Below are 58,078 nucleotides of genomic sequence, written 5' to 3' on the forward strand. Positions count from 1 at the left end.
ATTCACTATTGCTTACATTTACATCTTCTCATAATAATAACGGATTCTAGCCAAAAAATAAGGATTCTTGATAATAATGTTTCCCGCGAAGACCTCTCGGTTTAGTTAGTTATAAACATGGACATCACCACAACCACTCTAAAAATAGATGTGCACATGAAAGACATTCGCAAGAGGCCGGCTAATAAAGCAGGGCTTCCCTTTTTCATTTTTCGTTCCAGAGTTTTTATGCGATTTCATGAGCATTCGTGACCCAAACAGATTAGCGATTTCTTTTCCTAGGAATTCATGCAGTATTTGTTACTGTAGAAGGATAAGGGTGACCTCCGGTTAACTATTTCGTTTATGAGTTTCGTACTTATAGAATTGCATGTCCTACCGAGATATATCGAATTCGCAAATTACTATCTTCTTGGCTAGCGTGCGAAAATTTACACCCGATGTAGCTACACGAGGGCGTTCAACTTATTGTCATAATCCATCTTGTATAGTCGTATTAGAAATAAAGAGGCTGATCTCCTAGATATGGTTGGGGAAAATTTGTTCTAATTTGAAATGGAGGAAGACAGAGCTAATCATGAATTCTTAAGTGAGTGTATTTAGAAAAAAAGATTCAAGTAATGCTCCAAAGGGAATTTTTTTTTAAAAGTCTTAAATTTATTGTATGATGGGCCAAAATCCTAAATTTTTCCGGAACGACTATAGTGACAAATCATCAAAAGGTTTATAAAAGATTGGTTTACGACTTTTTGGATAATAGTCCCATGCTCTAAATGCAAATACGCTAGGGATAAATTTTATGTGCAAAGCCAATACAATAAAAAAAAAAGGGATAAGTGCACTAGAAGTCCTAAAACTTATCACAATAGTACAATTGAGTCCTAAAACTTATAAAAAGTGCAATTAAGTCCTAAAACTTGTCAAATTGATACAATCAAGTCCTTCTGTCAACTCCGTCATATTTAACTAACGGAAAATGTTTGTGATTTTTTAATTTTATTTTCTCTCTCCTATGGGCGATGACATGGCTAAATCATGAAACATAAGGTTAAAACAATGTTGTTTGGGTCTAAATCTGATTTTTAATACAAATTTTATTAAAATTAATTTCAAAAAATAAGCTAAATTAAAAACAAAAGAGAGGAGAAACCATGAGGTGAGGGCTCCAGCCCTTGTCGTCGCCACGGCCCCACCCTCCGATCGTCTTGGTGACCCCCACCGGCCATCCCCCACCTTCTTGGTGAGGGTGGGGCAGAGACAGCAAGGGCTGCCTGATTTCTCCCCCTTTTTTATTTTTTGATTTAGCTTATTTTTTAAATTTAATCTATATAAAATTTATATTAAAAATCAGATTAGAACTAAAACGATATCGTTTTAGCCATGTCACAACCATGTAGGATATAGAAGATAATAAAAAAATTATATGTCAACATTAATTGGACGGGAGAAAATATTCAGTGATTGCAAAGAGTCACGTCATGTGATGCGTTTTTTTTTTTACTTATATCAAATAATAAATTGACACATGTGAGCTGGCGAAATAAAAAAATAAAAATCTAAATTTTCTTTCTTCCTCCAACACCCACTTTTACTCTAGTTGTTGTCCATGGGTGGCGGCGCTGCCTCCTCCGTCATAGAGAACCACTCGTTCGGCCACCAACTCCACCCCTTCCAGCGTCGCTTGCTGTCGACCCAAGCTATCCCTCCTTCATCGCTTGCAGTTGGCTTGTTACTTATCCATATCAAGCCACGGCCACGTCTCCAAGCTTTGCTCGTCCATCCACCGACTGGACCGACAACGACATTGTGACGAGCCGGCGTTGGAGTTTACCCGTCCGCCGATGACAACGAGCGAGCAACAAGGTCCAGATCTGGTCGTTGTGATTGTAACTGCAAGCAACAAAGGCGAGCAAAGAAGTCCGGATCTAGTCTCCACGGCAACAATTACAAGCATCAAAGTCCAAATTTGGTCGCCATGAATCCAGACCTAAGGACTGCGAGTAATGGAGTCCAAGCCGGTACTGCTCCGTCCAAGCCAAGCACCCTCCGTCGTCCTTGCTCGCCCATGGCCGCTGCTTCCCGATTTGGCCCGGCCGAACTTTTACATCTGGAGCCATGGCTGTGAGTTTACAAGGGTTCGTTTGGCACCGGTGGCCATGGACAACCATATTAGAAAAGCTGGCAAAAGATGCTTGAATGCAGCACCGGCAGCCATGGACGACTGCAGATATGGAGGAAGAAAGAAAAATTCATCTGACACGTGTTAATTTATTATTGAATATGAGTGACAAATGCGCGCCACAGCAACGATTGATTAGACGCTTTGTAATCGCTAAATATTTTTTTATTGGAAGGAGTTAATGGAATGATTCGATTGAATCAATTTAATAAAGTATTTTCTTACGCTTATAAAGAACTTAATAAAACTCGATATGATGCTTTTTCCACTCTCTCCTTGGCTAAAATACTTCTTAATGTAGTGTTCCGACAATTTTATCCTTCATCCCACCTTTCGACATTCAAGAGCTACTGTGCATTGGATTTTTTCTTTTCTTTTCTCATGGGTTCCAATTTCCTTCATCTTCTTCCTTCTATCTCTTTTGCAGGCAATTCTCCTTTCACACTTTTTGTAAAATGTCGTATCCTCAAGTATATTTAATGAGGATGCAAAGGGTGATATTGTTGGAATTGTGAGGCCACAACAAGCCTGAGTCGACAAAGCTCCACTCTGGAGATCTTCGTCTGAGACTCGCCATTGAAAACCTTCCTCTGCGGCGTCTGCTTCAGCCTCTCCAATGTGTTGGTTTGCAATCTGTCGGACAATTCGCTGGATCCTCTATGGTACCACCTTGAGGGAGGCGATGCAGAGAAGAAGAGTCGCGTCTCCGACGACATCTAGCTCTCCGTTGGATTGGCATCCAAGGCGTGGAACTCGGAGGTGCTATATGTGGCTCACATGCGCTATAAGGTTTACCAGTCTCCAAAGCTGCGGTACCTGCATGTGATGGTGATCGAAGCTCAGGACCTCCACATCACTTTGAATATGCTGCCACTGACGGTGTGAGTGGTGAGGGTGGAGGCACTGTCTGTGTAGAGTGGCGAGGGTCAAGGAGTACAGTTTCTTTTTACATCTTGATCTAATTGCGGGAGAAATTTTTGTATTTCTATTTCGTTCTGTTTTTCGAGGTGGTGATCCGATTTTGTTTTTTAGTTTCTTACTTGAACATGATGAAGAAGCTTGTCTATAATTGAATTGGAGCTTCAAGCTATGGATTTTCATGCTATGGATTTTCATTCTGTTTTTGGAGATGGTGTTTTACCTCTTGCGCTCCGCATCCTCCTCAACTCCGCTGTAGGGTATTAGGAAGGAAGATGATTTCTTGAAGAGAGAGAAAGAGAGGGGACGATGATGAAAGAATGTGAGACTCATAAGAAAAAAAGAGAAGGAAATCATAAAAATGGGAAACACATAATAAAGGTGGGACCCGTGGAGGGTATAATTGTCAAAATATTATACCGAGGAGTGTTTTTAGCCAAATTAGGAGCGGAAAAAACACCAACTTTGTTTTAAGGGAAAATATCACAAAAAACTTCAAATTATGCCACTTGTGACACATTTACTTTGAACTTTTTTTTGTGACATGAAAAACTCTAAACTATGTCACTTTGTGACAAATTTACCCTGAACTTTTTTTTGTGACACGAAAAACCCCAAATCATGTTACTTGTGACACATTTATCCCATAATACTTTGACCCATGGATATTTTCGTCTTTTTCTTTTTTCTATTTTTTTTCCTTTATTTTTTCTTTCTTCTCCGGCAAGGGAAGCCGGTGAGGGCGGTCCTCGCCGGCAGTGGGCAGCCTTCGCCTGAGTTGGGCGAGGGCTGCCCTCGCCCAACCCACCGCCGGTGAGGAGGACCGCCCTCGCCGGAGAAGAAAGAAAAAAAAAAGGAAAAAAAACAAAAAAAGAAAAAAAAAGAAAATGCCAATAGGTCAAAGTATTGTGGGGTAAATATGTCACAAGTGGCATAATTTAAAGTTTTTCGTGTCACAAAGAAAAGTTCAGAGTAAATTTGTCACAAGTGACATAGTTTAAAATTTTTCGTATCATAAAGAAAAGTTCAGAATAAATATGTTACAAGTGACATAGTTTGGAATTTTTGGTGGTATTTTCTGTTGCTTTAATCTTCCACCACAGCCATCCATTCCATGGACTTTGGGACAAAAGGAGTTGTTGCGGCTGCATCGAATCCAACAAAGTCGTTCCTCGAAACGACCGTGAGCCCCGAACAGCTACAACATCGTCTCCATTGCAAGATCATATCAAATCTGGAAAACCGAAAAAACCTTCGAAATCTTCCAAGTTTTTGGCTGCCCTGATTCCGCCATGTTCGCGAAGCGACTGTTCGAGAAAGCGATCCACAGTCCTCCTCCCCAGGTTTTTCTCTTCCGCTTCTTCTTTTGTGTCTTGTCGTCTTCCTCCTCTTTTCCCACTTCGTTGCGGCTCTTTTCCGCTACCGGTCGATCGGAATCCTTTGTCGTAGCTTGGAGTTGATGCCGTTGTTTTCTTCGGGAGTCATTCACGTACCAGCGAACGGTGATGACTTTGCCGTGTTCGAAGTCTTTTCATTTATGTAAAAGCATTTCCATTTGGCTCCCCATTTGTCAATTTCCAACGTGCCCTTTTGGCCCTATTCGCAATGCGAAAGGGGGGTTGTTAATTTGTTTGTAGTGCTTGACGTGCTCTTTATATTCACGTGGTCTCTCGCCACCTAACGATACGAGGACTGAATTATACACTCCCGATGCCGGTTTAGTGATTACAGACGTTTTGCGCGTGACTGGTAGCTCGAGATGCGCGATCGCGCTGTTTTGTGGTCGATGGATTCTAATGTGGCGCTAAAGTCTCACTTTGGTGCTTGTTAGATGTTCCTGCTCTTTCTATGATTCTTGTTTGGTGATTTTTTTACCGTGTGATGACTTGATTAATGGAAGAGACTACTCATGCAGGGTGATGCACAGCATGGCAATTCAGCATGGAAGGATTTGGATTTGCGCGTTTATGTCCACTATGGGGTCCCATCCACAGCTTCAATTCTTGCTTTTGACCCCATTCAGCGCCTCTTGGCGATCGGTACCCTGTAAGTTGAAATGCTGCCGTTTTCTCTTGATGGAAGTCTTGGAAGAGTTGATAATCCCATGCATCTTGTGGACTACACAACTGAACACGCATTTGTACGTTCATACTTTTGTTGCAGAGATGGCAGGATCAAAGTGATAGGCGGTGATGGCATTGAAGGACTTTTCATATCTCCTAAACCACTTCCTATCAAACACTTAGAGGTTTGTCTGCTTCTCATGAAATGCAGATTATCATTGCTGCTTGTCATGCTCTCATTATGTATTTGAAGAGGGAATGGCATATGTTGATGAACCTCTCAAAGAAGTTTTCTATTCTAATATTTAGGTTTTCAGCTTGTTATATGAGAAGGCTAATGTGCAGTACTTTTTAAGCAAAAATTGATAGGAGTATTCAAATTACTGACTTTTTACCCTCAGGGTACTTCTTTGCTCGACAGCATAACCAGCAAGATGCATGAGTGAAATCTGTTAAAAGTTACCAAGTCTAAGAGCACCTGGCATCAAATGCTTCGGCTTCTCTGAAGGATACATTTTCTATCTCCTTTGACCAGTTTACTACGAGCAATTTCTTCGAGCCACAGCTAGAATAGAACTGGAAAATCTACATGATGTGGGTTTGAGAAACTGAGTACTTATAGATGTAGAAGAGCTCTGATGTCAAATGACTTAAAATGTCTCGGTTCTATGCTCTTGTTATCCAATTTATCGTATTCCTAAATTTAGTACAGACAAAAAATAGTTTCCATATTGTTAGGAGGGAGTGATTTCCATTCAACGATATTGAGCAATATTAGTGGGAGAAAGATTTTGACTGCTTTTATCCTGAAGAAGCGGAGCTTATGCATGTCATTTTGATTTCTCTTTTTTTTTTTTTTGGGGGGGGGAGAGGAGGGGAGAGGGAGAGAGGGAGAGAGAGAGATTGTCTGATGAGCTTTTGATACATGATGATGACTATGGAATATAGCACCTCTTTAACTTTCTTCTTTGTAAAATTGATACTTTAAAGACAGCACATTATAGAATTCTAAGTGCTGTTTGGTAATAATCTTGGAATTTATTTCCACCCTTTGTGGTATTAAATTATTTCAACTGCAAACGAGGGTCATCAATCCGTTCAAGTCTTGATTTTCGGATGTGTATTTTACTTTTCATGTAGCTGTGGATATATGTGGTTGCTACCTTCTATTTTTGTTCTTTTGTTTCGCATTTTTTAGGTATTACGTATGGCATTTTTTCATGCAAGCTGCCGCGTGATGGCTTTCTTTGTTCAATAGTGAACATATCGAATGATATGTTCTGTTTAGATTATATAATCTTGTTTTGGGTGGTTTAGCTTGAAGGAAGGAGCTTATTGGTCATAATTTAAACCGATGCATAGATAAAATGATTAAAAAACTTTGGGAAATTGATCTCTTATTTTGCAGCGTTATGACTGCAGTGTTGGTCTTGTTGTGTTTGCTTTGTCTGCTAGGTTGATGGAAGTAGAACTTTGTTTTGCTGCACATGCTTGTGTAGTACTTAGATAGCCTCTTGAAATTTCCTTTACCGAGGACTAATTGTTAACCTCTTTTCTGACAGTTCCTGAGGAACCAGGGAATTTTAGTCAGTATCTCGAACGACAACTTCATTCAGGCATGAACCAACAGGGGCTTAGGCTTCATTTTTGGGATTTCTGACTTAGGATAAATGAAGTATAATAGAGTAAAAAAATTTCGTTACATCGTTTGCCGTTCTTTATAGGTGTGGAATCTGGAGAGCAGAAGCCTAGCTTCTTGTTTACAATTTGAATCAAACATTACAGCTTTTTCTGTAATCGCAGGCTCCAACTTCATGTAAGATTGTGCAGTGATTTTATCTGTCCCTTATTTCATTCCAATTTGCAAGTCAATAAGTTATAAATGCTTCAAGTTACAGCTACTTTATAATCACGTGCAGCTATATTGGTGATGAGCATGGTTTGCTTTCTGTACTAAAATGCGATGCTGAAAGTGGAGAACTTTGCCAGTTGCCCTATCACATTCCTGCAACTACGATAAGCAGTAACCCCTCCTTCCTTTTCTGAATGGTCAGTCTGTTGCAGTATTTTCATCATTGACGAGTGTTTCTAAATTTACTGATCTACTGATCTAGAACTTTGTGAAGTTAAATGACATTGTTAAATGGTGTCTTGATTAAACTCATCACGAAGCTGATGATGATTAGCAGTATCTGCTGATGGCCTAATTCTCATGCCATTGGCTAACCCCACCTGGGAAAGAATTTTTCTTTTAGGCTGCTACGGATAGGATTTTGCATATAGTTTTTTTCTCACATGCATGTGGTTATGGCTTTCTTTTTAATTAGAAGGTAGTTTGTTTCTGGCATTTTTGTAGCTTAAAAAATTGAACAATGTCTCACAGTCACAGAAATTACTCTTAGGAAACACATACCTGGATTAATACATGTACGGTTAGAAGAATATTTTGTGGTTCTCATGTCATGTATATATAGACTGTTTTACATCTTATGGAGGATCATGTGTTGACAGCCAATTTTGTATTTCTTTTGTAGTCACCTTAAGAACTAGTTCCACTAGTTACCTTATAAAGGAATTTGAATAGGTTGAATCTAAGGTTGATAATGAGTCATATGCTATCCTTCTTCTGAACAAATTGAAAATTTCTCAAATAAGGTTTGAAAGTCGTATACCGCATGTACTAAATTACTTAGGTAGTTAAAATGCTATTTATCAAATTGAGTACTGTATATAACCAGACATTACATATGAAATATAAGACGTGGTCATAACCTCATCAGAGTACAGTTGGATGGCAAACAGGAGTAACAGACATAATGACAATAAAAACGAGTGCCAAGATTCGAATCCTTGACCCAAAGCTTTCAAACCATTTGAATTAGCTGTTCTCCTAAAAGCTTAAGCTGTCAGGAAAGTTGTCAACAATAAATATCAAACATGTTTACTAGATTGACCGACTGGTGTGGAACTCTGTCTCCACGAGTTCGGAGCATATTCAAAGAATACAGCTGATGCTAAAAGGACTGATATATGCCTGATTAACACAATTACCTGTGTTGTCAACTTCCTTTCATTCATAGATTTTTCATAATATGGTTTATGCTCAGACAGTGATTTAGTTCCTTTGTTCTCTTTGCAGAAGTTTTGGGAATTTCATGTCCGGATGATCATCATCCGATTGTTGGAGTTCTCCACCAACCATGTCTATTGGGGGATAGGTAAGATCAATGAACTTTAGTCATCTACAATTCTCTTCATTTATTATATCACTCTGTATGTGAGACTTTGTAGTTATTCTTTTGTTGCTGATCTAATTATCTTTTTCAGACAATCTTGTTCTTAATTTAGGTGTACTGATTTGGTCATAGCTTTGGTTTGCAGATAGTAGGCACATTGTGCTTGCTGTCATCTTAAGAATGTATATGTCACCAGTTGGACAATTTTCTGATTCAAATTTGCACTGCTAACATATGCAGTAGTCATCCCTTTATCGTAGGTGTTGATGCCGCTTTATAATCCTTGAAGTTGTATGCTGAAGGCATGATCCAATTTCTGTCTTCAAGGAATTCACTTCTGTCAGAATGACTTAGATGGATCCATTTTGTTATCTTTCTGGAACATTTTGTTCACATCATCTCTTCTGAATTCAATCATCAAATTAATGAACGAATAACGTGCTGTCATCCTAACGAGGGGTGATCGGTTCCAGGGTGGGCCGGTTCCCGTCTTGGAACCGGAATTGGACCAAAAGCGTTGGTTCCTAGTTTGTGGAACCAGGAACCGGCCCACTTGGTCCCTGGTGGGTCCCGAAACCGGCGTTCAGCAACTGCACGAAAGTGATGGCCAAAGGCGAGGCCGCAAAAGTGAGATCCACAGTTCCCTCACCACGAAAGTGATGACTGAAGTTGAGGCCACGACTGCGAGGGAGGGCCGGAGGCGAGGTTGTGAGTGACAGCGAGGGAGGGCCGGAGGCGCCTGGTGAGGCCGTGATTGCGAGGGAGGGCCGGAGGAAGAACAGAGATCGAGGCGATTGAGCTGGCTGCGATTGTGAGGTTGCGATGGAGGGCTGGAGACGAGGCTACAACTGCGAGGTACGACCAGAGGCGAGACCACGACTGGCAAGGCCGCGAGTGACTGCGATGAGGTGAATTAGAGAAAGCAGAGATGGAGAGGAAGAGAATCGTGAGTGCAAGAGAGGAGGAGGAGGCTAGGGTTTTTGAGGTGCAAGAGAGGAGGAGGAGGAGGTGGCTAGGGTCGTGAGTGCAAGAGAGGAGGAGGCTAGGGCTTTTGCGGTTACTCCTTTACTTTTAGAAAGAAGAGCAGAAAATAAAAAAAAATTAGGGTATACCAGCCCGGTCCAAGTGGGTTGGTCCACACCTGGAACCGGGAATCGGACCGATATTCACCGGTTCCTAATTTTAGGAACCGGGAACTGCCTAGAACCGGCCGGTTTGGGCGGTTCCATGTTCGGACTGTTCCTATTGCTTACCTCTAATCCTAACAGGACAGACCATATTTTTCTCAAACCGTAATTGTTAGATTGTCCATTAGTGTGGAGTAAAATTTCTCTTCCGGAAAACTCTACCTATAGCTCAAACAAGAGCGACCTATATACTACTGTACTTAATGTTCTGTTGGATTATTTATTCTCACAAGATGTTTGCATGGTCAAGACCTCATCATTTTAGCTTCATGAGTAATTATTGAAGGATTTGGATTTATGTGGTCTTCTGATTTAATAATGAGTTTTTTTTTTAGCAGAGTACTTATTGCATATGAGAGTGGGCTGCTTATTCTTTGGGATGTTTCTGAAGGTCAGATTCTTTTCACTGGGGGGGGTAAAGATCTCCATTTGAAGGATGGATTTGCCAATTCTGCTCTCAAAGACGATAATCTTTCAGATGATACATCTGGATGCGATCTTGGGGAGAAAGAAATCAGTGCTCTATGTTGGGCATCTTGTGATGGGTCCATTGCTGCTGTAGGATACGTAGATGGAGATATTTTGTTCTGGAAAACATCTTCTTCTTCCATCAATAAAGCCCCGGGGGACAATTTGCCGTCAAGTGATGTTGTTAGGCTGCGATTGTCATCTGAGGAGAGGAGACTCCCTGTCATTGTCTTGCAGTGGTTTCCAACCAAGAAATCTCACAACTATAACGGCCTTCTCTTTGCCTATGGTGGTGATCAGATAGGGGCTGAAGAAGTTTTGACAGTACGACATAACTTATTATAGCTCAGTTCGCTGTTAATTCTCATTTCATGGTTACTCAATAAAGTTAAAATACGATATTCATGAACATGTTGATGTGCTTTAGACGGATCAAATTCAAAATATTTTACTACAAAACATTTGCCTTGAAGACAACTTACCATATTACCAGAATAATGAGTGAAGTAGCAAACTTTTAGTTACTTGACAATTTGTTGCCTGGTTGTCCTATTTCTGACCAGCTATGATTATCATATTTCTTAGGTTATCTTTAATCAGGTGATGGATTAATGCAGCTGCTTGTATGAACCCTTTAAATCCTATCAACGTGGATTACGCCCTTTACAATTTCATCTACTGCTTCAGGTTTTAAATCTTGAATGGTCATCGGGGGCAGAAACTCTGAGATGTACCGGTCGTGTTGATCTCACCTTAGCTGGCTCTTTTGCGGACATGATTTTGTTACCAAGTGTTGGAGCAGGGGGTAGCCGAAGTGCTGATCTTCTTTTATTGACCAATCCTGGGCAACTGCATTTTTACGATGACTCCTACCTTTCTACCTTGATGTCTCAACATGAGAGAAAACCATCTGTTTCTGCTTTAGAGTTTCCTACAGTAATACCATTGAGAAATCCATTGCTGACTTCCGCAAGGCTTTATAAGTTACCAGAATGCTCATCAAAGGACCTCTCAAAGGTTGCATTCCTGCATGTCTCTACCCTAGCTAACTTAATTGTTCTACTAAATGTTCTTCGATACTATTGTTTGTCCTCTTTGTATTTATGCAGATAAGTTCAGTGGCCAGACCAGCAGCTTCCATACATGGTGGATCAGATTGGCCCTTGACTGGAGGTGTGCCTTGTCAATTATCAAGTACTGAAGAGAGTGGAATTGGCAGAGTCTACATAGGTGGATATCAAGATGGATCTGTGAGGATGTGGGATGCGACACACCCTATCTTGTCTTCTATTTTTACTTTGCAAGGACAGGTTATTATTCCTATTCATATCTTCCTTAATCTTATTCTAAAATTACTGCAAATATACATCTTTGAAATCAAAGCTTTGAATTGCCAGGTGCAAGGTATTCAAGTGGCTGGTTTAACTGCATCAGTTTCATCTTTAGACTTGTGTGTTTTCACACTGAATTTGGCTGTTGGCAACGAAAGTGGCTTGGTCAGAAGAACATCTTTTCCTGAAAATTCTTCTGTTTTATGTTGTGTTGAATGCATAAAGCCTCACCCCCTTTTTTGTTTGTCCAGGTGGTCATATATAATCTCAAGAGTGGGACAACTGACAAAAACTTTCACTTCATAACAGACTCTAAACATGAAGGTGATTTCGATATCGAGATTTATTACAAACACCATCATTGAGAAAAGCAGTTTCTGCTTGCAAACAACACATGCACAATGGGTTATCTTTGGAGTGAAATGTAATAGCAGAAATTCAAATGAAAACTTGGACAACGCTTAGTACCATAATGGAAGTCTACTTTATTTACTTGCAGGATACATAATATTCATCCTTTGGGTGTCAGCCATTGTTTAATGGTAACCCTTAAAATCTTCCTTAACACTACAATAATATAATTTATCCTGGGAACAATGGGTGCAATTTGATTTTTTTTGGAAAGAGAATCCAAACTGTGAGCCGTCGCATGTTGGAGTAATTGTAGGAATTGGAACCCGAGTCTCTAAAGTGAAGCTGCGATCTCAATATGCTCTTCAAGATAGATTTCTCTTCAAGATTCTGGATGCTGGTTGCAGGAAATCTGTAGAATTTGACATGATCTTCCAAACCAAATGCAACCATTCAGAGTGATGTTGGCTATTGTTGCATTGCTATTGGAAATGTGTATATAACAACCTCTTCAAGATCAGACAAAAATGGCTTGTTTGCAATCTAGGTGGAATGTCTAGTTGTAGTAATGGCATATTGTGCTTGGCAGTATAAGAGACATAATCGTTCAAGTGAGCTGAAGATTAATTGTTGTAATCAGACGAGTTTTTATTGGCTAGAGAATTCACTGGATTTTTCTGGTCTAGACTCTGTACATTCTGAGTATTTCTTTTTTATGGCATCTTTCCTGCAAGAGTTCCTTGTATCTGCTGGACCATTTCCTTGTGTGATAATGTAGGATTTTCTGGACCTCTACATTTTTCTAACCTAATACTCTTCAAACTTGCCAGTGCACCCTTTGCTTTCAGAAGAGGCATGCCAGTGTAAAGCTGTGTTTTCTCTTTTCAACTCTCCAGTTCAAGTATTACAGTTTGTGAATCATGCAACCAAACTCGCTGTCGGATTTCAGTCTGGTCAAGTGAGGATTATAGTGCTTGATTTTTCAAGTATACTTTACCTTTTCTGCTTGATTTTCTTTCTTGAGAAAACTGATTTTATGTTTCTATTTCAGGTTGCAGTGCTTGACATGGGTCCAGTATCAGTTTTATTCTGCTCAGACTGTTCATGTGGCTCTCTCTCACCTGTCGTTTCCATTTATTGGAGATCATCCAGTAACATTGATAATACACTGAAGAGTGAAAAGATTGCGGAAGTGAATATGCAAACTGATCCTATAGATGAGCTTGTATTTGTATTGACCAAGGATGCAAAGATTCTTATTATAGATGGTGGCACGGGTAAACGGATCAGTTCTCGTCCACTGCTCTTGAAAAAGAAATCTACTCCAATTGCCATGTATGTTATAGGCAAGTGAAATATTTTGGTTAGTGAACAATAATATACATTTAGTTCATTATGATTTGCTGAAGACAGAATTTTAGTTTTCTTCAGATGACAACATTTCAGTCTCTTCAGAGCAGTCAGCTAAGGACACTCCTTCGTCCAGGAAAGATGCTACTACTGAAGGAAAAGTTGCAAAAGAAGCATGTTCAGCGGGGAGATTGCTGGATTCACTTTTACTGCTATGCTACGAAGATTCCTTGTGCCTCTACTTGACAAAATCTGTCATTCAGGTTTCTTTCTATTTGTTTACTCTAGTCATTTGTCGTTCTTATGTTTTCAAGCAATTTAATTGTTAAACTCACATAGGGAAATCATAAAACTAGTCGCAAAGTGAAACATGCAAAGCCTTGCTGTTGGACTTCAACTTTAAGGAAAGATGGGAAAGTTAGTGGGCTGGCCATGCTATACCAGACTGGAGACCTTGAAATCAGGTAATTGTGAATTTCAGGCTTATGATCATATTCCAGAACTGGAATAAACAACCTAATTTTCCCTTGGTTCTGGCTTTCTGGCTTGGTTTTTCTTTCTGAGATATATTTTCGTCACTCACCAATAGAGCATTCCTCACTATTCTTTTTGTCAATTTGCCAGATCTTTGCCCAATTTAGCTCTGGTGAAAGTAAGCTCTTTAGTGGCAATTCTAAGGTGGAATTTCAAGGCAAACATGGACAAGATGATGGCTTCTGACGGTTCACAGATTGCCCTGGTATTACATAAATGATAGACAATGAACCTAATTATTAGGAGAAGTTCTAGGTTGTATCCATCTATCAATTGGTTACCCTTCATAGTCAATGGAGGGAGTGAAAACTGGTGCAATGGTATCTGTTCCATCACGATTTTCCATCAGCTAGGGCGTATGATAGACATCATTCAAGTTGATCTTCTTTAAAAGCATATTTTGTCTACTTTCCTTTGCAATCTGCATGTTTTTGGTTTGTTTGAGGATTCACTTGTAATCATCTACGATAGGCAAATGGGTGTGAATTGGCTCTCATCTCTCTTGAAGATGAAGATGATCTCAGGTATTCTATGCTACTATTAAATCGAGTTTGTATACCGAAAATTTAAGTAATTAGGTGATTTTTTTTAATTGTTGTAAAAGTTCGAATTTTATCAAATAATATAAGATCATTTTGTAGGGCCTTGGAAGCTTTGCCTTGTCTCCATGATCAGGTTCTTGCTGCTGCTGCAGATGCTGCACTCACTTTCTCTAGTCAGAAGAAAAAACAGGTTATGCTATTTTCTTTTCTTTGGCATCCTAGTCAACAATCTCCATGACTTGTATGTTTACATAATTCTTTTTAATCCAGGCTTCATCACCAAGAATTCTGAGGGGCATTGTGAAAGGATTTAAAATGCGAGAAGCAGCAAACAAGGGGAAACACGCTGCGACTTCAAAATCTGGTGTTACTCATTTAGAGGATGTATTCTCAAAATCTCCATTTGCAGACCAGTTACCAACCCTTAGAAATAATCAGGAAACTGTGGATCCATCTTCTAGCACAAATGATCAGGAAGTGGAGCTTAGCATAGGTTAGGTCCATCTCTGCGACCACATCCTGGTTTTTTTTTTTTTACTTTTTGGCTATCGTCTAAATTTCAGGTTCTTGTTTGCACAGATGACATTGAAATTGATGATCCTGCACCAATGGCGTCTGCTTCAGTCTATAAACCCCAAAATCAAGACAACAGTAATTTTCCATTTCACTACATGATTTACATGATGACATATTTGACTTTCATGATGTGATAGATTAGATTACCATTTTCTTCTGTAAAAGGAACGGAAAGGGAGAAGTTATTCGAAGGCGCAACGGATGTCATGGAACCTAGACTCAGGACACCCGAAGAAATAATTGCTAAATATCGGAAAAGGGTAAGCAAAATGGATGCCGGATTCTCTCTCTCTCTCTCTCTCTCTCTCTCTTGCTTGCTCACTCTCTTATGCAGACGCACTCTTTAAAACTGTTTTAGTGAACTGGTATTAAACTATGTGGCAAATGATTTCAGGATCCCGCCGCTGTGGCTGAACAGGCAAGAAACAAGCTTCTTGAAAGGCAGGCGAAACTGGAGGTAGTGCAATGTTATGAGTTTCCATAGATGTCACCGGAATGGCAAGGACATTAGTCGTTTTTATGTGAAAATTACAATAAAAAGAAAATTACTCGATTTCGGATGAGAACATAACTCCAAGTTGAACATGATTAAGGTGACTGCGGGAGTCTCTTATCAAAGACACAAATAGGCATGCAATGAAGCTGCTCCAGAAGTCTGGAAACTGCATGTCATGCTCTTTATAAAGACAAGCTTTTAGTGCATTTATCGTCTATTAGTAGTCTACATGTTTTTATTGCCAATGCTGTTGGGGGACATAAAATTTGCATCCTGATAATATGTAAACATTCGTTCGCAAAGCAAGCATAAGTCAAATTCTAAATGGAACGGTGCAGGCTTGGCTGAATCATATATTCAATGAATGAAATATGTCAGGGCAATTGTCGTTTTTAATTATAGCATTAGTCAGTTGCTTTAGTGTTGAATGTACATAAAATGTAGTATAACTGAAGAAAATGGACATGTCCATAATGTTATGTTTCTTGTGACTGTTTGCTTAATATTCTTGATGCATATCGGTTGTGTTGGTGAACGTTTTTTCGTGTACTGATGAAATTTAGTTCGTGTTTGTTTTTGTTCTATCAGAGAATCAACCAGCGCACTGCAGAACTGCAAACTGGAGCTGAAGATTTTGCTTCACTAGCCAATGAGCTTGTCAAGGTCATGGAAAGTCGAAAATGGTGGCACATATGAGCAAAACATTTCTGTTACGTCACTATGCATCCATCCACCGGTGGCTATCTTGTTCAAATACATGGGTGGCCACCAACTGTTGTCCAAATGAGTGTGCAGATGGCATCAACTGTGGAAGTGGAGCTTGTCAGTTAAAAGGTGCCACAAGGTAGATGCTACTGTTCTCTCCTGAAGTTTCGAATCTTCTTTCCTGTAAAGCAATCAATGGTCATGGACTCTCCTTTTCTCTTGGTAAAATAGTTGATAGAAGAATGTCATTGCGCTGATTTTTGACAGGAGAAGTACAATGAAATAAATATGAAGAATATGAATTATGTTATGCTAGTCAATATCGATCGATGGTTCCTAGACCATCAGTGAATGCCCATGGGATAACAAATCGACCTTCATCGGTATAATCAGTCAAACAGCACTTACTGGAGTGTGGATTATCTTTTCGCTACCGGGCTGAAGCGCTAGAGAATCTTTAGTTTTCTTGCTTCGTCTGGGTCGAAAAAGGAGTGAAAAGATCCTTAATTTGTGCTTTGTTTTGTCTGACGGATTATCGAAAAGAGCATATTCTCTTTTGCAAATCAGGATCAGTTGGGGGAAAAGTAACAAATAAGTCCTAAATCTGTTGCATTGGTACCAATTAAGAGTGCAAAGGAACCGGGAACCGCTTGGAACTAGATTGGACCGGTTTGGAACCGGCGATTTCCATGGGGATCGGTCTGGTTCCCGGTTCCAATTTAGTGGAACCGGTGAGTATCGGTCCGGTTCCTGGTTCTAGACGTGGAACCGTCCACCCAGATCGGATCGGATCGGTAATATATATAATTTTTAAGAAAAATTTCCAACCGAAAAAACAGAAATTTTTTTAAGAAAAATGAAAACCCTAGAATCTCTAATTTGAAGCTCAATGCGCTTAATTGAGTGCTCGTCTCGTTTCGCTCTCACTTTGTCTGAGTCGTCTCTTTATCTTTCACTCATGGTCCCGACTCTCAAGCTTAACACATTCATCGACTCACAGCCGCGCCTTCGACCATTCATCGCCTCCCTCTCTCGCTCTTGATCCCTCCATTTGCGTGAAGCCTGGTGGGACCGGTTCCATGGACCCACCTGGATTGGTTCGGTTCCTGGGTGGTCCATGGAACCAGCGGGCGTTCCCGATTCAAATTATTTGAAACTGGTCATTCATAGGTGGTTCTTGGTTCCATAGTGGCAATTGCCCACCCGGACCATGCTCATTTCTAATACCAATTGAGTCATAAACCTTTCAATTGGATTGATTTAGTCCTAAATCATTTGTATTAGTGCCAATTGAATCTATTCGGCCAATTTATGTTGGAAATTGCTGACGTGGACGCCGGTCGTCCTACGTGGCACAGTCACCGCTGACGTGGATATTTTAAAAAATAATTTTTGTTTTCTCCTTTTCTTTCCTTTCTTTTTTCTTTCCCTTTTAATTTTGCCAATGGTTGGTTGGTAGCCACCGGCTATAGCACATGGTTGGTGAGGGCACCCCTTCCTAGATCTGGCGAGGCTGACACTCGCCGAGGCCAGAGTAGCCTCGTTTGGGCGAGGGCGAGCGCCACCGAGGGCCCTCCTTGTTAGATTTGGCGAGGCTGACCCTCGCCTATGCTAGGATGGCCTTGTTGAGTGTCGCTTGGGCGAGGGTCCCCAGCAGTCGCCCTTGCCGGCCATGGCTTGTGGTTGGCGGTTGGCAACTGCCCACTATCAAAAAGAAAAGGGAATGGAAAAAAAGAAAGATTATAAAAAATCAAAAAAATATTAAAAATTCTGGGTTAGCGCCAGCCATGCCATGTGGACACCGTACGACGGCCGACGATTTCAGACTTAAATTGGTTGGATGGATTCAATTGGCACAATGTAATATGTTTAGAACTAAATTGATCTAATTGAAATATTTATGACTGAATTGGTATTAATGAGTTGAAGACTTTTTAGGTACTTTTCCTAGGTACATTGTGCGAAGACAAAGGCCTGGCCATCAAATGATGACCCATTAACACATAAAAAATTGTTGGAAACATAGATAGTGCTTGGAGATCTTACGAATATTGAATATCTCTTTAAGATCTTACAGGATAATAATATATGGAATATTTCTTTTAATGGAGTCAACTTGGATAAGTGAGTTCCTTTAGCGGAAGCTTTGGTCTCCCTCGCGGTTACCTGCCATTTGAGCAAAGCTATGATATGGAACCAAGTTTCGGATTTTCATCATGCCCACACCTTATGTTTCAATACACCGTTTTTGTTCGTCTTATCCCCCGTTCTTGAACGTCATGTGCTCGGGGTAGGGCGGGTAAAAACACTTTGGCTACATTTGGTGGTTAGGATAAAAGTCGGGATATAAGAGCATTTATTTTATCATGTGGGTTCCTACATAAGACATGATAAAATCGGATATAAGGGAGATATAGCTTTGGTAAAATTATCCTATGGCAGATGTAGGGTAAATGTGGATAGGATTTCTTGTATTCATGATATAAAAGCTATTATTCTCGAATGACTAACTTTTTAAATAATAAAACTAAAATAATAATAAAATATAAATATTATTTGAATTCTAATATAAAAAGAAATTTCAAAATAACAAAAAAATAATTTTCATTTGTATTTGTTAATTTTTTATTTATATACTCGAATTTCTTTCTACTCTGTAATATATATTTTGTGTGTATGTGTCTATATATATATATATATATATATATAATATAGTATCTATATTATTACATATTTTAGGTGTATTAGTATAGTTATTATTTGATTAAATTTTATTAAGAAATGATGGACGGAAATAAAAAAATAATAAAGATGGAAAAATAATAAATAAAATAAGTAGAAGAATCCAGATTTTAAATGAACAATTCAAACTTAAAAATTCTCTTTCTAATTCTTGAAAAATGAGGGGCATTGGAATTTCTAAAAAAAAACCTACCCTCTCTGTCTCTTTCTCATCTATATCTCATGTTGAAGCTTTGCAACTCCTTCGTAGTTTTTAGTTCACGTAGCTCAATGAAAACGGCAAAAGAGTTGAATCTTCTTCTCCTTCGTAGCTCTCTAATTCATGTCAAAAGTCCATGAAAGCAACAATAGAGTTGAAACTTCTTTTCCTCCGTAACTTTGTTTATGTTGAAGTTTCACGAAAGTAGCAATAGAATCAAAGCACTACACTCTTCGTAATCTCAAAAGTGAAAGATCATATTTTCTCTCTTACTAGATTTGGCATTGAATTATGAGAGATTTTAACAATCTCTATTTGTGCATTCATTTACACTGATGTTGTAAATACCAAACAATGGACATGATAGGGTATGAAAATAACCAACTTTATTACGGCTATTAACCAAACAGTAGATAGGATATAGCAAAATTTCTGGATTTCATATCAAATTCTATTATGACTAGAAATCCAGAGAACCAAACGCATCTTTTGTATATCATTTGTCGTCCTATTTTTACAAAGAAGGGAGCGTCAAAGTAATCAACGTCACATCACTTGTATACTGTATTTACTTTGATGTTAGATACGTGACCTCTCGATGATTAATCTATGAGTAGGTTGTGCAACGAGAGGAAAAATGACCGAAGAGCAAAGTAGCAATGATGAGAAAATTCTAAAAAAATAAAAAATAAATCGTTTGTGCTTGGAAATGTAGGTAGTGCTTCGAGTGCTCGAACAAATGAGGTTACAATTATTGCATTTGTTGTTGGTGGATATGGCAACAATCATGGCAAATGTTGATTTTGCTGGTGTAACACTTCAACAGTGGGAAGAGAGGAAGATGCTGCACATGAAATTTGCAGTTACAGTCAGTTGCATGCACGTCTCATTCTCATCTAAAAGTTGCAATGCATTGCATTGCTTTGATGAAAAATCCCCATGACTTACTAATTGTCATGTACCGCGAGAATGACGAAAAGGGCTTCATGGTTTCTTTCTCCTGACTTTGCAAATCTTCTTCGCTTGCTAAGTCATGCAATTATCAAATAAATTTTTGCACGGATCGTTCCGATCTGATTCGAAAATGCCCTGAAAACGCATTTGCGAGAGGACCTTACTAGTAAGGCTAATTGTCGATCTTACTATTCAAAGTTGTTTGTTGCATAGGGATGATCCCATTTTCATCTTGCGTGACTGGATCGTGGTTAGAAATGATTATGTGTGGAATACGATAACTACAAAAAGGCATCACCAGATTCATCATGGAGATATCTTCCTCCAAGAAAAATTTGGACAGAGACGGATCATTTTCATGATTGTGGAGTCTAATTTGGGTTTATTTAATTCAATCATTGCTGTCATTAAGTGTGGCAGGCATATGTCATTAGTGGGCGTAATCCCTTATTATTATTGTGTAGAGTAGGATCATTACACTAGAGTCTCACGCTTAGTTGATTTTGCGGAAAATGAATAATTTTAAAAATATTTTTTTAAAACCGATCGCTTGTATTGCTTACAAAAGTTAATAAATGAAAAATATAAGACATAAATTATTGTTGATAATGAAAATATTTTTTATTAACTAATTATCTTAACCAGCATAAGCGATCTCTTTTAGTAAAATATTTTTCAAATTATTCATTTTTTATGAAACAAACGGAGCCTTAAGAGAGTTCAATGTCTTGAATGATTAGGGTGAGCAAGTTAATGAATAAGTGATAGCTATTGAAAAACCTCATTGATCTTTGGTCCTCAATTTTATTGAAGATTTTGAGAATTTTGGCTTCATTTGTTTTTTAGAAAATGCACGATTAAGAAAATACATTTTTTAAGATGATCACTTGTATCGCTTGAAATAATTAGTAAACGTAAAATGTTTTTACTATCGATAACATCTTATGTCTAATTAGTCAAGCAAGCCATGTTTGCTCAACGTTGGACTTTTTGAAGAAGTAATTCACATTTAGGAGATATTTCACAGTTGGATGAACATCTTCACGTAAATTTACGGGTGTATTTGTTTCATGGAAAACTCAAAATTGGAAAAACATTTTCCTAAAAACGATAACTTGTATCGCTATATCGCTTACAAAAATGAATGAACAAAAAATATTTTCATCTTCTACAAAAATGTTTAGACATAAATTAATATGGATAATAAAAATATTTCCCATGACTAATTATTTCAAGTGATAAAAGCGATCGTTTTTCTGGAAAAAAGGTTTTCAAATTATTCATTTTCCACGTAACAAACGGAGCCTACATATTAAATTTTTAACCTTTACTTAGTTGACACATCAAGGGTCTAGATTTAGCCATATCACCTATTTAACATGACTTTATCAAATATACTGTTACACTTCAGAGAAAAATCACATGCAAAACCCACCACACTCTGATCCCTAAACTTGTGCGCGCTCGCGCGTGTGCATGTGTGTGTTTAAGGCATAGAGATGTGCTTTGCATGGTGGCTACATTGCATCGCAATCACATCGTCGAGGTCTCCTCACCTCAAGCAACCTCCTGGCTAGCCCAAGGTTGGCATCCTCTGATCTGATGTTGCCAGGTAGAGAGAAAGGATTTAAAGTTGCTACTTCTAATTGAGAGAGAGTGAGAAAAGAGAGGACAATATTCGCCCCCATAAATATAGAAATCTCAGTTCATCACAAAATTATTCCAATGTTTCTCGTTTTAGGTCATGTTAAAACCCCCATAAAACGTCTCCACACTTTCAACTTTTGTAGGAACAATAAAGAAGCAATTGAAGGAGGAATCAAGGTCTGAATTTTTGAGAGCGACAAAGATGGCCGATCCCACCGATCAAGGACTTGGAGGTGGGATGGCCAATCCCTCGGTGGGCTTAGTCAAACCACGCTTTCTGCCAAAACCTAAAACGTTTTGCCAAACTCCAAACCAGGAATTTCACATGGTCTGCTTTTCCCATTTGATGCTTCTGTCCTGTACGCAACCTCGAATTGACCCACGTTCCTCGTATGGCCTCACTCATCCTCCCACCGACCCCTTTTCAATGCCACCATGATGAATAGCACTATTATAGGACGGGCATCTGGTGGTTCCCATGCCACGATCGTATATTGTCATATTGCACCAATCGGGCTCTCCTGGTCCGTGCACGTTTTACTCCCAAAAACTTCGAGCAAAATGTGAGATGCATCTCGTGTTTAAGAAGGAAGGAGCTTATGAGGCTATAAAGAGACTGATGTATCGACTTTTATAAAGACCCAATCGAGTTTCGTGTCATATCTTGTCATGTGGCACAAATTCGGATTTTTTAATCTGAGCACGTTTGATTCCTAACCGATCGAGTTTCATGCGCAAACGAATTGGAGAGCCGTGTAGACGAGCTTAGTCACACGATCCGTCTCCCGAAACCAGCGAAACTCATCTCACGGAAAGAGAGAGAGATCAAGAACCGGGCGAATCGAACTTTTAAGCCTAAAGACTTCCCCCACCAATCACTATACATTAATCAAGAAACTACAAAGCCTGAATGCCGAAAGTTTAGATTCCGAAAACCATGTGTACCTAACAGGTCACACATTGATACTTTACAATTTCATCCGAGAAAACTTTTAAGGTCCACGTCAATTCCATAAGATAAACAGGTCAAAAGCTTTCCTCCTCCTCCTCCTCCTTCGCAAGTCGGGGAGATGAAGTTTCCCACGAACCAAGCAAGAACGAACGCAGGAAAAGAGCGAAGCACGGTCTCTACTTGAAAGCTATAATAACACACAGCCCCCTCGTGTCTTCCTGCTTCCTTCAGACAACCTGCAAGAGAAGAGCGACAGAGACGAGAGAGAGAGAGAGAGAGAGAGAGAGAGAGAGAGAGAGAGAGAGAGAGAGAGAGAGAGAAAATCTTGTTCGAAACAGAGGAGAGAGAGAGAAAGAGACACGACCGATTCTTTCAGGGAAAGAGGGGCCCTGTTGTTCGTACCAGACCACACCATTCGCTCTCGTTCTTGCAGATATCTAGATTCATTCCTCTAGATTCATTCCTCTCTCTCTCTCTCTCTCTCTCTGTGCATTGTTACACTTCACCATATCTTTACTGTTTTTCCCTTGGCTCCCGATACTTTTGCACCTTCCCCCATTTTTCTCCCTCTAAAAAAAGAAGAAATCCCCACATATAGTATATACCTTGCGCTCTCTCTCTCTCTCTCTCTCTCTCTCTCTCTCTCTCTCTCTCTCTCTCTACCACCCTGTTCTTCAGCAATGGCTACGTGGGTCTTGTCCCAATGTGGCCTGAAACCGCTCCCTCAAGCCATCCCCAGATCGCAACTCCAAAGGACACCCACGAAGAATAACAGATTTTTCCCGTCAAAGCATGTCCGTCTCGCAGATCTGAAGCTCCGCCCAACCGGACCACCGTGCGGGCCTCTCTTGCCGACCCGGGTGAGCGCCCCATTGCGGGTCTATCCGATCAGCGAGGAAGATGACGAAGGAGAGAAGAGAACGCGGAACGGGGTCGTCAACGAGGAAGGAGAAAGAGGAGGAGGAGGAGGAGAGGAGTTCTTCGACCCCGGGTCCGCGCCGCCGTTCAAGCTGGCGGACGTGAGGGCAGTGATCCCGAAGCGCTGCTGGGTGAAGGACCCGTGGAGGTCCATGAGCTACGTCCTGAGGGACGTCGCCGTCGTGTTCGGGCTCGCCTGTGGGGCGGCGTTTTTGAACAGCTGGGTCGTGTGGCCGCTCTATTGGGCCGCCCAAGGCACCATGTTCTGGGCCCTCTTCGTTCTCGGCCACGATTGGTACGGCCTCTGGCTCGGTCTCTTGCGTAGCAATTCGTATCATGTCATCATATATCATGCAGATTATCGTTATTATAGTTTGTGTTGGGTGTGTCTTCGGTTTGGTGGTGCCGCCTTTGAGTCGCAGCGCGATGCGTTATCGAGTTGCCTATGGAGATTCGGAACGTTGTCTGATATATTGCTTTTGAAACCGACGCAGTGGGCACGGGAGTTTCTCGAACGATCCCAAGCTGAACAGTGTGGTGGGGCATCTACTTCATTCCTCCATTCTCGTGCCTTACCATGGATGGTAAGCTTCAAGTCACCAACCTTTACGACTTTGCTTAGTTTCGTTTAATCCAGGTCTAAAATCATTAGGTTCATTGTCATAATTTATATAAACGGATTCTTTTATAGGAATTACGTGACTCTTCTCTCATAAGAAGCTCGGTAAATTTGAAATAGTTAGAATTTAGAATGAGTATAGTCAATAACTTAATAATGCGACTCGTGATGTGACTAACAATTTCAAACGTCACTTCCTTTTGCATTGAATTTGACAGGAGAATTAGCCACAGAACTCATCATCAGAATCACGGGCACGTCGAGAATGATGAGTCATGGCATCCGGTTAGTCATCTGCCTCTTTGTCCTGCCTTCTACTTTTTTCTTTGTTTTTGCTTTTTTTTTTCCTTCATTTTCTCAATTATTGGTATCATAATTTCGAAGTTGAATTCGATTTCTTCCTTCTTGCAGTTATCAGAGAGAATCTACAAGAGCTTGGACGCCATTACAAGGACTCTCCGCTTCGCGGTCCCTTTTCCCATGCTTGCCTACCCCTTCTATCTCGTGAGTGTTCGACACGTGCTCCCCAAGATGATCTCCTTCTTGTTGCTTGTTCTGAATCAACAACATTAAAGGATGAAAAAGGAGGGAGAGAGAGAAGCAATGTCCTACGAAAAGCCTTTCAAATTGCCTGACTTTATTCCTGACGTGATAGATCATAGACCCGACAGATTAACTATGAAAAAGAGTCCACCCTTTCATGGAGAAATCAGTGCTTTCTTTGAATGGTAGAGCCCGAGTTTGGAACTTAGATTATTCCGAGTAAGATTTGATGCGTTGATATTGATTTGTGATGTCACGATGAGCATGACCACTCGGGATTACAGATGATTCGTATATGCCTTTGTGATTGTGATTGACTGAAATCAATTCCAGTTCCTCGGGCCAGCAACATTGTCTGTAAACTTCATCTTCTACTTCTAAGATCTAATCCTGAATTTCCTTGGCGCATTCGGAAATAGGAAAAGTATTCTTGAATGTTGAAAGATCATAAAAAAAATGAAATTTTAAATGAGAGAATGGAGTCGTTAGGAATTGAGGTTCTCATGGCCCTGACATAGAGTAAATTTCACAGTGGAGCAGAAGTCCAGGGAAAAGAGGGTCTCACTTTCACCCGGAGAGCAACCTGTTCGTGGCAAGCGAGAGGAAAGATGTGATGACATCCACAGCGTGTTGGACGGCCATGGTGGGCTTGCTTGTGGGACTGTCCTTCGTGATGGGTCCTCTCCAGTTGCTCAAGCTCTATGGCATCCCTTATTGGGTAATCCCTCTTCCTCTTCTCCTCTTTCTAAATCATTATCTTCACTAACGTTTTGGTATAATAACTCCCGATTTGAAAACTCCGTGTGCTAAGCCACGTGGCGGTCTTTTGTTCAATGCGACCCAGTTGTTCAAAAGGTCTACTTACTGCTTCCCGTGTCCGTCCGTATCTGAGTTTTGTACACCAGTCTTAGTATTTCCGAGCATGCGACGAATTCTAATCGGAGTGTGCTTTCAATTGTCCTTATTCTCAGATTTTTGTGATGTGGCTGGACTTTGTGACTTACCTACATCACCATGGTCATGAAGACAAACTCCCTTGGTACAGGGGAAAGGTAATGTCATTCAATGAAAGAAAGCACCTTCCACCTTCTTTTTTCTCGTTTTTGGACCATAATTTCTTGAAGGTTGTCTCTTTCGCTTTTTCTGTTTTAAGGAATGGAGTTACTTAAGAGGCGGGCTCACCACGCTGGATCGCGACTACGGGTGGATCAACAACATTCACCATGATATCGGAACTCACGTCATACACCATCTTTTCCCTCAAATCCCTCACTATCACTTGATTGAAGCCGTAAGTTATACACATTTTCCCTCTTTTGGGTCGAAAAAAAATGGACCACGCTCTAATTGATAAAAATAGAAGCTTTGTTGCGTAAACGCAAATTTTGTGAGAATTATTGAAGTAGGTTCATCCTGTCACTGTCTGTGTTAGGCTAGATCAGATAATGCATATCTATGAAGTGTCAGGCTTCGATAATGATAGTCTCTTGTTAAATTTATGAGAGATACCTTTTTTATTTGCGATGATGCAGACGGAAGCGGCAAAGCCGGTGCTCGGGAAATATTACCGGGAGCCAAAGAAGTCGAGCCCGTTGCCTTTCCATTTGATCGGGATGTTAATACAAAGTTTGAAGAGAGATCACTACGTCAGCGACACTGGGGACGTCGTCTTCTACCAAACTGACCCTAAGCTTGGTGGTGGTGGCTCTTCAAGTTCTGATGCTAAGTGAGAAAGCTTTCAATGCAGCAGTTAAACAGACACCAAACAGGGAGTTTCAACTTCAATCACTGTTGAAGCCCAACTCTTGACACTTAGATGAAGCTTCGTATCAGATAAATCTCTGACGTTTCACTTGATTGAAGAAGCTGCGAGGACAAGCCACTCTTCGTTCCTGTACACAAGCCACTAGCATATGAGGCGGAGACAGAGAAAGATCATGATTGATATATATGGAACGCTTAACTTTGTGAATTAGCTTGTGATTGTAATATGTAAAGCAAGAAGTTGTAAATTTACTTTTGAAGAGGAATAATTCGTCTCTACATCCTCTTTTGTCCTGTGTCAAGAATGTCTAGGAATGACAATTGATGAAGATAATTTTCAGTTCTCCCTCCCTCTTCCACTCCAATCATACAAATCGAACTAATCTAAGAGGCCTTGGATTGCTTGGGTTGTCAACTGGGTCAGCATCGGATTTACTTTTGTTTGATATTAACATACATCAATGTCGGAAATGAATCAATCAGCCTTAGAGGTCAACAACATGAGTGTTCGACACGTGCTCCCCATCTTTTTCTCGTTGCTTATTCTGAATCAACAATATTAAAGGAAGAAAAAGGGGAGAGAGAGAAGCAATATCCTACAAAAAGCATTTCTAATTGCCTAACTTTATTCCGGACGTGATAGATCATAGACCCAACGATATATCACTGTTTGAATCGGACATGAATGCGCCTTTTCATGGAGTAATCATTGCTTGCTTTGAACGGTAGAGCTCGATTTTGAAATTTAGGCTATGTTCGTTTTACATAAAATAACTTGAAAAAAATGACACAAATAGTCCATGAACTTTGATCAAATGTTCAATTTGGTCCATGAATTTTTAATTTATTTAATGTAGTCCCTGAACTTTAACCTAATATTCAATTTGATTCCTGAACTTTTGATTTGTTCAATGTGGTTCCCGAACTTTTAATATGTATTCAATTTAGTCCTTGAACTATTTGAAAATGTTCAATATAGTCCTTCCATTAATTCAAGTGCAGGGACTATATTGAACATTTTCAAATAGTTCAGGGACTAAATTGAACACATATTAAAAGTTCAGGGACCACATTGAACAAATTAAAAGTTCAGGGACCAAATTGAACATTATGTTAAAGTTCAGGGACTACATTAAACAAATTAAAAGTTCAGGGACTAAATTGCACATTAAGTCAAAGTTCATGGACTATTTGTGTCATTAATATTTTTTGGTGTTCGATTAACGAAAAATAACTTCCCATGGAAAATATTTTCCTTCTTGCGAACAAAATACCTTCACTTTTGAGGAAAATGACTTCCTTTTTCTTAAATTCTTCTTCTTCTTTCACCATTTATTTCAATATTTTCTTTTTCTTTTTTTTTTCCCTTCTTCTTCTTCTTCTTCTCCCTTAGCCGGTTGCCGGCCATGGCGGTGGTCAGCAACTGGCCTTAGGCGAGCTCGAGCCTCACCACAGGCCGGCGAGGCTCGAGCTCGCCAGATTCCGATGAGGTTGAGCCTCGCCGGCCTGTGGCGAGGCTCCGCCTCACCTGATCCGGCCAGGCCGAGCTCGCCCGAGGCCGGCGAGCTCGGCCTCTCCGGATTGCCTTGCCACAGGCCGGCGAGGCTCGACCTAGCTAGACTTTGGCGAGCTCGAGCCTCTCACCTGAGGCCGGTCGTCAGTTGTCGTCGTGGCTGGCGACCTGCAGGAGAAGAAGAAGGAAAAAGAAGGAAAAGACAAAAAAAGAAAATTAAAATTTTTTTGAAAAAGAAAATTAAAAGTTATTAAAAGTATTGCAAGGAGGAAAATATTTTCCATACCAAACAATGGACAATATTTTCCGAGACTTTTTCAAATTTCAGCCGAACACCGAAAAATTGTGTCATTTTCCAGGAAAATGACTTCTTGGAAAATATTTTCCAAAAACGTAACATTTTTTACGAAACGAACGGAGCCTTAGTTTAATCCTTTTAAGAGTCGATGGGTCGATATCGATTCGTGATCTCACGACGGGCATGGCTACTCGGGATTATAGACTATTCGTATATGCCTTTGCAATTGTGATTGACTGAAAACTTCGTCTTCTACTTCTAAGATCTAATCCTGAATTTCCTTGGCGCATTCGGAAATAGGAAAAGTATTCTTGAATGTTGAAAGATCATAAAAAAAATGAAATTTTAAATGAGAGAATGGAGTCGTTAGGAATTGAGGTTCTCATGGCCCTGACATAGAGTAAATTTCACAGTGGAGCAGAAGTCCAGGGAAAAGAGGGTCTCACTTTCACCCGGAGAGCAACCTGTTCGTGGCAAGCGAGAGGAAAGATGTGATGACATCCACAGCGTGTTGGACGGCCATGGTGGGCTTGCTTGTGGGACTGTCCTTCGTGATGGGTCCTCTCCAGTTGCTCAAGCTCTATGGCATCCCTTATTGGGTAATCCCTCTTCCTCTTCTCCTCTTTCTTCATCATTATCTTCACAGACGTTTTGGTATAATAACTCCCGATTTGAAAACTCCGCGTGCTAAGCCACGCAGCAAACTTTTATTTCAATGTTCAATGCGACCCAGTTGTTTAAAAGGTCTACTTACCGCTTCCCATGTCAGTCTGTATCTGAGTTTTGTACATCAGTCTTTGTATTTCCGAGCATTCGACGAATTCTAACCGGACTGTGCTTTCAATTGTTGTTATTCTCAGATTTTTGTGATGTGGCTGGACTTTGTGACTTACCTACATCACCATGGTCATGAAGACAAACTCCCTCGGTACAGGGGAAAGGTAATGTCATTCAATGACAGAAGACACCTTCCACCTTCTTTTTTCTCGTTTTGGGACCATAATTTCTTGAAGGTTGTCTCTTTCGCTTTTTCTGTTTTAAGGAATGGAGTTACTTAAGAGGCGGGCTCACCACGCTGGATCGCGACTACGGGTGGATCAACAACATTTACCACAATATCAGAACTCACGTCATGCTCCATCTTTTCCCTCACATCCCTCACTATCACTTGATTGAAGCTGTAAGTTATACACATTTTCCCTATTTTGGGTCGAAAAAAGTGGACCCTGCTTTAATTGATAAAAATAGAACCTTTGTTGCGTAAATGCAAATCTTGTGAGAATCATTGAAGTAGGTTTGTCTCGTCAGTGTCTGTGTTAGGCTAGATCAAATAATGTATATCTATGAAATGTTGGGCTTCGATAATAATAGCGTTTCTTGATAAATTTCTAAGAGATACCCTTTTCTCTTTGGGACAATGCAGACGGAAGCGGCAAAGCCGGTGCTTGGGAAATATTATTAGGAGCCGAAGAAGTCGGGCCCGTTGCCCTTCCATTTGATCGGGATGTTGATACAAAGTTTGAAGAGAGATCACTATGTCAGCGACACCGGGGACGTCGTCTACTACCAAACTGACCCTATCCTTGGTGGTGGTGGCTCTTCTAGTTCTGACGCTAAGTGAGGAAGCTTCCAATGCTGCATTTGAAAAGACACCAAACAGGGAGTTTCAACTTCAATCACTGTTGAAGCCCAACTCTTGACACTTTGATGTAGCTTCGTATCAGGTGGATCTCGCACGTTTCAACACAAGCCACTAGCAGATGAGGGGGAGACAGAGAGACATACATACATATACATACATACATACATATATATATATATATATATATATATATATATATATATATATATATATATATAATATGGAACGCTTAACTTTGTGAATTAGCTTGTGTTTGTAATATGTATAGCAAGAAGTTGTAAATTTACTTTTGAAGGGGAATAATTCGTCTCTACACCCTCTTTTATCCTGTGTCAAGAATGTCTAGAAATGACAATTGATGAAGATAATTTTCAGTTCTCCCTCCCTCTTCCACTCCAATCATACAAATCGAACTTATCTAAGAGGCCTTGGATTGCTTGGGTTGTCAACTAGGTCAGCATTGGGTTTACTTTCCTTTGATATTAACATTCATTGATGTCGGAAATGTATCAATTAGCCTTAAGGTCATTTGATACTGTTTTTTCAAAGACTTCAACTATTGCGAAAATGAGTGCTATAACTTTTATGCGGTATTTGCTAAACACCTTGCAATCGGAGCTTACAGAATCTCCACAACTGCACTGCAACAGTTTCGAGAAATATACGAAGAGCCATCGTGTTAATAACATCTACAACACTTCACAAAAAAATTAAAACAAAGTTAAAACATAACCATAGTCATAGAACGATTCATACTGAGACATAATGTTCATCTTGATTGAACCCTGAATTACTCAAACTAGGTGTATCCAACACTAGTCTGATAGCCTCCCTAAGATGTTGTTATAGGCTCCCTTGAAATTGAAATCCAAATTCCTGGAAATGTGGACATTCAATTGGTTGAATGCACTTTCAAAGTTGTCTGAGCTTATCTTCTGTTAAATCGTCAATGAAAACATGCTTTCCACACACGACATTAAAACGCTCAATTGCTTCTCAAGAAATTGATGCTGGAATGTGTCGTGAGCTTAATTCATACAAGCGCACACATTTCTTATCCTGCTAATTTGCTTTTTAACTGCTACAAAAGAAGCTGTTCACAAAGAACTGACTACTGATAATGAAATGGAACCAAAGACTCGCTACATGCACTCAATCATCCGACAACAGCTCGTACATTCTTCAAGTTCGCACAACAAAAGCTCGTTCCATTTCAATGAGCAAAAGTTGTTGGTGATAAACTCGGCGAGTGATTGATACTGGTCATCAATTTGAATCATCGTTGCTGACGACATATCAGGATGCTGATTTTCCAGGAATATGAAGCATACGTTTGCTATTACGTTCCTGACGTTTCGGCCAAAACTGAACAAATTTGTGAGATCTTGGCAGCAGAAATTGCAGCTCCGATGAGAACAAGAAAACATGAACTTTACATTGTTATTGAGGTAACATGTCTGGTCTGTCACCGAGGTCTGGCAACCAACCAGAGGCTAGGGCAGGCGAGGTTGAGCTTGCCAGCTGTGGCGAGGCTCGACCTCACCTTCGTGGGCGAGGTCAAGCCTTGCCGTCGCTGGGCAAGGGTCGACCTCCCCAAATTTGGCGAGGTCGAGCCTCACCATGGTTGGGCGAGGTTGAGCTCGCCCTTGCCATCGTGGGCAAGGAGCCACGCCCAGATATGGCGAGGCTCGATCTCGTGTCACTTGGTGAGGTCGATCCTCCCCAATGGTTGGCGACGTCGACCTCGTTGCCCTAGCCTCTGGCCGGTCGTCGGACCTTGGCGACCGGCTAGGGTAAGAAGGAAAGAAAAAAAAAGAAAGAGAAAGAAAATAAAAAAGGAAAAAAAAGAAAAATAAATAAATAATTTGAAAAATTATTAAAAATTGTTCACGTCAGCGCCGGCCGAATGGATTAAATTGGCACAAATGCAAATGGTTTAGGACTAAATTGGCAAAAAAAAAGGTTTAGGATTGAATTAGTATAATTACAATATGTTTAAGATTGTTTTGGTAATTTTCCAAAAAAAAAAAAGGTTGAACATGAGCTTATGGTTGCACACAAAAATCAATTAAATCTTTTGTAATTCATAAAAATTTAAGTTTGTCTCCCTAAATAGACCAAAATCTTTAAGAAGAATGTAATTTTTTCTTGATATAACTGTCTTTTTTAGTATTTTTTTTCCACATCCAAAACTCTTGCACTTTTGCTAGTACGGAGAAAGGAAAAATAGTTTTGCAATATTTGCAAAATATAGATAAATTGTAATTATATTGGACCGAAATGCAATTAAACAAATGAAAACATATTCCACCTATTCAAACAAAAGAAAATCCCAATCGATGGAGTATTCCATTTCTCAATTTCATGCCTTCCCGTGTATGTAGTGGAGACCAAAGAATAACGGTTCATTTTGGGTAAGTTTAGTCATTGGTCACCTAATTTAGGGGGTATTTGCAATTTAATAAACAATCTTTGATTTCACTAGCCGAACACATTGAACTTTCCATTTTCCCAATTGATGACTTTAATCGGAATTGGCTAAATTTTCAGCCAAACGCTGACATAATCGTAGCAAACATGTGATGTTGACATAGCGTCCAACCTAGCGATCCCTCATACTCTTATAACAAAACTTTATAAACTTGTAGTAAAAGCAAAAACAAACTAAAAAAAAATGAGGAGAGAGTAATCCGGCAGAAGGTCACCGAGCCCTCCGGCCGGTTTAGGGCACGGGTCACTGGCCCCTCGTTGAATGTTGCAAAGGGCGACGACCAATTTTTTTTTAAAATTTTTCCATAATTTTTAAATATCTTTTCAGAGCTAAGCGACATTAGCTTGGATACTTTGTTAGCGCCGCATCTTCGCATGCCACTTCTTGACAAGAAAACTAGTTGGATTCCGATTGGATCAATTGCAAAAAGTCAAAAATGCAGTGCATTTGGTGATTGAAATTTAAAGTTCATTTGTTGGATTACAAAATGTCAACTACCCTTATTTACCTATGAAAAAATTTACCCAACACTTTGATAGAAATCAACGTTGCGAATGATAACTATTTTATTCATGAAATAGATTTATGGTTAGAAAAATATTTTTTTATTTCTATTTGTTTGATAACGATACAAAATTTTTTTTTCCAGAACATAAATTCGTTTGATAGGCCTTCTTAAATTTTTTATTCATTAACGGGTGGAGGCTGGTAGGCGGCAGGAGTCGAGGACAAGTGATGAAAAGAGTTTTTATTTCTCCTTTTGTTCCATAATTAAAGAAGTAGAAAATTTATATTTTTCATTTCTGTTCTAAATCAATTTCTCAACTAAGAATTTGTTCCAGAAATAGAAAAATGAAATTGCGTTGCTAAATGAATTTATGTTCCAAACTTATTTCCGAAACAGAAAATAAATCTAAGCGAAAATAGAATGATTATCATGCGTGTTTTAGTGCATAAACATTCGATTCTCCAGCACATTGTTCCGGTGGACGGAATAAAACTTTTTAGGAAACATCATTATCTTCCAAGCGTTTCAAATAAGCAACCCATTTTTCACATGGGTTCTTTCTTCTCATGAGTACTCAACATCAAAGATCAAAACATCGACAATCGAATCTTAAAGACTGTTGTCGCACTCTCAAGTGTCTTTATCTGAATCATTGTCCTTCGTAGGTTAATAATTGCCGTCCTTCTAGGAAAACGAAGAACACGTGCTACAGTTCTGAGAGTTAAGCCAGATGAAAATCGTTTTCTTGAACGTTAGGCTCTTCACAATATTAGTTTCCGTTTCCTTCGTCCGGTATATTGTAAAAAATTCGTCTGGTAAAAAACAGGATTTTCAAATTGTGACACTACAAGTATCACATTATATATGTAAGAACTTGTGATAGTATTCATAGATAAGATTCATACTGAGATGGTCACCTTATTGTATGACTATTTTCACTACTTTTAGGGGCTTAATCTATGTAGAACAGGTCGAACCGGTACAAATAGTATTAAAGTAAAACCTCCTTTAATAGATATGTGGTCCGTAAACAAACTAGACTCATTCCCAATTTGATGAGGTAGGAGAATGATTGCTGACGCAAGATGGCTTGGACAAGGTGCGGTCCTGACAAGTAGGCTTCTAGGATGATGGAGGGAGCGGACATACATAGTACCACACATTCAATATGGCGAGCATCACGTGTCAGTGGTTTTAAGTGAAATTGTTCATGACACCACAAGTCTCACACAAAATGGGTGAGAGCTTTTGAAAGTGTGATCTACCTTCAAACCTCGAGAATACACATGATTAACGACTTGGAGACATTCGACCCAAAAAATAAAAAACTTAGAGACTTTTATGGAAGTGTAGTGGAGGACTATGGTCCACATATTTTTTCTCATCAGAAGAACCAATTGCTTCACTTTGGCAATCATGTCCCCCGCTCATCAACAGTGCACGCCTTCAAACTCCAAGAAGGAAAAAGAAAATCTTCTGGTTCTCTCATGGAGTGCTATAGGCTTTCACATACCCATGTGGAACTCGATGTGTGGGAAGAACATGGCGACTCGGGAGTTGATTTTTCAAACGCTTTTCTCCTTGTTGAAGTAAGATATTGGGTCACTTAAATGGGTGCAGAATTGGGCAAAAGCAATCCATGAGAAGTGGGATTTGGACATTGGAATCTTGATACATGGAAAAAGGAATATTCTAATGATCATGCATACGAAAAGGATGGGGAAAAGAGAAAGGTCCACTGGTCAGCTCAGTGGTCATTTTAGCTCGACCACAGCCTTCGATGTACTGAAAAAGGGAGATCCTCGGATCAAGGAGTGACCAGCAAATTCCACTCAAGTTTTGGCCCCAAAAAAAAAAAAAAAATCAGAGAGAGAACCAAATCCAGTGACGTCATTATGACATGGACTTTCATTTGAAACATCACTAAAGAAAATCCTAAGCAATAATCGGGAGGCTAGGTATAGATTCAATACAATAATAGTGTTAGAAAGTCAAACTCAAAAATTTAAGCTAATAGGTGGAAAAAAATCACATGAATATAATGAAATTTGACTAATGAAGGGTGGACACACATTCTAAAAAAGGACAGCACTAATTTTGATACCATGTTAGAAAATCCAACTTAAAAACTTAAGCTGATAAGTGGAGGGGGATCGCATGAATATAAAAAACATTTACGACTTATAAGCGATATGGGATAATACTTCAACAATAAGAGTTAAAGGACATGGAACATTATTTTTATATGGTGGGTCAAATTTAAAATTACAATAATAATTAATCATATCACTATTTATGCAAATTTTATAAATGAATCTTCATATATCTTAGCCTTAATGGTGCTTTTAAACTAGACTTTACGTACGCTTGCGCTTCAAAGTACAGCAAATGCATAGGTAAGGACCAGAAGCTGGTTTCATGTGAACTTGTTTCACAATGAAAAAGATTATCTGAAGCAAATCATTTTCATCCAAAACCATGTAAAGAGCAAGATTTTTCAAGCTTAGAACATGCTAATTAAATGAACGGTTTTCTCCTTGTCCTCTACACATCGAGTGATTGCCGGAGCATAAGATTACCTGTTACTAGAGATGGGCTAAGACAATGCGCGAATACGATGGTTCAAACTCGAGTGAGGAAAATGAGTATGCTTTACTACTTCAACAATCTCCTCTAGTTCCTTCGAGAGAAGTTATGAGAGTAGAACCGGGGCGAAACGAGTGGTAGGTGATTTTTGTTTTGGAAGAAAAGTGGTAGGTGATTTAATGATGATGGTCTTGAAGAGAGAGGTGCATTGGGGAAAATTACTTTGAAGTTTGGTGTGTGCAAATTGATTCTATACAATAAAAAGGGCTTTTTCCACATCGTACTTTTTCCCTTCGCTGGCCATTGCCAAGCCTCGTTGATGGCTAGTGGAGGTTGCCGACCTCAGGTGAGGGTGCTCCTCCCCTCGACGAGGTTCGGCGATGGCCGGCGGAGGGAAAAAGGGAAAAAGAAAAAAGAAAAAAAAAGAAAAAAGAAAAAAGAAAAAAAAGGAAATAAAAGAAAAAAAAGTTCATAAAATTTAAAAAAATTATAAAAATTGTCCAATAAGCGCCCCATGCCAAGTCTAGTGAGTGCCCCGTGCCATGTAGAACGGCTGGCGCTGACTAAACTGCCACGTTGGCGATTTTCGGCTAAAATTGGCAAGTTGTTCGAAGTTTTAGGACTAAATTGAAAAACGATCAAAATGGTTAGAATTAATTGGTACAATTGAAGGATTTATGACTAAATTAGCAAGTTGTAAAAAATATTTATGATTAAATTGATACAATTAAAAATTTAATATTGAATTAAGTGTCATGCATTAGATTTAAGATTTTTTTACAATTTTCCTACTGTCAGGTGATATGAGCACGTCTTGCAATCATTTCACAAATTGTCACGGGCGTGAAGGTTGCCGTAGACAAATTCAACGTTGTTTGAGACAAAAGTACTATCATCATTGGTGTTGTTAAAGGAAGAATCGTCTTCGACCAAAAAAAAAAAGAGAGGAAGAATCGTCATTAGAAATTGGAAAAAGAAATGGGCTCAGAAGCTCTTTTTGCCTCTGGGCTGTTTCGTAGAAAACCTAAAAAATAAGCAACCTTTTCTTGGGTTAGTGTGAAAATTCTAGGCTCAGTTTGCTTAGAAGTGGATAGATCTCTTAATTTTCTTCTTTTGACTCATCATGTAGATCTTCCTATTATTTGTTTAAACTATAGATCAACAATTCTTTAAGGTTCCGTTCGTTTGGCGGAAAATATTCTCCTTTGGAAAATATTTTCCCGGAAGTCATTTTCCTGGAAAATGTTTTCCCGGAACATAATTTTCCGGTGTTCGGCGACCAATATGAAAAAGTTTCGGAAAATATTTTTCGCCGATGGCCGGCGACCGGCGACGGCGGCGGCCGGAGACCGGCGGAGGTGGCCGGAGACCGGCGGAGGCGGGCGGAGGCGGCGGCCGGAGACCGGCGGCGGCTCGCGACCGGGCAGCCCGGCAACCGGCGGCGGCGGCGGCAAAGGGCGGCGGAGGCGGCGGAGGAGGCGGCCGGCGACCGGCGGCGGCGGCGGCGGCCGGCGACTGGAGGCGGTGGTGGCCGGCGACCTTAGTGAAGAAGAAGAAGAAGAAGCTCCGGAAAATGATTTCCGCTTTTGAAGAAGCGGAAGTCATTTTCCATAGACTTAGGCTATTTTGTGAAGGGGGGAAGGAAAATATTTTTCCACGGAAAACGTTTTCCGCCCCCCGAACACCGGAAAACACGGAAAATATTTTCCGGAAGAATATTTTCCGCCATACGAACAGAGCCTAAGTCTAATTTTATTTAACTAATAATTTAGAGAAATGTGGGCCGAGCTCAATAATACAAGCTCATGGTAAAGTAGGGTGCTAAGGCGACGAAATGTTATTTATTGAGTTGGACCAATGGATGGATTAAGACCCCTTGATCCAAAACTAGCAAGATTTAGAGAAACATTTTTGTTAATATTCTTTGTTTTTCTCTTTTACATTAACAATTTAATTTTTCGTTTTTAGGAAAAATTGTCCAAAAAGTCATAAACAAACCTATTGCACTTTTGCCAATTCATGCATAAACCTTTTAATTGTGTCAATTGAGTCATAAACAATTTCATTTTTTTTTTCAATTGAGTCAATTCGATCAATTTTGGTCAGAAATCGCTAACGTGGACACCGGCCGTCCTGTGTGGCGTCGCCGGCGCTGACATGGACAATTTTCAATAATATTTTAACATTTATTTTTGAATTTAATTTATTTATTCTTTTTTTCCTTTTTTTTCTTTTGTTTCTCTCTTTTTTTTTGCCCTTCTTCCTTTGGCTAGTCACTGGACCCAAGGTCGACCTTGCTGTCCTTTGGCGAAACTCGCCTACAGTGATGACAAGGTTGGCCTTGCCTTGACTGGGCAAGGCTTGGACAGGTGAGGCTCGCCCTCGCCAGTGGCCAGCGGGGGTGAGCTTTGCCAGAGTTCGGCGAGGTTGACTTTGCTAGCCCTAATCTCTAGCTAGTCGCCGAATTGGCTAGAGGAAGAAGGGCAGAAAAAAAAAGAGAAAGAAAAAAAAGAATAAAAAAATAAAAATTATTAAAATATTATTAAAAATTGTCCACTTTAGAGCCAGCGTCGCCACGTGGGACGGTTGATGTCCACGTCAGCGATTTCTAGCTAAAATTGGCGGGATGGACTCGATTGACAAAAAGTGAAAAGGTTTATGACTCAATTTACATAATTAAAAGGTTCATGACTGAATTGATAAAAGTGTAATAAGTTTAGGACTTTTTGGATAATTTTTCCATCATTTTTATGAGATGTTGTGAGTTTTTATTTTGCTGAATAGTTATTAGTATTATAAAATAAGGCATCTTTTTTATAAGACAAAGATATCTTTGTTATATGAACACGTTCTAATAATTGAAAAAATAGAGTGAATTTTTTCCATGATTTGCTGCCTAAGAAAATGTTATGAATGCCTCCAACATGCCTGCTTTACATTCGTCCCTGACGCAAGGTGAAAATGTCATTACCCCGATTGATTTTCTGCATGATCTCCTCCTCGAAGCTTTGAACTTGCATACCTAAACCTGGTGCCGGAGTTACAGGCGGAGATGACGGTGAGAATCATGAGAAGAAGGAAAGATACATAGGAAATGGCGATTGAGATGGTGACTCTATCGCAAAATTTGCCGAGGTGATCGCGGATGGGCATCCATCCTGCGTGTGCATTTCCATGCTTCCCCACGTAGCCGATAGCCATCGTGGCCGCACACCCTGCCATCACCAATGTCATCACCACCTACAAGCATGAACGATTTTGAAATTAGCCAAATGATGTCACGAACCATACGATATAACGCGCCTCGGTACATACCAAGTCGTGAAGGAAGATGAAAATGTAGCTGCTAGAGCAGCAGTCTCTTCGTCTGACGATTATGAGAAGGAATAACAAGGATAACAGACAGAGAGCGCAGGCCACTAAATTTGCATGTGCAAAGAACCTGCAATTGGAACTCAATGGTTAGTGTGAAAATCAAGAAGAAAGACAATAATTAACTACTTTGAGGTTTCGCGATTTCCTGGGCCTAGGTCCAAGGCTTGTCATGACCTTATAATTTACAATGAAGAAAATCCAACGTCTTTTTGTCATGGAGGGCCCAGACATGGATTTCTAAATCGATAGTCACTCAAAGGGTTGTTCAGACTCTTCAATTGATCAGGCAAAACCGCTTACTGTGAAACATTACTTGAAAGCCGGGGAATAAGTATATCAAGCATCGACGGGAATGCCGAAAACCGCTGTGGATTGCTTGCTGGTCATCATCACCAATGCCGCGGCCAAAGTCGTGGCGATCGACAGTACTCTCAAGCAATTCTGAATGATGGTTCCCAAGAGAAAATGGTTCCTGGACATGTGGATGGGTTGGTTTTGCTCTAGTGTCTTCTCAACCATCTTGTACTTCCTCCTTATTTTGAGACAGGAAGGAGTGTTTGGTGTCGGAGGATCATTTTTTATAGGGGCAATATCTAACAAAAAAAAGAAAAAGAAAATAATGTTAAAGAAAAGGTGAAGTGGAACTGATGGATCCAAGATCAAGAGACTTGGGTCACCTTTAAATCCCAGACACACATACATCGGTAAAAGAGGATCTCTCCCTAAATTTGGGGATGAAATGGGATTAACTTCCTAATATTTAGGTGTGTTCATGGACTAAGTTTTAAATTATTGTTCTCTAACGAAAAGAGATGTGATCATCTTGGTTATGGGAGGTAGTTCAATTATGTGATAAAAATAATCCACGCGAGCTTTTATGCAGAAGAATCTAAAAATTATGTTTGCAAATTGTGGAGGGTTAATTGAAGGCTATAAATAGGTTAGCCTTGCTCAGTCGAGTGTGTGACATAAAAAATAAAACCAGAAAGAAGCATTCCATGTACAAGTCCTTGTAATACAAAATCCATTAAATTTTCCATGTACAAGCCCTTGTAATACAGTTATGACCAATGTTACCTCACACTCACTAGTCATTCCTACTTTCAATGGCTATAGCTATGGCCATCGGAGCATTACAATGATTATTTTTTTTATGGCTCAGGATTTATGGGACATCGTGAAGAAAGTATATGCGGCTTCGAAAGAAAGTGCAACCATTCCGGCATAATAATTACAGAAAAGGATGCAAAGGGTCTACGTGTCGTCCAACAAGCATTCTTGGAAATGATATTTGCAGGAGTCATTGGATCGAAGACCCAAAAAAGGGCATGAGATGTACTACAATAAAAGTTTCAAAGCCAACAAAAGTGCACACCATTAGACTTCAATAACTTAGAAGGAAATTAGAGTATACTAAAATGAAATATTATGAGATCGTTCAACAATATTGTGGTACATTAGAAGAACATGCAAATGAGGGCTTGTGGAGATGATATCACTTAATAAAGGGTAGTAGAAAAAAATATTTACTAAAAAATACAATTCTATTGTCACCTTTATAGAAGAATCTAAGCATTTAACAATCTTATGGATGGGTGAATGGTACAAGATGAAGAATCGGTTAAAAGTGCCTTTCAATTTAAAATAAAAATAAAAAAGGGTCCCATAAATAAAAAAATGGTGAAAGGAGTTCATGGAAAAATAAAAGAGGAGGAGAAACCTCTTCGAGAGAAAAATGTCTACCTTGTAGTATTTGCAAGAAAACAAATCACATGAAAAAGATTGATGGTTTTAAGATAAACAAAAATGTCGATCTTGTATAAAATATGTCCGCATAGAAAAAGATCGTCTTTCAAAAAAAAAATTACCGAGCTATTAGGTTGAAGAAAAGGAAATATAGACAATACGTTTTACATAGACCAAGCATCAAGTGGCATGTTGATAGTGGGTGCAGTAACCACATGATAGGGGATAAATCATTCACCGATATTTATACATTGGTAAAAATCCAAGTGAGATTCGGTAATGAAGCATTAGTCAATGTGTGGGAACAAGACACTATAGCCATTGAAACAAAGAAAGGCCCCAAGCATATTCGCGACTTATATTCAGTCCCTAGTCTAGCACAAAATTTACTTAGTGTGGGCCAAACGATAAAAAATGGATATTCTCTGTAAATTAAAGGAGATACCTGCACTATCTATGACAAATATAAAAATCAAGTTATTGACTCTGTTAAAATGGAGAACAGAAACTTTCCTCTACAATGAAAATATGCCAGAGATAGAGTTATGCAAGCTCCAGTTGATGATTCATGGTTATGGCATCAAAGATTCGGCCACTACAACTTTGTTGAGCTAAAAACTATCGATAGAAAAATATGATAAGAGACTTTTCATACCTTTCATAAATTTCAGACGTTTGTGGAGTCTGTCTTTTGGGAAAAGAACAAAGGTAGTCCTTCCATTTGGAGATACATGTAGATCTTAAAAAACCTTTGGAACTACTTCAAATCGATGCATGCTGCCCATTGAGGACCTCCACATCCAACCGAAGTAAATATTTCGGACTCTTGATCGATGACAACACAAGAAGGACGTGGGTCTACTTTCTTTGACAACGAATCGGAGGGTTTTTTCTATTTTCAATAAGTATGAGAACCACATTGAAAAGAAAAGTTGGCGCAGCATCAAGGTCCTAAGAAGCGACAGAGGCATCGAATACAATTTTAATGAGTTCAACAAATTATGTGAAGATGAAGGCGTTCATCATCAACTAAAAATTGGCCATGCCCTAGAGCAAAATGGAGTTGTAGCAGGAAAGAATGGAACCGTCGTGAAGATGGCATGGTCCATACTCAAGGAAAAAGGATTTCCTAACACATTATGGGCAGAAGCAATATATATATAGAAGTATACTTACTAAATAGGTGTGGACGGAAGCCTTCAGCGAAGTATTCCAAAGTGTTCGGTTGGATATTCTACGTCGATGTCCCTACTAAAAAAAAGGAGCAAGCTCGACGAGAAGATAGAAAAGGGAATATTTATCGGCTACAACGACCAATCGAAAGGCTCGTGGTGAAGGATATTTGCAACAACTAGATATTGATTGCACTGAGACTTTCGCCTGCCTCGATACTATTCGTGCCTCCATAGCCTCAGCAGCACAAAAAAAGGTGGAAAATCTATTAGCTCAATGTAAAATCAACATTTCTAAATGGATACCTTCAAGAAGAAATTTACGTGGAAGAATCACCGGGCTTTGTGGCCAAAGGCAAAGAGAAAAAGGTCCCAAGACTCAAGAAGGCCTTATATGGGTTAAAACAAGCATTGTAAGCGTGTTATAGCAAAATTAACAAATATTGGGAGGAGCATGAGCGAGCCAACGCTCTACATCAAGACTCAGGGTAGGCTTGACACTCTTATCGTCTCTCTTTATGTATGGTGAGCAAAAGCAATCATTTGAATCGGACCAAATCGGTCAGTTCGGGACCATTAGGGGCACTGATTCAGTTCCCGATTTCATGTGTGGAATCGCCCATCCATCCGATCTATATGGATTGGATTGAATTATTGTACGAAAAAAAATATTTTTTCAGCCCACACGCCACTTTTCTCGATCTCCATAAAATCACCAAAAAACAAAAACTAAAAGACAAAAATTAAATAATAAAAAAATTAAAGATGAAAAAGAACCATAAGGAAAAGCATTTATCTCTTTCTCTCCCCCTCTCTATCTATTCCTTTTCCTTAAGTCACGCTCACTGGTCACTTCTATCCTTTTCTCGCTCTCATCTCTCTTATTATTGTTCATTATTTAATTTCCATTAAATACCTGAAAATGCTAGTTATTTAATAATTCTCCCTTATAATAATATATCTTTCTCACTCGCAAACGCAAGATCTTCACTATGTCAACTTTTTCTTCAATCAATTATCCTTTGGGAGATAGAATCTGTATGTATGATATCTCTCTCTCTCTCTCTCTCGAATGAAATGGGCATCATTTGTTTCTCGTAGCAATGGCTCTCACGTTGTAGAAGATGCTATGACCGAAAGGAACTCCCAAATTGCGTGATCACTTTTTCGAGAAAAGGATCTTTCGCTTCAACCCAGTGAGTTTATTGAGTTTTAGCAAGCTTAGTGAGTGAGTAGAGCGAGTTGCTTGGGACCGAAGTGGAATCGGTTCCCTCTCCAGCAACGACTAGAATCGATGAGTAAGCCTCCCTTCGTTTTCTTGTATTGTAGAAATGAGCTGAAATCGTTTAGTGAGCGAGCCTACCTCTATTTTCTCACAACATGCTACCAGTTCCATTGACTCACTTGCGAATCGAATTGGACCAATCGATTCGTTTCGGTCTTATTCCAAGACCAGGTGGGCCGATTCCCGGTTCTAGAAATTAGGAAATGGCCCCTCTAGTTCGGTTCCCATTTTCTGGGTGGGAACCGGACCACCTAGGAACGATCACCCCCTGTCTCTATGTAGATGATCTCATGTATACTGGGAGCAATGAGAAAATGATTCAAAAATTCAATAAAAGATAATATTGTATTTGAGATGACAGAATTGGGCTTGATGCACTATTTTTTTGGCGTCGAGATCAATAAAAATGAAGGATTTTTCATCACGCTGAAGACATATGCGGAAAACCCCCTGAAGAAATTCAAGATGAACTATTGCAAAAAAGTTGCCACACCGCTTGTGTCAAACAAGAAATTACTAAAGGAAGATGGAGTAGAAGAGGCCGATGCTTTTCTCTACAAAAGCCTTATTAGGAGACTATTATAATCTCATTGCTACACAACCATACATCATGTACATGACCACTTTACTATCAAGCTTCATGCAGAGTCCAAGCCAAATTCACTTTGGAACTGTCAAAAGAATTCTAAAATATTTACAAGGAATAACAGTTAATAGCATTTGGTATCAGCCAAGTGCAAACGCAAAGCTATTTGGTTACACCGACAGTGATTGAGTAGGTTCATCTGATGATATGAGTACTATTGGTTATGAATTCACACTAAGTTCCGGAATGTTCTCATGGGTATTGAAAATCAAGACTCGTTGGCATAGTCTACCATAGTGGAGTATGTCACGGCCGCTACTATCACTAGTCAAGCATTATGGCTTCAAATAGTAGAGGACATAAGAGAAACGCATGCAAAACATATTCCATTATCTTGCGACAAGAAGTCCACTATCGTAATCTCTAAAAATCCTATATTTCATTAAAGAGCCAACATATTGCCATCAAATATTACTTCATCCGAGAAGTGTGAAGAAATTAAGAGATCAAGCTCAAGTATTGCAGAACAGAGGATCGAGTCGCAAACATATTTACTAAAGCACTACTACAAGTCAGGTTCAAGACATTACGCAAAATGGTCTCTGTGCGAAGAAAATGGACCAAGAAGGAGCGTTAAACAATTATCCATTTACCAGAAACCTCTAGATTAATCGTTACCATTCTACAAAACTCTTGTCTATGCCTATGGGATGTTGTTAAAGTTTGTGATAAAAAAAGAGTCCAGCTGAGATCTTATATAGAAGAATCTAAAAATTATCTATGTAACTAGCTAAGATTTTTTTACTATGTCAGTTAATTGAAGGCTATAAATAGGCTAGGCTATTCCAGCTGAGTGGGTGGAAAAAAAAAAAACAGAAGTAAGCATCCTATGTACGAAGCCCTCGTACTGCAAAATCTATTGAATTTCTTTTGGTCCTCCTTTTGCTTTAAAATCAGCCGCCCACTAACCTTGTATTATTAATATTTTAATATTTTTTTCATTCAATGTCAAACTAGCAATGTTTATACAAAGACCCGACTTAATCAATGCCGTCACTCGATTGACATTTCTTCTCAAAAACATTGCTCTCTCTCTCTCTCTCTCGTTCGTTATTGAACGATCATTTCACAACCCAAAGAAGCAAAATAGTGAAAAGCCATGCAAGTCTTGACCCTAGCTCCGGCCTTAGTTTTTCTCCTCGTCCTCGCAATTACTAAACTACTCAAATCCAAAACCCCCCATCCGAAACTCCCGCCGGGGAGCTTTGGATGGCCGATCATTGGCGAGAGCCTCGAGTTCCTCCGTTCCCACCATGAAGGGAGACCGGAGAAGTTCATCCAGGACCGGATGAGCAAGTACAACTCCCCCGTGTTCAAGACCTCGGTGCTCGGGGAGCCGATGGTCATCCTGTGTGGGCCAGCGGGGAACAAGTTCCTGTTCTCGAACGAGGGCAAGAAGGTGGCGCTGTGGTGGCCGAGCTCGGTCAGGAAACTGATGGGGAGGTGCCTCGTAGCCAAGGCTGGGGTCGAGGCGAGGTCGGACAAGAAACTGCTCATGAGCTTCTTTAATCCGGAGGCGCTCATGAGGAGTGTTCAGGTCATCGATGAGGTGACAAAGGCCCATCTTAGGACTCACTGGAAAGGTATGTGCATATCAAAGATCATTAATCATTAATTACACTTGAAATTTGTATCTTTTGTGATTCTATGATGAATCTCACGGTGCTCTCTGAACATATTACTCGGTCAAAAAACACACAATTCTCGCAATAGGGGGTCGTCACGGGTTTAGAAATTGCTTCCCTTTTTTAAGTCATTTCTTGCTCCACTTTCACAATAGACAAACTTCTTCGGTGGATAAACAATGGGGCACCAATAAAGAGAGGTAAAGTAATCGGATGAATCACGTTGACCAGGGGCGGCGGCGTCAGGAAATTGAAAGTTATAAAAATGAAAAATCCTTTTAGTAAAAGAAAAGCACGTGAAAAGGTGTCTCTCCATATGAATATTTGTCCTAAATACGAGGAAAAAGAAAAGGTTTAATGAGAGAGTGTACTGTTCCTCGGAGAATGACTGGCGAATGAAGACAACAACCGCGCGCAGTTGGGCCCTTGTGGCCTTAGCAATCGCATAGAACAGCAAACCCATGTCCATCTCTTCTAATTCAAGAATAGATATGAGCCTCACTCTATTTTCACGCTTTAAATAACTAACATTCACTCAAATTATTGAGTTGATGAAAATAGTTTCAAGAGAATTGATTGATCAACAAGGTGAAAATGGTGAAAGTTGTTATATATTGAAAATGTAAAAGCTGCTCATTGACATGATTAACAACGTTGTTTTACTCCTCCATCATCAGTTCCGTTCGTTTTTATACAAACTTCATTTCCTCTCTTATACTTACTAATGTGCTTAAGCTGAATTCTGTGAGGGATACATTACAATGACTTCGAATGTGGTTGGTAATTTTTGTTAATTAACTTATGTCAAATCTAAAGTATAACCATAGAGAGTTCACAATTTAACTATCACTCAAAAAAGAACTTGAACCAAAGAAGTGTATATGACGGAGTTATTGGATATTGAACTCTAGAGAGAGATTGTATATAAATTTCTACACATCACCGCTTTATTGATATTTGTTTAAAACAAAATATCTATCATTAAGTACATTAAAGTAGTTGAATCTTAGAGGATTCTTATAGAAAAGCAACTAATCTGTAACCTTCTCCGACTTAAACACAAGAGAAGAGCCAATAGTTAAAAAGTAGATGAAATCATGAGATTGATTGACACATTAAAGGTATGTATTTCCCTTTTCATCAATCTTAGCATTGATGAGAGTGTGTCTAAAGCTAATCTAGGGGTATCGAAAGCTATTTGAATTTTAGGTTGTGTCTAAAGCTATCGAAGGAGTGAAAATTATGTAGCCTAAACAAATTGGAAAGATGTGCATTTTTAATTATTGGGGAGGAACCTCTTTCAAGTAGGCGCAATTCTCGACTATCATCAGATTACAAGACTAAAACTGTGCGTGCACTAATTAGGTGGTGTATGATTCCGATTATTTGTGACTACGAATTTTTTATTTTTATTTTTATGTTTCTGTTGTTGGCATGCATGCTGGGCTCTGTGTAACTACGCACTCGCACCTTTGTCCTCATCCATCGTGAACAGTTGTCCAATTCATTTATTTTTTTACTAATAGTGAAAAAGGTTGGTTAAAACTAATCTAGCAAGTTAATCATCATACATGTTCAATGGAACTTGATACCGACACAATTCTCGAATGTAATTCGTCTAGATAGAAGCATAAAGGATTCTTAAGATTGGCATCTCTGAACATATGCAGGAGCAATTTCTAGATCTTAACTCATCAAAATCTACAATAATCGCATTATATAAATCTCTGTGTGTGTGTGTGAAGGCAAAGATCAGCTGGAGGCATACTCAACCCTGAAGCAGCACACCTTCGACCTCGCGTGCCGGCTGTTCATGAGCATCACAGACCCGCAGCTCATCTCGAGGCTTGCCGAACACTTTCACGTGTTCCTCAGGGGAGTCATTGACTTCCCCATCAACGTCCCAGGCACAAAGTTTTATCGGGCAAAGAAAGCGGCCGATTCCATCAGGAAGGAGCTCCGGGTGTTGGTGAAGCAGCGCCGGATGGAGCTGGAGAAGAAGATGGCCTCACCTTCGCAAGACCTCATGTCGCACCTGATAGCGAACGGAGACGAGAATGGGAAGCTCATGCCCGAGGTGGAGATCATAAACAACATGTTGAATCTCCTATTCGCTGGCCATGATACGTCCACTTCCACTCTAGTGTTGATCATCAAGTACCTGAGTGAGCTGCCTCATGTATTCGAGAAGTTCATTGCCGGTTAGTCCCTCTTTGTCCTTGGTTTTCCTAGTCACCAGTGTGTTGAGTGCACAGCGTGGCTCTGATAATACTTTTTGAGAAAGACACGAAACTCACTTAAAGAAAACAAACTTTTTTATTAAATGCGCTTCTATAATTTTGGTTCGGAGAAATTCTCACACACCCACACTTACACACACACTTGAAATGGGAGTCAATTATTTGCCCACACATTTCTAGTTACAATAGCTTACAAGAAAACATTTAGATATTTAAGGAGTAGCCTAGAAAAATCTAGAATTTTCAGGGAAGAGAGGAGGCCTAACATTTTTTTTTCAAACTACTCTTCTGTCAACGTGGATCTGGCAACCATGCCAAGTTGCTCACGAAACTCTTAGAACTTTGCTGCTCAAAGTGCTTTAGTGAAGACATCTATAACTTGATCACTTGTTTTGGCGTACTTCAACTCTATCTCGCCTAGTAATACCTTTTATCGCAAGAAGTGATAGTGTACTACTACATGCTTGGTCCTTGCATGAAAAAATGGATTCTTTGGTAGCTTATGGTTGATAGATTATCACAGTTCAGCTGCGTCAAGTAGTCTAGCAGTTGATGGAGATCCTCCATCAACTATACCAGCTACGTATTCTCTTGAGCTGCCTTGTTGCTGCTCTATACTCAGCTTCCACTGTAGACAATGACACAGTTGGTTATCTTTAAATACACCATGACACCACTGCTATCCGAGAATAAGCATTTACCCGCTAGTTGATCGCCTTGTGTCACGATCTCTAGCAAAGTCAACATTGCAATGCCTCACTACCTTACACAATGCTTCTTTCTTATCCAAGAGTCGAAGATCAAATATATCCTTTACATACCTTATTATTTGTTTGGCTGCATCCAAGTGAGGCTTTTGTGGTCTCCCATGAACCGACTTGCTTATCCCATTGTGAAGGTAATGTTAGGCCGTGTTATCGTTTGGTTAATAAGACTACCCACCAATTGCCTATACGTAGGTTAATCTTCCAATTCTCGTCCCTCGACTGCACAGCTTTATATTTCCATCCATAGGAGTAGATATTGGCTTGCAATCAAGCATTCCAAACTTTTGTACGAGATCTCGTGCATACTTCTGTTAACATAGAAACAACCTTGTTTTGGTTTGCTCAAACTAGAGTACCATAAAGTGTTTCAATTAAGCTCCTTTATCTGAAACCGCACCAAGAGGTTGGCTCTAATTTGACATATCACCTTTACATCATCTCCAGCAATTATCAAATTATCCACATAGATCAGTATTACTACAAGCTTTCCATCTTCTGCCTTCATAAACAAGTTCGAGCTTGTTGGGGCTACAGAGTAGCCACTTTGCATCAAGAATTCCACAATCTTTAGATACCACATTTTTGGGGCTTGTTTTAAGCCATAGAAATCTTTCTTTAACTTAGAGACGTAGCCTAAATGAGCATTACTCTTGAAACCATCTTGTGGCTCCATGTATATATCTCGATCTAACTCCCAATGTAGAAAGGCATTTTTCTAGTCCATCTGCCACAACTTCCATGACTTAATTCTGCAAGTGCTAGTGAGATCTTACTTTAGTAACCTTTGCCACTGGGCTAAATGTTTTGTCATAATCTATGCCATACTCCTCGAGCAAATCTTTGAGCAACCTGCTGCCTTATATCTTTCATTGACCCATTTAGTTGAGTTTTAAATTTGCAAACCCATTTGCAAGATATAGGATGTACCTCTTTAGGTCTTGGCACCAAATCTCCTGTCTCATTTTGCCTTAGTGCTTGCATCTCTTCTTCCATAACCTTCTTCCATTTCGCGCTTTGCGAGGCTTCGTCGTATTTAGATGGATCACTTACTTCGACAACTCGGTCAACGTCGTATTTGCATATTTGGGATTTGGTTCCCTCTGCCTTGTTGATCATCTGAGCAGAGGCACTTGCTCTTCAGGTTCTTTTATCTGATTTGGTTGGAGCTCTTCTGTTGTTCTCAGACGTCCCCCTGTTCACCATGGACTCTTTGATTTTTCTGGTGACGGTGCTCTGACTTCTCTTCTAGCTACGGGTTCGCCTTCTACATTTACTTCTTCAATCGACTGGACCTTATCAAGCTTATCATTTCTTTCATTCTTCCATCAACCTTTGAATGAGCTTCTTCTTCAATTTGTTTTGAATTTGGCTATTCAAGGGCTTGTGACGACCACCATGATGATAGTCTGTCAAGCACCACAATTCCGGAAGTGGAATATCGTCTGTTGTAGGATCACAAACACTTACCTTTTCCTTTTACCATCATATTTCACAAATATACGGCGAACTACCTTCCTATCAAACTTGATGCGTAGATGATCAAGCACGAATGCATAACATATACAACCAAGTACTCTAAACTGACTCATGATGGGCTTGCGATTCCATTACGTCTCGTATGGTGTCATGAAACCAAGCCTTGCTGGGGTAGTCTATTGATCTCCTGCTCTGCTGTCTTTATACATTCGGCCCAAAAGCCACATTCCTTGCATGCAGCATGCTCCTGCGACTCTCTGCCAAATGCCAATTCTTTCTTTGGGCAACTCCATTTTGTTGTGATGTATTCAAGCAGGTAAATTGTCGACATAACTTACATATTTGTAGATATTTTGTGAATTCGTGTGATGTATACTCTCCCCCATTATCAGTACAAAGGCATTGTTCCTATTTAATTCTCTACTTTTTCTTGGAACTCTTTAAGTTTGTCTAATGTCTCGAAATTTTCTTTCATAAAGTTGACCTAGATGTACCCGGAAAAGTCATCAATGAACGTTATCATCGACTTTGATCCTCTAACAAACGGATGTTTTGTTGGTCCAAATCCATATGAGTGGATAAGCTTGAGAGGCATCTTAGCTCTGAACGTAGACTCCTCATATAGAAGTTGATGTGCGTTCATATACTGGCACCCAGCACTAATTACGTTTGCTCAAACATCTAATTGGGGGTGACCCTTTGGCATAGCCTTCTCATCATCACGTTCTACTTGTGGTAGCTTACATGCTCGAGCCTAGCGTTCCACAAGTTAGGCGTCTCGCTCTTTCGAGTTGTGTCCACGTATGCCATCTGTGCCGACATCACGTAGACACACTCCAGTTGATGCCCCTCTATGATTAGTGTATTGGTGGGTTTCCAATTGCGGTACACCTTAACGTTTCTCGGACCAAACACCACATAATTGCTTAAATTTGTCACAATTTTTTTCTTCATTCCCGACACATGATACACATTTTGCAGTTTAATCTGATTTGAACTGAACTGGGGTGTTATCACCATTTAATTGACGTGGGTAATCGATAACCTTGAGTTGTTTGCGGTGACAACTACTCGTCCACCAGTGTACTTAGACATGCTTGATAGCTTGTCTTGATCTCCGATCATATGGTTTGAACAACCTGGGTCAACAATCCAATCATTATCATAACTGATTAATTTATCACTTATTGTGATAAGGGCCATTGCATCATCTGACTCAATGATACTGGTGGTCGTGAACTTTTCTTGCTCCTCTACGCAACCGACGCTTGGAAATCCCATTCTTCTCCATTGTCATTCTCCTTCCCGATAAAAATTGCGACATTTCCCTCCACCCGCTTGAACGAACAGACTCTAGCAAAGTGACCTACTTTGCCGCAAATAGAGCATCGTCCACTATGCCTTCTGTTGCTTTTATCTTCATTGTGATCCTTGTCGCGATCCCGGTGAGCTCCCCCTAGTTGAGTGCTCGTCCTTTCTGGTTGCCTCTGCTAGTTTCCATGATTTTTCCTCAGTTTGCCATCTCTATTGCCATCTCTATTGCCACACCCACACTTACACATTTGAAACGGAACACTTCTCGGCTATTCATAGGCCTAACAAGGAGGTGTAATTACCTCTACATATTTGTAGAGAAATACTTTCCTAGATTTATCTAGAGAATTCCTAGATGTAACCAATCTAGCAGCTACACATTGCTCCTTAAAATATCTTATAAGAAAATATCTAGACACTCGAGGAGTAGCCTGGAAAAATCTAGAATTCTTGGAGAGGAGAGGAGGTGCAACATTTTCTTCACAGTGCAATGTAATTGGCCTACGCGTATGTACTTAACATTCGCATTTGCCAGAGCAAAGGGAAATCGCGGCATCGAAGGCACGGGGAGAGCTGCTTTGGTGGGAGGATTTGCAGAAGATGAGATACTCGTGGAATGTCATCTCGGAAGTCATGAGGATGAGCGCGCCAGTATTCGGTTCTTTCCGCCAGGCCCTGGTTGATTTCACGTACGAAGGATATACCATTCCCAAAGGCTGGAAGGTAATGCATGCATTCGTTCTCCGTTACTACATCATATAAGTGCTTACTTCCTTCGTTAGAGCTGATCATGGGGCATCGTGGCACACACGGCGTACCCAAAAGGGCCTGAAGTGCAAAATCGACGAGTTTAGACAGTGCTGATTTCGTTTTCGGATGACGCCTTGCCCATCTAGGCCTGAATAATTATGAAAAAACTTCAGCTTTTTTTTTGGGGCGGGGCTTGCTAGATTTCCTTCTTCATTATTCTAGAAGAATTAGAAATTTATAATGGGCTTACTCGTTTGTTTCTTGCTCTGTCATGTATAGTTACATTGGAGTGCATGTGTAACACACAAAGACCCAAACTCCTACCCAAGAACGCTGACCTTCGACGAATCGAGGTTCGAGGGATCCGGGCCTGCACCATATTCATTCGTCCCATTCGGAGGCGGGCCGAGGATGTGTTTGGGGCTCGAGTTTGCGAGGGTGGAGCTACTCGTGTTCTTGCACAATCTGGTCAATGGATTTCACTGGAGTTTGGTCGACCCCAACGAGAAAATAATTTACGATCCCATGCCAATACCAGTTAAAGGACTTCCCATCCGTCTTCGAGCTCGTGACTCTTAGCTTTTTCTTGCTTCAATGGAGATAAAGCCACTTTGATGTTGTACTTAACTACCAATAAGCTATTCGCTTGTTTCTGTCTTACTATGAAACCTGAACGCTTGGCATCTGTACTATTCAAAGTGCCTTATGTCGTGTGTGTTGCGTTTCTGAGAGCTTTCGTCTGGTTGATTCTGTCCATTAAGCTCGCCATGCTTAGAATAAATTTTAAATAGTTCTGGAAAAGACAATAACATCAGTCGCACGACAGCTTAATGCTGGGAAAGAATTGCGAGGTCAGTGCGAACACATGGAGGAAGGATATTAGGGGGAGTGAAAATTCATTCACGAGTAATATCTATGCAAAAGGTTTGAATAGTCAATCGATAAACGTTTGACTGCATGTTATACTAGACCCAATTTTAGTGAAATAGCAACCAACATTTCGGGTGTATATGTTTGAGTGAACTAAAATTTTGCGAATTAGTTTTCTATATTTTCATGCGTTTGGTTTGCTGAAAATGATCGATCAATCAACATAAAATCATTTACGGTCAAAGAAAATAAGCACGTTCAAAGTTGGGAAAATAAATTTCCTAACCTGAAAATGGGAAAATATTTTTTCCGGAAAGTATTTTCTTTTATCACGAAATTTTCCCTGAGGGTGTGTTTGTTTCATCGAAAACTTCTTGTTGCTGAAAAGTATTCTTAGGAAATTCAATTTTAGAGAGAGCAAACTGTTTTTTTGTATGCTATAGAGGTTATATTTTCAGATCAAATTGTTAGTTAGTCATACTCTAGAGGTTAAAAAAGTAAGCAATTAAAGTAGGACATTTAAGCCATTTGGCAAAATAATTATCAATGTTATGCTCTTTCATTTAGGAAAAGCTAGCGTATGGAACGGGCCAATGAAACAAATATACATCGAAAAATAAGATGTTAAAATATATCTCGAGTTAAAATCCATTGAACGACTTGAATCGAAGTACATGGACATGATGCGTTATGCAAGGTTGTCACAATTGGAACGGGAAACAAGGAAATTGTGGAAATTTGGAAGGTTCTTCAAGAAGTATTCTATGTCCGAAATCGGGCGGAGCAAAACACGTTGATTTCCTTTTACGGATTAAAGTCGTTTTCATTATTTCCATGGTCTCCACATATATATCAGAATATGCGAAAGGGGATAATCTTCATGGCTTTTGGATTGGTATGGCTGGCAGCGTTTTTGGCATGTAATGCAAAGCAGAGCTTCTTTCTAACGTTACTTCTTGCAAAATTTGAGAGTGCTCAAGGTGTATCTGTTTGAGTGAAATAATTTTTTGCGAATTAATTTTTGGACTATCACGCATTTATTTTGTTAAATATAATCATCAACAGAAAATCGTTTATCATCATAGAAAATATGCATGCTTAAAGTTAGGAAAATGAATTTCCTAATCTGAAAAGGGGTAAACATTTTCCTAAAATACGATATTACGGAGAGGATTTTCCTTTATCATGAAATTTTCCCGAAATAAACACACCATAAGTTGACAAAATCTTGTATTAAGATTATGTGTATTTTACTGTGAGATTCAGTATTATTTCACGATAAATTGTGTAAGACTAAACACTAGGAATTATTAGGTGCATTTGAAGGTTGAGGAACACCTAAGAGTGAGTGATTCAAGTGCAGTTGTAATATTCGTTATATGGTTTGATCTATAATAAACTCCTATGTTGCTCTCATCGTGGAGTAGGTCCTACTGACTGAATCACGTAAGTTGGATGTTCAATTTATTTCGTTGTTCTATTTAATCGTTTGTTTTTCACAATAAAACTAAGAATTGTTACTTCACTCAAAGCTTCTTTCATTTTTGTTTTAGGATAAGTGCATTGGAAGTCCTAAAAAATATCGAGAAAGTGCAATTGAGTCCTAAAACTTTCAAAAAATACAATTAAGTCCTAAAACTTGTCACGAAATGCAATTGAGTTCTAAAAATTTCAACAAGTACAATCAAATCACAAAACTTGTCAAATTGGTTCAATCAAGCCTTTTTTTTAATTACACTTTTTGAAAATTTTTGGATTCGATTGCACTTTCGCGACAAGATTTAGGACTTGATTGTACTTTTTGAAAATTTTAAGACTCGATTGCACTTCGTGATAAGTTTTAAGGCTTGATTATACTTTTTAAAAGTTTTATGACTCAGTTGCACTTTTGTAATAAGTTTTAGGACTTTCAGTGCACTTATCCCTTCTGTTTCTGTTGACCACATAGCTTTGGCACTCTATCTATGAAGCTTTTCTGTTTTCTGTGTTTGAAAAGTTGATGAGGCTGCCGAATGCACAAAAAGATTGGGGGCATGGCGGGCATAAGTTTTGTTCTATAGCGCACTTTGAGATCTGTAATTTTCTTCCACCAATGTATGTCACAGGGTGATGCTTTCTTAGTTGAGCACTCTTCCATCAAATGAGGAGAAACGCAAGCCATCTTTCTCGTAATAGATTATTCTCAAGAATAGTATGACGAATTGTATCATCATCACTAATCGTACCACATGTAATTTGGCTCCGGCATCTAGTCCATTGAGCGAAACATATGTACCAGTTTAGCAAAACAACTAATTTCGATCTGTTGTGGCCATAATTTAGATAGCGGCATCAGATCATAACCACTGGGAGGCCAATCCCATTCCTCTAAGGTGATTATCATCCCAAATCCGGATTCTTGACACAACTCTGATGCCACTTTCATAAACCAATTTTTTTAACCCTTGTGCAAACTTTATACTTTATCCCGAGGACACAAAACTCTAGTCTTCAGCCCATATGAGTATGAGAGAAATCGGATCGTGATGCTTAGATGAACGTTGCATATACGTTAGGTGTGTGGTTGTAACCGTTTATTGTTCCTATTTATATACTGATGGGTTTGCCCCACTTGTCCAACATCCACCCAATCTAAGAAAACACTCTCTCTGTCCTCTCAGGGTCTGACCCAACAGAGATCCAAACCTGACCAAGATGCAAATGGAGCTCCGACTACCACCGTGGCCGCCGACACCTCCGCTAGTCACTCCGCCAAACCTGTGGCTGTTGAACGGCACCACTGCCGCTCCCCCTCCCTCGGAAGGCTCACGCGTGAGCCGATCCTGTGACCTCAGCTCATAGTCATCGTGGCTCATTCTTGTCAACAGCAACGGCGACGGCCAAAATATGATGATTTTGAAAGAAAGTATGAAAAAGATTGGTAATGCTTTTAGTATACCATGATAGATTGGCCTTCAAATCTCGCGATAATATTTTTTTTATATGTATTCTGTATACTGCTAAGTCAAAGTACGTGAATGGTCAGAATATAGATGCAGATAACCTTTTTCTCCAAGCATGGATCGGAGAAAGTCAGCAACTTCGGCTGCGCCCAATAAATAGAAAACTAAGGCGAGTCCCAGAGAGGCCCCACGACCGTGATGGTAAGTGTCGAATCTGGTCCCCTTCTCTTCGCTCCAAGTCAAATCGGGTCCCCCCTCCCCATGACTTCCCTCACTCCTTTTGCATTTCATTCAAAATCCCCTCCTTCACGCGCGTACAATCACCACCTTTAAGCTCGTTTTTGCCAGCAATAAACATGAAAGAAATTGCGGACAAAGAAAGTTTATGTGAGGAATTCAAGGACTTTTCTCTTGTTAAATGTGTTAAATATACCGACGTCATATTACTCATTCAATCATATTCTTTTATTTTGCAATCGTGGTACTAATCAAAATTTCGAATTCAATTTGAGGTCACGCTCGATATTTCAGAATCAAAGATTGAATAGTAGGGCATCTCAAAATAGCAAAGTTTTATCTCACTCGGACATGATGAAGAATAGAAAGTTAAAAAAAGGAAAATTCACCTTTGGACTTTGAATCTGTAACTCTTTTCAATCTAGATATTAATATGTTAGTTTTGTGTAATCAATTGAAAGTTGCATAAATTCTCTAATCATGTCATTCATGCTCTAAGGCCACTTAATTGGAGCTGACATGTCCGTCACAGTTGACTAGATCTAACTTGAAAATTGTTTTACCCCTTGAACTATCAACTAATAAGTGACATTGAAAACCCTCCCGCCGAATTGGATTCTGAATACACCCCCTCCTCTTTGGGATATTTTATGTTTAGAAACCTAAACTCTATGTTATCCTTTTGTAAGTTGATGAATGAAACGCAATGTTTTGAAAAAAAAGAAAAAACTAATACGTGACATTAAAAATCCTAACAACAAAAATCACAGCCAAACCTTGGGCATTGAAACTTCTCAACACGCTTTCAACATCGTACTCTTGCCCCCTCCAATGGACACATCAGCTTTATTCAGTCGCATATGGAGTCAAAGGAACTTCACTAGAAAATTCATGCATGTTCAAGTATTAATTAGACAAATTATAATTCGAGAGCTTTTATTACACAAGATGTGCAATTTTAAAAATAAAGAATGAGATTTCAGGACTTCTTTTATACGTTTAGAGTAGCCAGCGGCCTACTCTACCCTCAAACTTCTTTTCCATGTCTAGAGTAGCCTTAGCCATCATATCATGCGTGTTGTTAGCTGTTCGATCTAAAGTTTATGGGAAAATTATCGGGTCCTAAATTTATTATATTCGTGGCAATTCAGCCATAAAATTTTTAATTTGATCAATTTAGTCTTAAATATTTTAATGATTTGTCAAAATAGTCCTTTTGACCAATTTTGACCAGAATCAGATAATGTGGGCACCGGGCGTACCATGAAGATGGTCAGTGCTAACGTGAAAATTTTTTATGTAATATTTAAAATTTTGGATCTTTTTTATTTTTTATTATATATTTCTTTATTTCATTTCCTTACCAAGTCCGGCAAGGGTTGTCAACCATAGGCGAGGGTTGGCGACCCTCCTTGGCAACTGGGCAAGGGTCGCGGCTCTTGCCCAGACGACCACTGGGTGAGGGCTACAACCCCGCCCTAGTATGGGCGAGAGCTACAACTGTCACCCACAACTGGCAAGGGTTGGTGGGCCTTGCCCAGTGACCGGCGAGAATCGGTCTTTCCTCTCCGGACTTAGAAGAAAAAGAAAGAAAGAAGAAGAAGAAAAAGAGAAGAAAAAATTAATAGAAATGTCCACATCAATATCGGCCGTGCCACGTAGGACGATCGGCGTTTACATCATTGATTTTTAGCTAATTTATTGACAAATCGTTAAAATATTTAGGGCTGAATTAATACAAATATAATAAATTTAGGATTTTCTTGGTAATTCCCCTAAAGTTAGTTGCCATCGACCGTCTAATACGAGCATAGCAAATTTATAGCGCTTTATCCCTCGGCAACATAGACTCTGACCGTGACTAGCTCTCGAATATATGGTCAAATCACTCCAAGGCCAAAAAGCTAAAATTGATTATTAGCGCCGTAATCGTCGATATCATTTGCAATCGCCGTGCAACTTTTGGTAGAGGTCTCCCCTGTCCCGTGTTTTCACGGCGGTTTCAGGTGAATATTGAGGCACCCATACGGTGCTTATGTATAGCATGTTTTATTTTTTAAGTAGTTGTATAATTAATTTAATCGTCCAATTTTAAACAAATAATAGAATATGACAAATTATTGTTACTAAAATGAATATTGTAATACACAATTAAGATGTATGCTTGATGGTATAACTTATAAGGATGTGGTATGTAGTCTCCTACTCTAGTCATATGTTAGGAGCACAAAACAGAAATCCGATACATCTACCTAGGGAAATCGTCAAGAGGGAGCACAAATTTGAGCTTGTCAACATATTCGGTCGAACGCACCTTTACG

The 58,078-nt window shown here is 39.6% G+C and overlaps 3 protein-coding genes and 2 pseudogenes across 5 annotated transcripts; 4 read left to right on the forward strand and 1 right to left on the reverse strand.

Annotated features, from left to right (window-relative positions):
• Positions 1-4,206: 4,206 nt before the first annotated feature.
• LOC115672298 (uncharacterized) lies at positions 4,207-16,288 on the forward strand. Of its 2 annotated transcripts, none has more exons than XM_056316587.1 (24): positions 4,207-4,440; positions 5,013-5,143; positions 5,261-5,345; positions 6,723-6,776; positions 6,885-6,976; positions 7,080-7,183; positions 8,300-8,378; positions 9,922-10,375; positions 10,739-11,068; positions 11,161-11,361; positions 11,449-11,547; positions 11,634-11,706; positions 12,564-12,691; positions 12,785-13,079; positions 13,165-13,346; positions 13,423-13,547; positions 13,708-13,822; positions 14,089-14,141; positions 14,247-14,349; positions 14,430-14,652; positions 14,739-14,810; positions 14,901-14,995; positions 15,130-15,192; positions 15,820-16,288. In XM_056316587.1, the coding sequence occupies exons 1-24, from the start codon at positions 4,390-4,392 to the stop codon at positions 15,925-15,927; spliced, it is 3,315 nt and encodes a 1,104-aa protein (XP_056172562.1). In that variant the 5' UTR covers positions 4,207-4,389; the 3' UTR covers positions 15,928-16,288. The 2 variants fall into 2 exon arrangements, with proteins under 2 accessions (XP_056172562.1, XP_030449935.1); XM_030594075.2 differs by having other exon boundaries at positions 14,259-14,349.
• Positions 16,289-23,075: 6,787 nt separating this feature from the next.
• Positions 23,076-26,618, forward strand: LOC115672365 (omega-3 fatty acid desaturase, chloroplastic-like). Of its 2 annotated transcripts, XM_030594162.2 has the most exons (8): positions 23,076-23,643; positions 23,843-23,932; positions 24,186-24,252; positions 24,379-24,471; positions 25,043-25,228; positions 25,482-25,562; positions 25,664-25,801; positions 26,043-26,618. In XM_030594162.2, exons 1-8 carry the CDS (start codon positions 23,111-23,113, stop codon positions 26,238-26,240), a joined length of 1,386 nt encoding a protein of 461 aa, XP_030450022.1. In that variant the 5' UTR covers positions 23,076-23,110; the 3' UTR covers positions 26,241-26,618. The 2 variants fall into 2 exon arrangements, with proteins under 2 accessions (XP_030450022.1, XP_056172464.1); XM_056316489.1 differs by lacking the exon at positions 25,664-25,801.
• Positions 26,619-28,489: 1,871 nt separating this feature from the next.
• LOC130139529 (omega-3 fatty acid desaturase, chloroplastic-like) lies at positions 28,490-29,808 on the forward strand (annotated as a pseudogene).
• An 8,471-nt stretch (positions 29,809-38,279) lies between these two features.
• Positions 38,280-39,206, reverse strand: LOC115672203 (CASP-like protein 1F1; annotated as a pseudogene).
• Positions 39,207-44,536: 5,330 nt separating this feature from the next.
• LOC115672340 (beta-amyrin 28-monooxygenase-like) lies at positions 44,537-52,439 on the forward strand. The gene is made up of 4 exons (XM_030594131.2): positions 44,537-45,119; positions 46,907-47,362; positions 51,494-51,681; positions 51,988-52,439. The coding sequence occupies exons 1-4, from the start codon at positions 44,636-44,638 to the stop codon at positions 52,285-52,287; spliced, it is 1,428 nt and encodes a 475-aa protein (XP_030449991.1). The 5' UTR covers positions 44,537-44,635; the 3' UTR covers positions 52,288-52,439.
• Positions 52,440-58,078: the final 5,639 nt, after the last annotated feature.

Source organism: Syzygium oleosum, unplaced genomic scaffold, assembly GCF_021117445.2.
Source record: "Syzygium oleosum isolate NSW1041296 unplaced genomic scaffold, Sole_v2.1 Sole_v2.12, whole genome shotgun sequence".
In the NCBI taxonomy this organism is placed as follows: Eukaryota; Viridiplantae; Streptophyta; class Magnoliopsida; order Myrtales; family Myrtaceae; genus Syzygium; species Syzygium oleosum.

Excerpts from the sequence above, each read along its gene's own strand:
- LOC115672365 (XM_030594162.2), top strand. The coding sequence starts at position 23,111 with ATGGCTACGTGGGTCTTGTCCCAATGTGGCCTGAAACCGCTCCCTCAA. Across the intron at positions 23,933-24,185 it reads CTCGTGCCTTACCATGGATG|GAGAATTAGCCACAGAACTC; the intron begins GTAAGCTTCAAG and ends TGAATTTGACAG. Across the intron at positions 25,563-25,663 it reads TCCCTTGGTACAGGGGAAAG|GAATGGAGTTACTTAAGAGG; the intron begins GTAATGTCATTC and ends TTCTGTTTTAAG.
- LOC115672298 (XM_056316587.1), top strand. The coding sequence starts at position 4,390 with ATGTTCGCGAAGCGACTGTTCGAGAAAGCGATCCACAGTCCTCCTCCC. Across the intron at positions 8,379-9,921 it reads CCATGTCTATTGGGGGATAG|AGTACTTATTGCATATGAGA; the intron begins GTAAGATCAATG and ends TTTTTTTAGCAG. Across the intron at positions 12,692-12,784 it reads TCGGATTTCAGTCTGGTCAA|GTTGCAGTGCTTGACATGGG; the intron begins GTGAGGATTATA and ends TTTCTATTTCAG.
- LOC115672340 (XM_030594131.2), top strand. The coding sequence starts at position 44,636 with ATGCAAGTCTTGACCCTAGCTCCGGCCTTAGTTTTTCTCCTCGTCCTC. Across the intron at positions 45,120-46,906 it reads TCTTAGGACTCACTGGAAAG|GCAAAGATCAGCTGGAGGCA; the intron begins GTATGTGCATAT and ends GTGTGTGTGAAG. Across the intron at positions 51,682-51,987 it reads CCATTCCCAAAGGCTGGAAG|TTACATTGGAGTGCATGTGT; the intron begins GTAATGCATGCA and ends TGTCATGTATAG.